The 72,089-nt window shown below is 36.3% G+C and overlaps 1 protein-coding gene across 1 annotated transcript; it reads right to left on the minus strand.

Annotated features, from left to right (window-relative positions):
• Positions 1-20,199: 20,199 nt before the first annotated feature.
• On the minus strand, positions 20,200-52,916 carry LOC149542453 (pentatricopeptide repeat-containing protein At5g27460-like). Its single transcript, XM_089797397.1, has 3 exons — positions 52,757-52,916; positions 52,333-52,654; positions 20,200-21,838 (listed from the first exon to the last, which is right to left on the minus strand). Exons 1-3 carry the CDS (start codon positions 52,789-52,791, stop codon positions 20,588-20,590), a joined length of 1,608 nt encoding a protein of 535 aa, XP_089653523.1. The 5' UTR covers positions 52,792-52,916; the 3' UTR covers positions 20,200-20,587.
• Between the last annotated feature and the right edge of the window lie 19,173 nt (positions 52,917-72,089).

The following is a 72,089-nucleotide window of genomic DNA, read 5'->3' on the forward strand; positions in this document are numbered from 1 at the left end:
TTACATGCAAATTTCCATTGCACTTCTCCCCTCATGAGCATCCTAAGTTGGTGGGCCTCAGTGGAGAGTATACTTGGATTAATGGTCTTCTATTCCAAACCGGCATTGACAATATTATGTGTCGTTGCATTCCTGAAGAAGATGTCTTTGACATTCTCCATGCTTGTCATACTGAACCTTCCAAAGGACACTTTGCTGCTCAACAAACTACTCACAAGATTTTGACTACAGGTTATTACTAGCCTATGCTCCATAAGGATTGCAGATGTTATGTTCAACATTGTGACTAGTGCCAACGCATGGGTCCTCCTACACGATCAGATGAGATGCCACTTCACCCTCAGCTTTCTATTGAGCCTTTTGAAAAATGGGTTCTTGATTTTATTGAACCTATTAACCCACCTTCCAGAAATAAGGAATATATTCTCATTTGTACAGATTATGTCACAAAGTGGGTTGAAGTAGTTGCACTAAAGCATGCCAGAGATACCAAAGTTGTTGAGTTCTTATATTCTGAGATCTTCACTCGCTTTGGTGTTCCACGCGAAATCACTACTGATCAAGGACCTCAATTCACTTCAGACCTCATTTCTGCATTAATCAAGGAATATGAGATTCGCCACAGAAAATCATCACCTTATCATCCCCAAGCAAATGGACAAGTTAAGGTGACTAATCGGGAATTGGAGAATATTCTTACCAAAACTGTTGCACTTCATAAGCGTGATTGGGCCACACAACTTCCTCAAGCTGTGTGGGCCTATCGTACTACATGGAAGACCACCCCTGTTCTGACCCCTTATGAATTGGTTTATGGTAAGAAGGTTGTACTTCCTATTGAGTTCAAGATTAAGACTCTTCGAACTACACTTGAACTCAAATTGAGTCTCTTTGATGCTCAAAAGGAATGACTAACCCAACTCCACTCCCTTGATGAGTTACTTCAAGAAGCACTTCTTCATATCGAACTTGTTTAAAATCAACAAACATTGTGGCATGACAAACACATTCGTCAGCATTCTTTTCAGCCTGGAGATTGGGCGCTTTTATACGTCTCTCGATTCTAGGATTTCAAGGGTAAATTTCATACAAGGTGGCTTGGACATTATGAAATTGAACATGTATATGACAATGGTGCGGTTCAACTCTGCACTGTGGATTCTGAACGTCGCAAGCTTCTTGTTAATGGTCATTGATTGAAGCTATATAAGAGACCTCTCTCGAAGGACACTTTCTTTCTAGAGATTGCCAAGGAACCCACCATGGTTCCCTTTGGTCTCCTTCAGTATTGATAATATATATATCATATACTAAATATATATATTATTATTTTATTTTTTTTTTTTTTTTTTTTAAAGAGAAGAAGCAAGATCTAACAATGAAAACTAGGTCTCTAGCGTTGTTGGCCAACTACTTGTTGAAAACTGGGTAATCCAGTGACTTGTAGTTGTTCGACTTCCTGGATGTGAAAACTGGTCCACCAGCACTTCCAGGTGGCAGTTGATTGAAAACTGATTTTTCGGCAGTCTTGTGTCATAAAAAATAATAATAATAATAATAATAAATTTTTAAAATTAAAAAAAAAAAAATCAGTGCTAGTTGCTACAGGAGGTTTCCTTGTTCCTGTCACACTTCTTTCTTCCTTGTTGGTCGTGATAGCAGGTTTTTTAGATCCTGTCACCATTCTCTTGGCATCCCTCCAAAATGGACCTCCTGTCGCTTCGCATTCTTTGGTGGCCTACACTGCCATGTGTCTTTTCGCTATGGTGGCCATTTCCTTGCAAATTTTTACGGTGGATTTTTCTTTCTCCTCATGTGCCTGCTGTCATTTTCCTCGCGGTTGGCAGCTCTATCCTGTTCTGCTGAGACGATCTCCTTGGATTTGCCGATGCCTTCACCTCGCCTTCCTCGTTGTCACCACGTCAAGAAGTATTTTCTCACCTTCTACTTTATTTTATGTATTTTATTTTCTTAATGATTATTTGGCATGCCCGGGACGGATCAGCCACTTAAGCTGGGGGGGTTATGTGCCATGTTATCATTTTCACATATGCCCTTATTGATTCATCATTTCCACACCATTTATTACACGCTCCTCTCCATTATTCATGATTCTACGCCACATCACTTATACACGAGCCTTTTGTCCTTACCAACTAATTATATTTATCATGCCATTATTACTACTTTTTTATGGTATTATACTCATTTCCCTGTTGCTAAATCCATTTCATATTTCCTATCATTTTCATTTTTGCCGTTGTTTTTTGCTTATTCTCCACTATGATAAACCTTTCAAATTTTGTCGCTTGTCATGGGGGGAAAATATCTTTGATTTGGGCCAGAATCTTTGGATAAGTTGTATGCTGATGAGGAAGCACTGAAAATTTTTACTCATGCTAGATGGACAACCTTCTTCAAATGCTTGTGTGGATTTGATGTGACCATAGCCATAGAATTTGCCTCGGGATTTTAGGGAACTCATGCTACTTTCGAGGATTACAGCTTCCTGTGAACATAAGGACAGTTGCAAAAGTCACTGGTTTACTCCAAATTGGTGACCTTTTCTTTCCTACTCTATCATCCAAGGTTATAGATTTGAAGCCTCATAAAAAGTAATTTTTACAGCGAGGAGAATTGCTTGAGAACGTTCAAGGGCAAGGGGTAGCAAGGAAATCACTTCCAGAGCCATGGGATTATGTTGCAAAATTCTTAATTCATTACATCACCTACGAAGGGCGCTTCAAGTATGTATTTGCCCACCATTTTCGCTTAATGTTACATTTGCGATATGGTGTTCTTATTAATTTTCCCTATTACCTATTTTGTTCCTTAAAAGGGTCTTGTGACCAATACAATCGAGGGCATGCTGATTCCTTGGCCCACCATGGATTAATTAAGCTCATTATCAACCATAACCTTCGCTTGGCTCAACTAGCTCTTGAATGGGACGCATTTGTGAATCAGACCCCTATAGAAAATCCTCAACATCCTGCCGCTGATGATACCCTTGAAGCCGATTCTTCCAGAAAGTGGCGTTTGAAACCCTCAAGCCTACCAAAAGAAAAAATCTTAAAGCTTAAAGGAAAAGCGAAAAGGGAAATCTCGAAACTCAGCCCTCATCCCATGATTACGTGACAAAAATAGCATACCCCTGATAAGTTGCAAGGGTTAGTTGAAACAATAGAATCCATAGATGATATGGAGATTTTGAGAACAAAAGAACCTCAGACAAAGAACACCCAGCTTTTAAGAAGGCTAAGGAACTAGCAACGTAGAAATAAAAAACAAAAATAGCAAAAGGAAGATTCTACCCATGAGAAACCAATTTTCAAAGAAGAAGAGCCACTTGAACAACAAAATGAAGAAGAAATTACACACCATGATACTAAATTCAGCGAAGTATTTAGTGAAGAAGTTGGGGAGGACACTAATGTTGAGATTAATAAAGAAGAGGGCACTATGGAAGATCAGCAGGAGGATCTTGAAACTACAAAATTACAGAAAGATGTCCATGAAGAACATGCTCAACAAGAAGAGACTGTAATGCAGGAACACTCCAATACCCATACTAATATGGTCCATTATCAGGGTATATATGTCGAGCATCCTCTTCCTGAAACTACCCTTGCAATGGTTGATATCAATAAAGATAATCTCCCTATTGCTCTTACAGTTCAGAATGACCCTAATCCAATTGCTACAAGAACAAGTGGAATTTATGAAGTTCCTGACGCTGAACAAGGTATGTCACTCTCTTCTAATGCACAATTATGGCAAATGGTCACTCAACTCCAACAATCCAACCAACAGTTGCAGTTACAGTTACAAGCACTCATCTCTTAGGAAAAGGGAACCATTTGTGCAACCAGAGTTGAAGCAGATACAGAGATACTTAATGTGAAGCCTATTGGATCAAGCCAAACACCTCAATTGCATGAGGACATGCAAAGCCTCTAAGCTGGGGGGGAATGATGGGTGTGCAAACTACTTTTGTTTTTGTATATTCTTTATAACTTTTGCCTTGTCTCAAGCCTATCTAAACCCCTGTTATGCCATTAATTATTGAGGAATATAATGCATTTAATAAATTCTTAAGGTTTGAAATATTTCTTGAAAAGACTGGATGTTTAATGTATACATATTGATATATTGTGATCTATTCTGCTACAGGAACTAAAGATGCAAGAATATGGAGTCGGCCATTCAGCTAAAAGAACAGTTTTTGAAGTTGTCATTTTGTTACATTAAGTAAATAGTTTTGAATGGCTCTATTTTGGCCATGTGTTATTTTAACCAGATAGTTTTATAAATTGTTATGTATGGCCAGTGGCCAAAACAAACTATTATCCATGTTTAGGAAACATGCCAGTGGCCATTCTAGGTAGTTTTTAATATGGTTAAAGATTTTAGGCTATATAAGTGAATGTGAATTAAAAGACATATCATCAATAATCTATAAAAATACTCTGTTCTAGATTACCTCTGAATTTTTAAAGCACGATTTTCAAGTAGCAGTTGGTGTTTCATCTCTCACCTCGTGAACCAGAGGAGGGCCCCCTCTCGGGAAACTTGGTGAGATTCTAGTAGATTACTTTGTAAGTATTTCAGTATTATTGATTGCGTGTGTTTCTCTTAGTTTTAACTGCGTGCATTTATAATAAGCTTTCCATAAATGTTTGCTAATCAAATTCACACAAAGCTTGTTGATTAATCATGAATTCAATTGTTTGATGAAATTATTGATTGTGACAGTCTTATAAAGGAATTGTTTGATGTTAATACATAAATCTGTTATATAATACTATTCATTGTGTTCTTCCTACCGCTCCCATTCAGCCTTGGTACTCATAATATCATCTTCTGTATTCCCTTTACTGTATCCTTTCAGTCATTAAACCATAATATTTATCATACTCACAACTTTCTGTCGCCATTCACAATATTCCCCATCGCCCTTTATCAACTTCCTTTTGCATCTTGTATTTTGAACCAGCCCATTGGAAACAACTTCCTGTCGCAGTCTAAGCAGATTACACATTCATTGAGATTAATTGTTTTAAAAGACTATAATTGATTGTTAATAGTATTTGGGATTAATCAATTAAAGGAGTGTTAAAAGTATTTGTGATTAATTGTTTAAAGTGTGTTGATAATATTCATAGCATTCATAAAGACATTGTGTTTTGTTTCCAGGTGTGAACTTTAGATTAGAATCCATTTGCAAAAGCAATCTTAGATGTGTGGTAATTTAGACAGTTTAAATTATCGACAAGTAATAATTGCATTCATAGACCTCTTGATTTATTATCTTCACCCCTTGAGCAAATAGTCGTGATATCTCTCGCAAGTCCACAATTCCCGGATTGACATTTTAGGGGTAATTTTTGATTCAACTATATCCATATAAAGGCCATCCAATTGAACCTCATTTTTACCCAACATCTTCCACTTGATCAAATGCTCCATGTAAACCTTATGCTGAGTCTTCTTAGCAGCCCTTGATCACAATACATTTCTACTTGAGGCATAGGTTAGTTAGGTAGTTATAATTCACATCACACATCTAGAACTGTAGTATCACTCTAGCCAAACTTTGAACTAGGAGTCTTGTATGGTACTAAATCTGCTACATTGAAAATAGGAGATGGTGGTAGATCCTCTAACAAGTCTATCTTGTAAGCATTGTTTCTATACTTTTCCAATATCTAACATGGTCCAATACTCCTCATTTAAAGCTTGTTGGGTATGCTCGTAGCTAACCTTTCTTTGTTTAAATGCATCATGACTAAGTAAACTATCTGATATTGGACATCATCGTTGTTCCTCACATCTACTCTATCCGTGATCTTATGGGTATTTTCTAGTAGAGCTTTCTTTCAACATGTCCATGAACCTCTTTCATAGAATGAGAAAAGTATTTTACATATCCACTTCTTTCCTCAAAGCCTCTAAGGTCTCTAAGCTCTAAGACTCCACTAGGATGTAGACCATAAACCACCTCAAAATGACTTTTCCCTATTGTTCTATTCACAATATCATTGTAGGAAAATTCATGTTGATGGATGATATAATCTCATGTTTGACCATACTCCTTGGTTAAGCACCCTAAAAGGTTCCCTAAGCTTCTATGAACAACTTTTTTCTACCCATATGTTTGGGTATGATATGCAAACCCAAAGGAGATTTTAGTACCTAGTCTCTTCCATAATGTCTTCCAGAAATGACCTATGAGCCCTTTTCTGACACTATACTGATTGGAAAACCATGAATTCTTATCACTTCCTTGAAAAAAAAATGTTCTTGGCATGCATCATGAGTTACCTTGTAAGGGATGAAATGTATCATCTTACTTAATATATTCACCACTACATAAATGATATCATATCCACTTTTTGACTTAAGTAGCCCTTTTTGACTTAAGAAGCCCAACCACAAAATCCATATTTAAACACTCCCATAGCCTATTGGGAATGGGTAAAGGTTGGTAAATACTTGAGTTGAAGGGTGTTCCTTTAGCCCTTTGATAGAAAGTGCAACTATCCACGTAACTCTTGATATCCTTATGCATATTTGGATAATGATAAAACCATTGCACCAACTTTAGTGTCTTGTTAAATCCAAAGTGGCCTCCTAAATTGTCATTGTACTTCTCTTTGATTAGGTCCTCCCTCATAGATCCTTTTGGAATACAAAGTTATCCTCCTTCGAACAATAGGCCCTCTTGCAAAGTGTAATCTGCATTGTCATTGTGAAAATGATTTCCAAAATCCTGACATACCTTGTAAGTTGCAAAGAAATCTTCATCATCCTTGTAAAGTTTTGTAAAGCTATCAATACCTATGCTCTTTAACTAAACTTCTTGAACTGTCAACAACCTTCTTCCAAGTGCATCGACAATGTTGTTGGTTTGACCTTTATTATGTTTGATAGTAAAAGTGTAGGATTGAATGTATTCTACCCACTTCATGTGCCTATGGTTCAACTTATCATGGGATTTTAGAAAGCTTCAAACTTGGTTATCAGTGTTGATGACAAATTCCTTGGGTAGGAGATAATATCTCCATTTTCTTAAGGCTTGAACCAATGTATATAATTCCAAATCATAAGAAGAATACCTCTTCTTAGCTTCATTTGGTTTTTCATTGTAAAATGCCACAGACCCTCTTCGCTCAACACAGCCCCTTCTACAACATTACTAGCATCACATTCCACTCCAAATTGTTTGTCAAATCTAGGTAGTACTAGGACTAGTTGGGTAGCTACTTTCCTTTTAAAGGTTTCAAACCCTTTTTTATTTTTCTCTATCCATTGAAATTTGGCTTTCATACTTCCTTTAACTGTTTCTAATTTGGTGCAAATATTTCACTAAAATCTCCAATAAACTTCCTATAAAATTAAGTCAATCCATGGAAACTTCTTCCCTCACTATCTTAGGAGTGGGCCAATTGAGGATTTCTTTTACCTTTGAAGGGTTTGTCTTTAGGTCACCTTTTGAGATCGCAAAAATAGGATATGTCATTCCTACTTCATAAATTCACATTTGCCCAAGTTAATGGTTAGCTTTTCATCACGTAATTTTCTCAAGAGAATTTCAAAGTGCTTGAGATGTTCTTCCTTGGTCTCACTAAAGATTAATATATCATCCATGTAGACAAGTACCAACTTACCTATGAAGTCCTTCAACACCTCATCCATCAACCTCATAAAGGAGCTAGGGGAATTGGTCATCCCAAATGGCATAACAAACCACTCATATAGCCCCTCTATGGTTTTGAAAGTCATCTTTCACTCATCCTCCTTCTTGATCCATATTTGGTGATGACCACTTTTATGATCAATTTTGGTAAAGTACCTTGCACACCTTAAAAAGTTCATCAATTCTTCAATTCTTGGATTAGGAAATATATATCTAATAGTGATTCTATTTATTTCTCTTGAATTAGTGTATAATATCCAATTACCTCCTTTATTGGGTGTTTAAACTATTGGGAGTTCACAAAGAATATTAATTTTTCTAATCAGCCCATTGTTTAGAAGATCTTGCACTTGTCTATTTATCTCCTCATTTGAGGTCTTGTCTTATATGCAGCCTTATTGGGATGGGAAACCCTTGGAATGAAATCAGTCTAGTAGCTTATGATTCTTTGGGGTTGCAATATGGTAGGTGTACTATCACTCACTATGTCCTTGAACTTATCAAGTAGGGCTTGAACTTCTACGAGGAAATTCACTTTCTTTATTGACTTCTCCTCCTTAGCCTCAGTACAAGAGAAAACCAAATACCATCTCCTTCTTTTAGGGTGTTGAGGAACTCTTTTTCCTCAATTAATAGGACATTAGGACCCATTGACTTGGTATCTTCCCCTTCTACTATAGATTCAATCCTAGATGTAACCCCATCCTTCTTGAATGCATGTGAGTTCTTTCCCCCATCATGGATAACCTTCCTATCATAATATCATGGTCTACCTAATAAGAGGTGACATGCATTCATAGGCAGCACATCACAATCACCTTATCTTTATATTCTCCTAAAACTCTACCCAAGTTTTCGCATTGACTAGGACATGTTGCCCCTCGTTAAGCCAAGCGATACTATAAGGACTACTATGCCTAATAACTTGCAATTTTGACTTCCTAACTACCTCCACTAAAATAATGTTATCTATGGAACCTAAGTCAATAATAAAATTACATACCTTTCTCATTATCTTGTAATTAATCCTGAAGAAGAACCTCCTTTGGATTGGTTCTTCTTTTATAGGATCTTTAATTAGAGTTCTTCTCACCATGAGGTTCTCTCCTACCTCAGAGGTCCAAGTTGACTTTTGGTGATTTTACACTTGATGCATCCTCTTGAAGGTAACTAATTGTCCTATCTCCTCCTTGTGAAGAAGAGGCCTTCTTAGGGCATCTATAGGTAGGATGCCCGAGTTGATTGCAATTGTAACACTTCAATATGGAGAAATAAGATCCTCCCCCTCATCCTCCAGAGCTACTTGTATTGATTCTAGGTCCCCTTCCTTTGTAGCCTCCATTGTTAGAAGAATCTCCACTTAGTTCTACCAACTTGGATCCTCCTTGGGGCCTCTGGTATGAATTTCTTGCACCAAAATCACCTTTATATCCTCTGTTATCTCTACCTCTGCCTCTACCCCTATCGCTCTACTATTTCTTCTTCTTACTCTTCTCCTCTATCTTGAGTTCTAGTTGGTAACATTTGTGCATTGTTGAAGGACTTATGAAGTTGATCTCTTCTTGAACATTCCACCTTAAACCATTCAAATACCTACCCACTTTTATGCTCTCATCATCTGTCATACTAGACCTCAAACACAACTTTTGAAAGTCCTATGTGTATATACTAACATTTAAATCTCTATGCCTTAACTTTTGAGTATTTCTATGTAACTGAATTGTGTAGCCTTCTTGTATATTCGTCTCCCTAATATTGGCTACCATAGGATTCCAAGTAGCAATAGGGTTCTCACCCTCTTTCTACATCTCTACTTTGACAAATTAAAACCAAGAGAAACTCCCCTCAATCTTGATTTGGCCACCTTTACTTTTTGGGCTTCACTCACCCCTTCACATTAAAAGTGATTTTCTAGACCCTCAATCCATTCCATGATCATATCGGGTTCCATTTTACCACTAAACAATGATACTCCTTCCAATGGTTTTCCTGTTGTATCTTTTAAGGCTTTAAGAAAGGGCACTTCTTGCAATAAATGGTTATGGTACTTCATCTTCTACTATAACTTATGTCTTCTTTAATTTTGCTTCTTTATCATAGACCTTTGTCACTCTAAATGTCATGTTTTCTACTTCTCCAAGCTTTATTTTTAGCAATTCAATTTTTTCCTTTAGGAGTTTATTCTCCTCTTGTTCTCGAGCCTTCTTGGCTAACTCCACATTGGTCACCATGCATGTTTCACCTATTGACTCCAAATCTAACATGTACTCACACTAGCCCAAATCTTTTAGGCTCTAGTACCACTTTGATAAGTCTCTCTAGGTGTTGGCTATTTCTATGCCTACCTTGGTCACTTTCTTGATCTTAGCCTATTCAAGGTCCTCATAAAAATTAATTCCCCCAAATGTGTGCAGTGAGTTCAATACCAAGAATCATCTCTAGAGTACCCTACCAATTGAAGGGATTTCTCACTTTTTCTTACAAACCCATCTATACTAGCTCAACATCCAAACTCTCATTTCTTCAAGATTGTCTTGTAGGAGTGTAGAATCTTTAATTTCCACCTAAAAACCTTGGGAAAAAATCCAAAGTCACTTGGGTTCATAAAATTTTTCTTACCAATCTCTTAGTTTGCCTAATTAGGCCTATTAGCCTTTTAGGCCTCCAATTAGCCCTTTTTTGTGGGTTTTTGGGCTTTTGTGTGAAATTCTACCAAATGGCCCTATAAACAAGTCACTATTTAGGATACCCTTTTTGGGCTATTATAGAGCTCGCCTAGGGCATGAGCTTAAAAATTGAGGATTGAGTTTTCTAGTTTGAAACCAATGCAAAAATGTTTTACATGGCCTCTACTCAAGGACCTCCATTGGCTATGAAAATCCCATGGTCGAGTATTGAGATAGAGGCATTAGTTGGTTCAAAACCTTGGTTCTACCAATGAACAACGACCTTGAATTTTGATTTTATTTAACAAAGTAAAACTATACAAAACCTATGTCCAAAGCAAAATGGAAGAAAATGTTGTATTCTAACTATGCCCATAAAATATATGCCATTTTCAATCAATGGCATACGAGTTACTTGTGTTGCAAACTAAGTGTGCAGATAAACCTAAAAACTGTAAGTTGTTTATTATTCCAAATTGCTCAAAATGGCAACCAACCTTATTACAATGTCTTGGGAGGTCTTAAATATGTCTACCCAACCTATTTCTACCGATGATGAGTGCCTATAACAAATTAGGCATGAAATGCAACTTCTTGCCAAAATTTGTCAATGCAATTTTGCAAAGTTTTCATCACAGCTTTTTGCAAAGTTACAAAATTTGTCATGAAAAATTTTTGCAACTTTTGTCTTATCAATGCATCTATCCAACTTAAGGGTGCAAGATGAAGTCTTCAGCCACCTTAGATATATCAAACCCTTAAACATGATCTCCTAACCATGGTTGCACCTTTTTGCATATCATGCCCACACGTAGCATACTTGCAAGTTTTTCCCTCACTGAGCAATAGTTTGTAAATCCTGGAACAACTTGGCTTTAAACATTTCAAACTCAAACCCAACTACCTATTGGATTCTCCCATGGTCCTTATTCACGCCATAACCTACCTAAGGTCTTACAAGATAGTATTTTTAGGGATTTATATCTAAAACCTCAGGTTCTCATGGACCAATCACAACTAATGGTGACAGATTTTCTAGATAGCATGTTGTATTAATTGCTTCTACCCACAACTCCTACTGCAATTTGTCATTACTAAGCATGTTTCTTGTTCTCTCTGGAAGGTCTTATTCATGTGTTTAACAACACCATTGTGTTGTGTGTAAATTATGGTTTTATGCCTTACGATTCCATCTACCTTGCAATAATTTTCAAGCTCTGAAGATGTGAACTCCCCTACATTATCTTTTCTCAAGCACCTTATTGATTTGCCAATACTATTTTCAACCAAAACTCTAAATTGATTGAATACACCAAACACATCATTTTTTAATGAAAAAGAACCATACCTTTCTAGAGTAGTCATCTATAAATGTCACAAAATATAGTGCTCCTTCAAAAGAAACCATAGGGGATTGATCCCAAACATCTGAATGGATATGGACTAGAACACCTTTATGACACCTTTTCTTGTATGACTACAAGATGTAAACTTTTGTTTGCATTGCTTCACAAAGACACTATGCAAGTGAAAATTCAAATTCAAAGATTTTAAGTTTGGAGGCAATTTACAGTTTACCAATACCTTTAGCCTGTTCTCAGTCATATGATCTAGTTGTTGATGTCATAAACCAGTAGAATCGTCTTTTCCTCATATACTATTGTCACTTGACTTACTACAATGCTTCCTTCTAGCCTGTGGGTTTTCAACTTTTGCAACCTTTATTAGCATTAAAATTCCCTTGGCTAGTTTAAGAACTCGGCCTTGACAAGATAATTTTAACCACTGCAATACAAAACACTCAAGGAGATCAAATTATTTTTCATTCTTATGCATACCTTTTTTTTAAGTCTAGCACCATCAAACATCTTACTTCTAATACATTCAATCCCAACAGTCCTACAAGAAGCATTATTTCCCAGAAGAACAAAGCCTCCTTCAATAGGTTGGTAAGAGAAAAATCAACACCTATGCGGAGACGTGATCAGAAGTACCAGAATTCGAAATACATTCATTTTAATGTTGTAAGATATTACAAACAAATGACACTTCATGAACTGTAACTAAATTTGCCTCAATCGTATTTTCTTCCTTTTTGGATTTATCATTCTCTTCCTTTCTTTTCCAAAAAAATTTATTGATTATTGGATCTTTTTGCCTTCCTTTTCGAAAACTTAATTGAGAAAATCTTCTAAAAATTTTCAAGCACATGCAAGAGGTGGCATTATGGCCAAACTCTATCAGTGTCGCCCCTAATTTAAAATTCTTTATGATATATATAGGAAAAATGTTCTAAGGTTAAATCCCTCTTATGTAATAACTGTAGATTTAAAAAATTGTATATTCCAAAAAAGGGGTCAAACTAGTTAGCAAACAGTTTTTCCCTCTTGAGGGTTGTTTTTGATAAGATAAACAAGTTTTAAGGGATCCTAAAACCCATAAGTTTTACAAAAAAAAGGCTAATAATAAGCAAAAGAAGCCCAGCCAAAACAGAGGTCCAACAGCTGGAAAAAAAAGCCCGAAGGCCCAGCCCAAAACAAAGGCCCACAGAAAGGCCAGAAAACAAACTAACTAAAATAGACAACAGAAAGCCTATCCAAAAGCCAAAAGCCAGGAAGACGAAAAGACAAAAGACAAGGAAACTAGTCTTCAGTTATCTTCTCCATTTCTTGCATAGTCTGAGCTGCCTCGACTATCTTTTGTTGCTCCTTTGCCATTTGATCCTGGACCTTCTCCATGCCTTGATCCATACTGGTGAACGTACTGATTGTAGCCTTGTCATCATCCGACCTGGCCTTATCCCTGTTCTGTCCTCCCTCCTCCAGTAGCAAGCCCCTGTCCTTAAGTTTTCTAGCAAGGGATTGGATGTTGTCATTCATCGAACTCAGGATAGAAATCATCTGACTTGCCAGGTTGTGGTTGTAGTTCTCAAGATTTCTAATTCTCCTTTCATTTAAGCTTTCTCTGTTATCCTGGTCTTCCTGGTTGTCATTACCTGTCTTATTCTTAGTATTTTCCATCTGGGATACCCTTTCCCTAACTTCCTCCAGCTCATGGAAGAGCCATTTGATTGATCTGAAATTGTCAATCATACTACTGCGGGCATTATTCAGAAGGTTCATTCCAGTCTCCCTTGCGTTGTCTGAAATGGCCAGGATAGCAGGGTCTATGAGCTCATTGAGCCTAGGCTACTCCAAGTTGTCCACCAGGATCTGAGGGTTCATAACTTCCCTATAAATCCCCATAGTGGCAGTTCTCACCTTGAAATTTTTCCAGGCCTTTCTTCTATTTTTGACTTGCACTTCCCCCTCGTTCTCACCAGTGATGACATTCACTTTTTCCTCCAAAGGAGGCTGAGACTGGACAGGGGAGAGGGGAAGAGGAATAGCATCCGTCCTCTGATTTCTAGTCTCCTCAACTCTCACTACCTCCCTCTTTCATTTTTTCCCAAGTTTCTCCTCTTCCAACTCCTCCTCCAACACTTTGTCAGAATCTTCCGTATCCATTTCCTCCTCCTCCTCAGCATAACCCTCTTTTGCTTGAGCATGGCCATGATCCCTAAGGCTTTTCCTGCTGGGAGTTGTAGCTGTGGACTGTTTCCTGTCTTGACCTTTTTTCTTCTTTCCTGAGGAAACATTCTCCTCCTCTGAGCTAATGCTCTCAATGTCATCTGAGTCTAAAGAAAAGCTGGAGTTGCCTTTGTCAACATCCTCAATTTGAGGAGGGTTATTGCATATAGACTGAGCTTTGAAATGCTCATGGATGAGGAGCAATAATCCCTCATGCAAAGCAGGGTTAACAGTGGCTTTCTTCTTGAAACTAGAGATTGCCTTGTTCATAGATCCCTCTTGAGGGTTGTTATTTCTTAATAACAAAAGAAAAACTAACTTGCCGCAAATGAGTCTTGTTATTAATTCAACAAGAAAACAAAAGACTCTCTTTGTTTAAAGGCACAACTCCCTTTTTGAAAGATTAATCATGAAAAGCATTTATTATAAAAGAATTTTGAATAATGGTTCTTTTAACCTGAAAGAACATAAGGAAATTAAAACATCCTCTTATAAACACAAAAAAATGTTGCAGATTCAAAGGATAACTATTCTATAATTTATGCCACACGACATAAATCAAAATGTTTTTCTAATTTATGATCAAACGAACTGCAAAGGTAAATACATGCACTACTTCAACAAATTAATGAGATTAAGCCATCAAAGTGAGATTGAATTCCATACTAAATCTCAACCAATTCAAACAATCATACGATCGTATGAGTGATAACTAGATAATAACCATACAATTAATCATTATTTGCCACTAATTTATTGTCAAAATGCCACCAAAAATTATTACTACTATATCAAAAAGGAAATATTAGTAGTATTTTTGCATTTAGAGAGTCGACCCTAGGGATCTAACCAAAAACAAGTAAAATAGCTACGCAAGGCTTCCGAATCAGTTTTAGAAACTAATGTCAAGTAAACGAAGTCTTAAGAAAACATTAGCCAAAAGAAAAGAAAATAACTATGGCTCATGGCCCCTAGATCACTAATTAATTGCCAGCAAGATTGCCATCATTAGCGTTTTATTCCTGGGTCATAGGAAAACCGTCGTCACCTTCCCTCCATGCTTTGTGAATGGCCAGAAAGTTAATTAGTTTATTTTGTTGAGGAACTCCAAGTTGCTCTAGGTGCAGCTTCCACATCATCATAATTCAATTGACGTGCTTCAATTTCTTGCGTTTCCAGGTGATCAACACAAAAGACCATCATCGAACCTGCCCTGGCGACAACTATGAGATCCTTGATAGTGATTTCTTCACCTATTTCAAAGCCCCTATTTTGGAAAGGAAAGTTGATTCAACTTCTTTAGAAGTCTTACCTTCTTGATTAGTGTTTTCCATGATCTTCACATTGGTACATCGATACATTTGATGTAGATAGTTAAGATTTCCTTCAGACTGTTCATTTCTTTTTGTACTCGGCACATTCAACAAGAGGTTGTTCAATCATGATGTTCCTCCATTCAAGGTTAGCTCAAGCTATGAACAAGAAATCCGCGCTAACATTGACTCAGGTTTCTTAGCCAAAAATCTATTCACTCCAACTTCTTGAACCTTTGAGATGTCAATGATTTATTAATCCCATTTTACCTTTTCAGACTCCCATGCATTCATTTTAGATTCTAGAGCGATCATCAGCGTTTCTATTTTGGCATTGGTGTTGGTGAAATGGGAGAAACAACTAGTTGCTTGAGCATTCACAACATTTAACCATTCATCAAAAGCATGAGCGACTGACTTGTCCCTTTTTACCTGTTCAATGAAGCCCTTGTTGGTGGGAGAAGTAACATCAATTAAAGAAATTGTGTTTGGTTGGGTTTTTGTATCTGGATGCTGAATTTCATGAATATATTGTTTCGTTTGGTGCAAGGATTGCTTGAGTTCTTGCTTATCCCTTTTCTTTTTCCATATACGATAAGAGATCCCGGAATTGCCAACACTCCATATCTTCATATATGTAGCCCTAGAGGTGAGACCAAGGGTGGTCTTTTCCACAGCATAATCCTAAGGAAGTACAACATCTAAACTCTTATCAGTTATCGTCTCTAAAACATCTGCTACCCAATGTCCAGTCTTTTCATCAATGTCTAGTATAGTTTCAACCTTTGGCTTCTTGGTTTTAGGGGTTTTTCCAAGGCATTTTCTTACCAGGTCCTCATTAGCCAGGAATGTATGTTCAATCTCGAGTAGAAAACTACTAATGGCCAACAGTTTGTCTTTCTTAGGTAATTTGTGGCGAAAGGTAACCATGAAGGATTTGAGATTAATTGGCAGCAAGTAGAGACAAAACCAAAAGAAAATACACAGACAAGCAATCAATATGTAAAAAAGAAACAACAACCAACAGAAAGAAAATGGAGGACTCATTGTGTCGGTTGTATAAGAATTGTTGATAACGTGGCCTACCGCTATCTCCTTGTATCTCTAGACAAAACATAATTTTTTTTTACCTTAAACAGCTAAGGCAAAGTGAAAAGAAAAGAGTCTTTAAAGGCATGCAACCTAGAGGGAAAAGCGTGCGGAAGCAAAGAGCATAATTGAAAAGACAGGTTACTTTCCATCATTAATCATTCCTTCAATTTCACATATACTGAAGCATACTTCATCATTATTACCATCAATTACCAATAAATGTGTATCTTGCCCACGAGCCTCGAAAACAAAAGGAAAATTCTCCTACCGCCACTTGCTTGGACACGTGTCTCCGCCACCAAGAACCTCTTGGCCCATGAACTATGGTCAAGTTCGTGGGCCTTAAAATATTGGAACTGACGCTCATAACAAGATAGAACTCTATTGGGTGAACTATTGAACTTGAACATAAAAGTGTTCAAAGTTCAACTTCAATAATGAGCGACAATTTCTGATGATTGACAATTTAACTTAAGTCTAGATTGACCTAACACTTTGTACCCATGAACCAATGAACTATGAACCTCTAAACACATTATGTTCAAAGTTCATGCCAAAAGAAAATACAAAGACAAGCAGTCAATATGTAGAAAAGAAACAATAGCCAACAGAAAGAAAATGGAGGACTTACCATGTTGGTTGTACAGAATTGTTGATAATGTGGCCTACCGCTATCTCCTTGTATCTCCAGACAAAACAGATTTTTTTTTACCTTAAACAACTAAGGCAAAGTGAAAAGAAAAAGACTATTTTAAGGCATGCAACCTGGAGAAAAAAAGCGTGCAAATGCAAAGAGCATAATTGAAAAGACGGGTTACTTTCCATCATTAATCATTTTTTCAATTTTGCACATACCGAAGCATACTTCGTCATTATTACCATCAATTACCAATACATGTGTATATTTCCCATAGCCTCAAAAAGAAAAGGAAAATCCTCCTACCACCACTTGCTTGGACACGTGTCCCCACCACCAAGAACCTCTTGGCCCCTGAACTATGAACAATTGAACTACTTAGTAACAATTCAATGTTCAAGTTCATGGGCCTTAAAATGTTGGCACTGACGCTCATAAAAAGAAAGAACTCTATTGGGTGAACTATTCAACTTGAACATGAAGTGTTCAAATTTCAAATTCAATAATGAGTGACAATTTTCGATGATTGACAAAAGTCTAGACCGACCCGACACTTTGTACCCATGAACCAATGAACTATGAACCTTTGAACACATTGTATTCAAAGTTCATGTTCAACCTAAGGTTCATGCTAACGATGAAATATTTTAAAAGCAAGGGGTCCAAAGATTCTAAACTAATGAACAACTTGACTTCTAGGTTCATGCTAGAGACTTGTTTACAAAAAGAGGGTTTTATTTCAACATGTGACAAAAAAAGATGTGACGTGGCTAATACTTGGGTAACAGGACTCATATTATATATAACATAATATTAAAGGGGTGTGACTCCACACAAACCCCTACACCCAAGAGACATACCATCGATCGCATCCATATGCATGGCTAATCACATTGCACAGTCAATAATTTAGCGCTAAATAACTAGGCGCATTAAATAATAAGTGCAGGCCATATGCACCTATAATCCATGCCATATAATGGATTATGTGCAATTAATGAAGGGCTTACCCAAGTGCAAGCAATTTAATATAATTATCAGTCAAAGGAAGTAACTGACGAGACAAAAAAAAAAAAGCTCGATGCAAGGAAAACAATGCAGATACGGAGATGTCAAATCAATAACATGATTAAGGGGCCCACCATATCATACACGAGATATCAATATGGATGTGAACACTACCAATTTCTAAAAGCCTAATGTGGACTTACATGCCCGATATGACTCAATGATTTTCACATGTGCGCACGCACGCACATGCACACACACGCACATCAAAGATTTATCCTTTGCATTTATATTTTATGTTTTATTTGACTGAAACTATAAAACATTAACAACTTGGATAAAAGATGGGTTCTTCAACATTATGGATGGGTGGACCAATATCAAACAACCATTACTCATCAATTCTATTGTCGTAAGTTCAAATAGCTCTTCTTTCTTATAGTTAATGATTTTTCAAAGGAGAGAGGGAGAAAAGGAGAGAGGTTTCAATTGTAAATTTTGAGAAATATCGTAAAGGGGGTAAGACCTATAATATTTTATAGGTAGTGACTAGTTCAACCCATATAAGTTATCCAGCTTGATAGAGCATGTTTTTGAACATGGAATTTGGGGCTTGTGTTATGCTCGTACATTAAACAATAGCCCAAAGAACACTGGAGTAATAGCTTATATTAAGTTAATGGTGTCAGGCAAGATGTGCAAATGTTCAATGCAACCATCATACTTTTTTAATCAAAAATTGAAGGAACTACTCAAATGATGGATTAGATACATAAATACTTCATTGTGTTAGAAAGCATGCTTGTAAGTCCAAGATAGTTTACAACTAATGGTGGTTGATGAGGAGTTTAGTAGATGGTCAAACACAAGCACACCAGAAGGAAGAAGTAAAATGAAAAATCCTTGTTATAATTTATGATCCATAATGAGGTAAGAAAATAATCATTACTAATTTTATAATTTGAATTATAAAATGTTAATTTAGTAATGTTTCTACTTATGACATTTTTTGATATTTTAAAAAACAAAATCCTGTAACTGTTTAGACGTCAGTGATATGATTTGTTGAGATTGAGTCTCCTAGCCGCAGAAATTTTTTATTGTTAATAGCATGCTTAGGCAAACGAAGCAAGAATTCATAGCATTGGCCCTATTTTGGGATTTCGCAAGTCACATCTTACTTAAGCCCCACTGAGATGCAACAATAAAACATCGTCTCAAACACGAACTGTGATTTCAAAATCAGTTAAATTTGCTTGTTTAGATCAGGAACTGCAATACATTTTCTTTGTTTTTGCCATCTTATAGATTTCACTTGCAACCTTTGATCATTATATAATTCCTACATAATATAAGTACATATTTAAAATTTGTTAATTGTCTTGTTGATTCTCAAGTGAATCCCATATGATATCTCAACTCAAGCCTAATGACTACTTTGGAAGATTAGATTGTTAGCTGAATTGGAATAAAGATATGAACAAAATAAGAGATTGGAAGCACTTCCTTCAGACCTAATGTTATCTATTAATCTTCTATACTGTCTACATGAAATGATCTAGACATATCTTCCAAGTCATCCTGTGTGAGATAAGACTACTACTTTGGAAGATTAGATTGTTAGCTGAATTGGAATTAAGATTTGAACAAAATTAGAAATTGGAAGCATTTCCTCCAGATTGTCTTTGGTAGGAATGAAAGTTTAACTAAGCTTTCCAAAGAACTGGAAAACTGAATGTAAAATACAGTTGGTTTCCACACAACTACCAGCTATATTAATTGTTCTGTATTTTTCTTGATGAAATGAAAAACAGTCTACAAGTTGATTATCTTTGTATTATTTTGATTTTTTCATTTCCACAGTTCTGAATTTCATGGTTTTTGTCATTAATTCAATGTTTTCAAAGCCTCCGGTAATAGTCATCATGATTGGGCTTTTTAATGCACATTGCATCCAAATTATGCTGAAGTTCACTTTTCCTGAAGCAAACTCATTGATTTAAACAACCACGGATATGACAAACATAGACAAACAGGAAAAATTTTCATGCTACTACAACATATACAAATTTCTGAGCCTATTCAGACTGCCAAGAATAACGCCACAATTACCAGAAACAAAATTGAATCATTGTTACATAAACAGGAGAAATCAGCATATCTTCCTTGTAAAAGCATAAACAATTTTAGCACCATCTCCCAGAATATCTTGCAATAAAGCCACAAACATAGAACTTCTCAATAAATGATTATAAAATAATTCTGCAGATAATATCATAACTCCCCAAATAACTAAAATATCATCCTGTAGAAGAAGAGTTAAAATAAAACATTAAAATGTATGCCCAGCTGAAAAAAATTACTGGACCTGGTGCCCAAAAGGTGCTTGCTGGTCATTAAACTTGAGGATTGTTATCTTTAAAAGATTTAAGACCAGTTGAAAATGATAAAAAGCTGGAGCCATACAGTGTGGCCAATTTCAAACTATCGATGGCATTTAACCTGAAGGTTTATTATCATTGATAACTTTAGGCAGCCTATCAGTTTTGTCATCAGCGCTTACTTTATCAATCACTATTTGCTGAAATATGTCATCAGCGGTCTTAACCTGAAGGTTTATTGTCATTGATAACTTTACGCAGCCTTTCAGTCTCCTCATTGGCGCTTACTTTATCAATCACCATTTGCTCAAATATGTCATCAGCGTCCTTACCTGCCTTGACATGAGTCGAAAGAAGCAAGTTGTAGATCTCTGTAGTTACAAAGGGAATATTCCTAAGTAGTTCTAAAAAAGAATCTGCAATTTCTACATTCCCTTGCTCCTCCAAATATTTCAGAATGCCCATGACATTTTCAGGACGTGGTTTCCAGGTTTTAGATCTTGCTGTCGATAAAGCTTTCACCATGGCTGTAACTGCCTTATCCATCTGCTCGCTATTTAAATAGCCCTGTGCAAGAATTTCCCATGTTCTGCAAATTGACCCGCCTTTCTCCTTTATGATACGGCTGTGTAAACTTTCAGCCTTTTCCAGCATACCTTCCCTCACATATGCAGCAAGAAGTATGTTAGAGATTCTGAAATCACAACTTGACCTTGATGACTCCCATTCTTCAAATATCTTCTCAGCTCCTTCAATATCTCCAAACTTTACCAGTGAAGAAAGCATAGATATATAGTTTTCATTATCTAATTTACCAAAGGACATTTTTAAAGAATTCCATATCCTGTAAACTTCTTCCTTATCACCAATAGAAGTGTTCATGGTAATAAGGTAGTTGTATGCTTTGCGCTCACCTTTAGCGATCTTTTTTTCTGCTTCTTTCAAGGCAGATTTTGCTTTGTCTAGAAGACCACCTTTGATGTACATGTTTCCTACAGCAATGTATGCAGTCCAATTTACGCTATCATCATTAGTTGATTTTAATTCATCCACTATCTTCTCAACATCATCAATACCAGACACAGCAGCACATGCGTTGATCCAGAGTCTATAAGTGTACGAATTTAGCTGTACACCCATTTCCTTCAACTGCTTGATTGTTAAAAAAATCTTTTCAGTCTGACCACCTGCCAAATAGCTAGCCATCACCAGATTATAATGATCTACAGTCATAGTAAATCCCAACCCCCGCATCTTTTCCATCCAATTCTCTGCTTTTTCAATCAATCCTCCTCTGGTATAACAGCTGAGTAGAGCACTATAAGTCATATCGATCTTTGCAGACTCTGGCAGATCTTCAAAATACTTCTCAGCTCTATCGATGCCATAAACTTTGGTGATCAAATCTAAGTGGACACAATAGTCACCAGGTGTAAAGGCAAACTTAGGGTGCTTTTTCATCCACTCAAAAACCTGAAATCACCATGAAAAAATAAGTTGCAAAACATGTTGACTGAATTGCTTTTAAGTGTTGTCATGCAACCAGATTAGAAAAACACTGTTTTTTCTTCTATGAAAAAAACACTTATGAAAAAAAAAAACCTGATAATGAATACTATAAATTAAACATATAATCATTTAAATAGGAGTGAGCATTGCTATAATGAATAATTCAATTTATTACGAGTTCCAATGAAATTACTAAGAATTAATTAAGCCATTCGCATCAATGTTGAAGGCACTTGAAAGGCTTAAAATTGAAATGACGAGCAATAATATTTCTCGTCCTATTGGTAAATGAAATGCTTAAGTTAATTTAGTGCGAGAGCCCACCCAATAACACAGGAAGCCCATAAGAATTTGCAATCAACAGAGATCCACGAAGGTTGTGACCTTTTCACACCATCACCCCTCTTGTGCTGGGTAGTTTAGTGGTTTGCTTATGTTAGTCTCAGCCTGACAGTGTTTTGTGAGTCTCAGAAGTTCATGAAGTCTGAAAGTTAGGTAATGTTGAGGTACACGAATGTGAGGGGTTGAACACTTGAGAAGGTGCCAAATGAAAAGCACAAAGGAATTCCTAGTTTACAATCGTTGGAAATCAATTGAGTGATCAGTGAAAATTTCTAACCATGTTTGAGCTTTGCTGATCTAGCTTGTCCTAAGACATCTCACATTTCTGATTCCATTAAATGGACTTTGCGAGATATCTAACTTGCAATCAATATTTTGGTTGAAATCCTTATGTATCAAGTGAATACACTCAGATTTTAACGAAAATTCGTAACAATTTTAAGGATTGTCGTTTTAGTTGTGACCAAACTTCCTAACACCTGGTGAATTTCCAACCTGATGATGCATTTTGTCCTAACAAGCACAAATTTACAAATATTATGTCCAAAGAATCATTGAATTTCAAATCTGCTTCTGATAAAAATTACTGCACCTTACTAATTTCAGACCTCGGTTATGAGCAAATTCTGAATGAGCATCAGATTTCCAACCACCCTTTTGAGACTTATCCAAACACATAAATTTTCCGATTCACTTGTAATGTAAAATTTCCAACATTTGTCAAACTTCCACTAAGCATGATGTAAAAAAAAGTTCTTGAACAAATTTTTTATCTGTTGCTGAAAAAATCTGAGACGAGCCTGATTTCCAACCAAATAATAATGCAACATTCCTAGCAAAAATGAAATTATGACCTGTTAATGGGAATTTTATGATCCCACCAATGCTGAATAACATACCAATGTAGCTTATCCTCTATTGATCAAAATTTTATGCACGCTGCGATTACAAAAGAGATCACACATGTAACTTCCAAGATTCCTTCTATGTGTGGATAAGCTCAATGGTTAACCTGATATACCAATATCACAAGGGGACTTACATTATTTCCTCAAGTCGACTGCAAACAATACTGGTTTATGGGAGCATCAAAATGATATGAAAATGGAAGTACCCTTTTGGGATTTTCATGAAATGTGCATAAAGTAAATAAGGGTTTCGGAGTTCTACTCTAATCCTAAGAATTTAAAAGATGAATATTGCTACAATGAAATCTACTAAACTTTGCTTCACCAAATTACTGCACAAAACATGTGCAATCTTAAAGGGTTGTGCAAAGAATTTTCATATCACAATGAACATCATTGTAACGAACAATGTGCATCAAAGATAGAAGTAAAGCATCCCATAAAATCTTAGACCAATCTTACATTGTGCTAAGGAAACACCTAAGAACAAAAGCTTTGAGGAAACGATCTGACCGTAACATATCAACTGCATTCTTCTAACTACTTGAAAAACAAATCTACTCTAGATGAGGGAATAATGTGATATCCCACCCATAATATGAAACCCCAAGCTCCCACAATATTTTCAGGTTAATTAAACAGAGAATGTTGCAAAAAAATCAGATTTAACCACTAAATAACTTGCAAATGATCAAATAAAGAACTTTAGAATCGTTATTGCATTACAAACCAGCAATAACATAACATAGAATCCAATCTTACAAACAGCACATAGATATGAACCTGTAACTCCAATGTCAACACTGTAAGGAATTCACCTCCAATGTTGAATCACATTTACATCCGATTCGCAAAGAAGGTTTCCGTACTCAGGTTTAAAAAAATGAAAGTTACACGCTTCCAAGTTTCTCCAAGAGAAAACTGATATGAAAGTCCAATAACAAAGCATTGCTGAAAAGAATGAACTCTTCCTCTTTTAATGTCCAAGTAGAGCTCCTCAACTTCCCTTTCATGTCACCTTGCCTTCTTGTCATTGTCTCTTATTAACCCCCTTTATGATATTAAAATGACATTTTAAATAATTTGCACTCTAACTCCAAGTCACATTTAAAATTTTGATAAAGTGAACTTTTTAAATTCCCTAATGTCCCAAAAAGGGGACATTACAGTCCTCCCTCCTTGAGATTACTTTCCCTCAAACAATCATGAATCCTGCAATTATACTTGAATCCCATATGAATCTGTCAGTAGCTCTATAGCCCAAACTGGCACTGAGCTAGTCTTGTCATACTGTGAAGAAAGGAGTCCAAGTGCAAATCATCCATCCATATGATCCCTAGATCCCAAGTCATCATGAAAAATTCTATTGCAGCTATCCATTGTGTAACATCCGGTTTCAAACAATGACATGACTCGTCACAATCCACAAGATGCAAAGTACACATCCTGTCGACTCTTGTATCCCAAACCAGCCTATCAACAGGATCCTTCTAGTAGAAATAGGTGTCCATCAATCCACCGTCCTCCAGAATCAGGCAACTGTATAAGTAGGTAACCATAAGGCTGCGAAGGATAACTCCAATGCGCACCAAAATCAACTCATCAGACCTCCAAAAGTTGCTATCATAAACTACGTCAGCATTATGAATGAAAACATTGTTGTCATTGTGCCCCTAGACTAGAAAGATAGTCATCTCATAACACGTACTGCAAGGTGTGATGTCTCCACAAATCTAGTCACAACTCACTAACTCTTGCAGACCAACCCATTTCTGAGATAGACCAAGTGGCATAAATATAAAATTACCAACCAATAGATAGATAAATGTCATCTCATGAAAACTCCATGATAAATCTCCAGAGAAATTGTAGAAACCCTCAATACACATTAAGGACAGCTCCGAATTTTTTGATTTGCCATAAGTGTTACCAATCAACTCTTCACCTCCATCAACAAAATGATCATCACCAAATGAGATTTCAGAACTGGTATCACTTGATTTATCTTCATACTTATGCTGAAACGTTATCACCTCATGATAATATGAAGGCATACAGTTGTAAAAATCAGAATTCTTGAATCTAACTTCTTGTTGGTTGTTGCTAAATTCTTGAATCTATCTTCATAGATTGCTAGTAATTTTATAGCTTTAACTGTTTACTTTGTCTTGTCTCCATAGGTTGCTAGCTCATGTACATCAGAAATAAATTTGAGTACATATTCTTTCATTCACTCTATAAAGTACAATAGATTGCAATCAAAAAAGACCAAAGAACTCAGTATATGAGTATTCCAGCTTGCACCTCCTTTCACACAAGGAAAATGAATGCAGACAAAGGAAGTCCAAGATGTGGGATATACAACCATAGCATACAAACTTGGATGTTGCATTTAAGGACACGGAAAGAGAGAACACTATTAGTACAAGTGAAAGTGGCCTTGGTATTGGCATTGCTTGTGAGTCATTTAATGCCAATGAGGATGATGATTTAGAGAATAAATTTGATGATTAAAACTCAAAATTAAAGTCTAAAGCTCCAATTGTTGAAACAATGATAGTTGATGACCATAAGGGAGGTTAGGTAATTAGGGCCAGTAGCACAGCTAACTATCGAACCACCTTAATGAATATGCACAACGAAATCAAAACAAAGAAAACAACACCAAGGAGAGCGAGAGAGAGAGAGAGAGAGAGACAGCAATATCTTATAGATTCATCAAATGACCCACAAACATGTCTGGTTGTAAGGCCTTCCAAGTTACGGCCAACAAAATGATTTACAAGTTACAAATTGAGATCCACAATCTCACTATCAATTCTGACTCTATACCCGATCCTTTCAATCATTCGACTCTCCTCCACTCTTGACTCCTTCAAAAACTCTCTAACCTAAGCCTAGACATCTCGATTTATACTTGCCCAAATGGATTACATCATATTCCAGATCTTCACATTAGAGAAGGCCGACCTAACAACAGTTTGCACATCTCCCAATGACCGATCCTTACATCAAATGCACTAAATAACAAATACAAGTCGGCTCTCAACAAGAGCCAAACACAGACAAACTCGGTCAAAACCCCTGAGCATCAGAAGAAACTAACTGACCAACTCGACGCACACAGGAACTCAAACGATATTGGAACTCGACCAACACTATAGCTCGGCCAATTCTAAAACTCGACCAATACTGGAATTCGATCGACACTGACAAAACAACAAAAATAAGCGAGATAGCAAAGCAACCCAGGATGCTCCTATATCAGACACCAAGGTTGAAAGAAATAATTCTCCTAAATCATAAAGTATCACAACCCGAGCTAAATCCAACTCAGATTGAGAAATCCATGTAACATCTTCAACTGGCCTGTTCTTCCAAATTATTGAATACTCAAAGTAGTCATTTCCCCTTGTACTCTTACCAACTCTTTGGTCCTATATCTAGTCAATCCCTTCATTATGCTCCTTAGGATAGTCACTAGCTACAACAACTTCATCATCTGATACTCATATAAATCAACAACATTGAATATAGGAGATATATCCATGTCATCAAGCAACTCGACTTCATATACATTGCCATTGTCAAACTTCCTCAAGATCCTACAAGGACCAAACTTCTTCATTTTCAACTTATTGTATGTACCAAAAACATGGTGTCTTCTAGATTCGTCTGCATTCTCCTTATACTTCTGATTACTTTGTTCCAACCTCGATTTCACCTCTTTGTGCAAAGACTTCGTGACATCAGCAAATACTTCTCCTTCATCACTTCTCTTCTCTTCACCAACAATATCCCTCAAATCTGATATACCTCTGGGATACATTCGTGTAACAATATAAAAGGCTGTTTTCCCCGTCCTCCTATTCACAGAATTATTATATGCAAACTCAGGTTGTGTCAATACCATATCCTAGTTACTCAATTTATCCCCAAGCGTCTCAACAAATTACCCAATCTTTTATTTACAACCTTTATCTGGTCGTCTATTTGTGGATGGAATTTAGAAGTAAACTTTAACTCAGTATTCATTTTCTTCCACAAAGTCTTGTAGAAATAACCAACATCTCAGCCCGAGATAATACTTCTCTTCTCTTCACCAACAATATCCATCAAATCTAATATACCTCCAGGCTATATTCGTATAACAATCTGAAAGGGTGTTTTCCCAATACTCCTGTTCACAAAATTATTATATGCAAACTCATGTTGTGTCAATACCATATCCCAGTTACTTAGTTTATCCCCAACTAAGCATCTCAATAAATTACCCAATCTTTTATTCACAACCTCTATCTAGTCGTCTGTTTGTGGATGGAATTTAGAAGTAAACTTTAACTCAGTATCCATTTTCTTCCACAAAGTCTTCCAAAAATAACCAACAACACTTACTATCTCAGCCCGAGATAATACTTCTCGATAACCCATGCAATCTAACAATCTCTTTGAAGAAAATCTCAGCAACATGCACTGCATCTGATGTCTTATTATACAAGATGACATGTGTCATCTTAGAAAATCTATCTACAACATGTGTCATCTTAGAAAATCTATCTACAACAACAAATATGGAATCATACCCTCTTGCAGTCTTAGGTAAGCTAAGAACAAAATCCATACTAGTGTCACTCCAAGGATTATCACGAACAAAAATAAGTGTATACAATCAAGTATTTTGACTTACTCCTTTTGCAACTTGACATTCCACAACTCTTTACAAACTTCTAAACATCCTTATACATCTGTGGCCTATAATAATTGTCTTTAAGAGACCTCAATGTCTTATCAATACCAAAGTGTCCAGCTAATCCACCACAATGTTTTCCCTTAATCAAATTAACTCTCATAAAACTTCTTGGTATACACAAATGAATTCCTTTGAACAACATACATTCTTGAATAAAATACTCATTAATCTTACTTGGTAAAACAACTATGTTTGTGCTCTGCACACTCTCCACGCCTCAAAAAACTAGGGTCAATATCATACAACTCCTTGATCTCATCAAAGCCAAGAAATTCAACCTTCATTTCGGTCAACTATTGATTTTCAGAGGATCGTTACATATGTAATTGCATTGCCTTCTTGGTGTATGTTTTCCAAACTACAACTCCCTCTCTTATAGCATAATCCATGAAGGGATATGTCCCTTCAAGGGAAGTGATATATCTATTTATTAATATAATAATATATTATTTAAACACACACATATACATTTTTATTATATATATGTAACTCTAGTTTAGTCTCTTGAGTTTATCTAACTGAAAGCTACCAAACATTAACACTTCCTCTTAGCTAGGGAGGATAAACGCAAGATAGATATTAACAATTGGTAATATTAGGCATGTCAAAATTTAAGGATATCTTTTGATCATGGATTTCCATAATTTTTATCACATAAAATATCAAGAGTATTGGTCTTTAGATTATCAACATATGATATTTACCAAAACTCTACGTAATGGTCTCCAGAATATCAACATATGATATTCACCATTTTGATATCGCATTTGAGTATTGGTCTTCACAATAACAATATATGATATTCATCAAATACTCTTTGACTAATGGCCTCTAGAATGAGATGCAATATATTTAACAAGTATTATAAGTAATGGCCTCCAGAATATCAAGTAGCATGATATTCACCACGTACTCTATGTAGTGGCCTCTAGAACATCAATTTACATAACATTCACCATTACTCAAAAGTGTTTATAAGGTATGTGCACACGCATTCTCGTAATGCTTACCATTAAAACATCCACCATTGAAAAGTATAATCTATTAAGAGCTACATAGATATCGTAAGATATCCATCATAATAGAAAATTAAGTTATTGTAAGATCGTCACCTTTCAATAACTTCTGCATATACAAGTGACATCATTTGGAAGTATCACTTCCTCATGATGTACACAAGGGGTAGGCCCATTAAAATCGCATAGTCACGAGGTATATTCATGAATCACAGTCCTCTTGACTACTACAACTTAATGATCACTAGAGAATCCATCTCAACATGGTTTACTCCCACTAAATCATCAAAGGTTGAATCATACCCTCTATCTGCTCCTTCTGACGAATGTGTCAAACTCCCTCTGAACATCTATCTTCTAAGCTCCTTTACCTTTGAAGAAGTGTCACTCCCTCTAAATACAAATCATCTGAGCTCTTCATCCAGAATTTTTAAACTCCCTCTTAATCTCCCTTTTTCTACAATAACACCCTCAGGGGAAAAGATCAAGGCACATAGCTCTTATGAAATGTAAAAATAAGAGAGATAATACTATAATACTCAATATAAGATCTTTCCAATATTATCTAGATAATTGTAAGCTAACATCATCCCTACTTATCTTACTTTGAGAATGATCCCATTATTTCAATATAGATATATAAATGAATATATACATTGAACACATACGCATACATACATTCCATCTTCTATGTATATATTTTTTATCTATATTTTCCACATAAATATATGAAATCTAACAAATTTATTAAAGTTTTAGTACTTTATATATATATAACTTTGTCATAAAAGGTAATTTGAAATAATAATAATTTTGTACCTCCTTCTACCTTGCACAAAAACAAAAATACAATGTGGTCTTTATGCTCAGAACCAATCCCTTAGAAGGCGACTTTTCCCTAATTTGTTGTATGTTCTTAATGTCGCAATATATTTGGAGATTGTAAATAAACTGCTGCATGTTCTTGGGCCACCAAATTTGTTTGTCTAGAGCATTCACAAAAAAGTTTCATGCCCATTATTTCGTATTAGGTGACTTCACCAAATCACTCTCTCCATAGTCTATTAGATATCTTATGTCAGAACTCATGGATGTATGGCAACAAGCATCCATGATATTATTGTATTGCATTATATCATTGGGAAATGTGCATAAAATCTGAATATGACCCGAAATCACCCACATCAAAATCCATATCTGTTTGTGTTTAAAAAATTACTCCATTGAACTTCTCTAACATTTGTATAGATACTCTTGTATACTCTGGCTTTGAACCTAATGAATTTGTACTCTTCTTAATTCCATCATTAGTAACATTAAATGAAAAAATCCACATCTTCTTTATCTACAAATTTCGTAAGTGCATTTTTCTCAGATTCCATAACCTCTTATTTGGTTACACACATTGTCAAAGGGTAACTGCTTTTGCTCAAACAAGCTTCAACATCTTTTGGGGGAATACATTTTTCCTATACAAGATCAATCTACATACTCTATCAATATATTCTCACAAGTTTGGAGACTATAAAAAAATGTTGTGACTCGAGGATTATCTCAGTCCTCTTGATCTCCATCCCAGTCGCTCGTCGTTGCGCTGCATCTCCATCTTCATCTGTTTGATGTATGAGACCCTCACCCAGAGATTGAACCACCAATGTGAACTCTGAAGGAAGTTGGTGATAATACTATTGGTTTGACAATTTTCCACAACTAGGGTACATAAATATGTGGTAAAATGAAGCCCCCAATGACAGGTAAATGATTAACTGTTTTGAAGATGACCACGTAGAAGACAAGCTTTGTTGCTGCTACTTCTCCATCCTATACCTCTTCTTGATCTTGCACATCGACATTGCACAAACCAAACCTCTCTAATTCACAAAGCCTCTCGATATTTGAATTAGTTTCAATCTTTTGAAAGATCCCTAAGATCGAGTAGCTCTGATAAAATGTTGATTTTCAGAGGATCGTTGCATATGTAATTGCATTGCCTTCTTGGTGTATGTTTTCCAAAATGCAACTCCCTCTCTTATAGCATATCCATGAAGGGATGTCCCTTCAAGGGAATCGATATCCATTTGTTAATATAATAATATATTATTTAAACACACATATTTTATTTTATATATATATATATATATAACTCCAATTTAGTCTCTTGAGTTTTCCCAACTGAAGCTGCCAAACGTCAACATCAACAAAGAACGTCTTCTGCTCAATGCATATGCAACATAGATAGTGACTCCACTTTTATGTTTTATCATAAATGTGAAACTCTGCAAGTACTCAACCCACTTCATATGTCTCTGATTCAACTTTCGTTGACTTCCCAAGTACTGTAAAGCCTTATGATCAATATAAAACACATTCTTTAGGAAGCAAATGATGTCTCCACTTCTTCAAAGCTTAAACAATAGCATAGAACTCTTGATCATACACTGAATATTTCTTTTTAGCATCATTCAACTTCTCACTAAAGAAAGCAATAGGTTTTCCTTATTGACTCAACCCAGCTCCAATTGCATTACCACTTGCATCACATTCAACTTGCAACACTTTATTAGAATCGGGTAAATCCAATACAGGTAACTCGGCAACCTTTTGTTTCAAATTCTTAAAACTCTTATTAGCTCCATGTGTCCAAATGAAATCTCTTATATCTCTTCTCATAGTTTCAGTCATAGCATTACAAATAGAACTGAAATTCCTAATAGACTTTATGTAGAAATTAGCTAAACCATGAAATGACCCACATTCTCAGGTGTAAGCCACTCCATAATTGCTCTAACCTTTTCAAGGTCCATTTTCAAACTAGTAGCTGAAATCACAAATGCCAAATACACAATCTCTTCTTGCATGAATGAACACTTCATTCAAATTAATCAATAATTTCTCCTCCTTCAATCTCTGCAACACTTGTCTAATATGTCCTAGATGTTCTTCCTTAGTCTTACTAAATATCAAAATATCATCCAAATAAACAAGAGTCTCTTTAGAACTTATCCAAGAATCTCTTTAGAACCTCATGAAAGTACTCGATGCATTGGAAAAACTAAAGACATAACCAACCATTCATACAAACCATCTTTTGTTTTGGATGAAGTCTTCCACTCATCACCCTCTCTGATTCTGATCTGATGATAGCTACTCTTCAAATCAATCTTGGTAAAGTATTTTGCTCCACTCAAACAATCCATTATGTCATCCATTCTCAGCATAGGAAACCTATATTTCACTGTTATCTTGTTAATAGCTCTAGAATCAGTGTGCATTCTCCATTATCCATTCTTCTTAGGTGTCAATACAACAGGTATAGCACATGGACTCAAGCTTTCTTTGATTAAACCTTTCAGCAACATCTCTTGCACTTATCTATTAAGTTCTTTATTCCCAGTAGGTGCCAATCTATGTGGTGCTTTATTCCGCAAACTCGCTCCTAGAATCAAATCCATACAATGACTTATACTACTTACTAGTGTTAAACCATCAGGTATATCTTCTGCAACAATCTCCTTGTACTCATTAGACAATTTTTCAATTTCTGTTTGCACTCGCTTAACATTATCATATTTTGTTGTCACTTGGTCAATACTATCCTCTGTCGCTCGATCAATACTATCACCACTCCGTCCTCTAGGAATCACAGCTAAACAAAATTTGTTCTTCTTTATGTCTTTTACATATTGTTTCCCATTAACCATACAAACTCTAGCAGTAGTACAAGTTGCCTCATTTGGATCTTCAATCAAAGGCAACAATGTTTCCTTTCTTCCATTCACCCAAAGAGTTTATTGATTCAATCTCCATTATGCACAGCAAGTCTATCATACTGCCAAAGTCTACCCAACAGAATATGACAACAACCCATACTCATAATATCACATAAAACTTCATCAAAGTAGTTTCCAATCTTAAATTTCACAACACATTGCTCACTTAACAACAACTTATGCCCATCCTTGATCCATGAAACATGATGTGCAAGAGCACCTAAGAAGACAAGAACACCAGGGGGGCAAAGGTCATAATATGATCGATTTAATTTCATTTTAGGCATTCATGATGTATTAAAGTAATTTGAGTCAATTGGAACAATAATGCAGTGTCGAAGCCAAAATTGTAAAAGTTGTCCATTCAGGACCTAAATTGCTCGAAGGATCAAAATTGTATACAAAGCCATTAAAAGGATAGAAAACATTTAAAATATCCTAAAATGATTATTTGAACATGTCTATAGGTTTTTTACTAAGTTTGAGGTCATTTTGTAGGAGTGTCTTGAAAGTTGTCAAAAAGGTGCAAAATTACAAAGTTGTAATATTGCAATTTTTCACTAAACATTGCAAAAAGGAAGATGGAAGGTCATAGACGTAGTTGGATGATTTCTAACTTTCTAAAATAGTATAAATAACAATTATTGGTCATTCTAAATCATAATGAAAAGGAGAACATTTTGGTGCAAATTTGTGCATTCATTTCTAGCTATTTTGATTGATGTTAACTATTTTTATGTTGTTTCCAAGCCTTGTCCAAAAATTTACGGCCCGAAAACCCAAATAAAATTATATATTTGGATGGCAGGATGACTTATCTTCTCTTTTTGGTTTGGATTAATTTCATTCAATTTTGAGTAAGTTATGAGTATTTAATGAAAGTGTTTGTTTGCAGATTGGAGATTCCCTGACCACAGTCATGTTGCAGTGTTTGGTACTGACACATATGGATGATTTAAGATTTCTAAATAGACTCATTGGAAAGATATGCAAATAATCATTCATTTCATTTTGGTTTGAGTCAATTTTATGCATGTTTAAGAAAGTTGTTGATCTTTTAGTGAAAATTGGTTTTTCAATATCTTCAATGGAGTTGTCGGCAAAGATTCGTGCTCATATAAAGGTTTATGGATTGGAAAACTAAAAGGCTTACATATTTGGAAACTAGACTCATAAGGGTTTTGAAATTGGTTTGGAATCATTTGGTTTTGTTTTGTGAATGATATTGTATTCCCTATATAGGTTGCATATACCCTTTCTAGTTTATGACAGTGAAAATGGGTCTCGATGCAAAGACCATAACTTGTACATGAATAGTTAGTTGGATTGGTCTCTGTTTTGGATACGTTTTAAAAGGCCTAGTTTGGAATCATTCTACCAAAGGATTTTACAAAAAGATGTCGCGATTAAAAGTTATGAATAACACAAACCAATATAGAAATCAGACGTGTGAATGGAGAAATATTGATAAACTTGTGTTGAAACATGTTCTATTTTACCTCATGAGATGCCTCTAAATAATGAAGTTATTGAATGGATGTTGAAGGATCAGAATGGATCCTATGGAATGGTTAGTTTTGGTAGATTCTCTATATTGGGCTTAGGGTGTCTCAACATCTGCAGTTGCAACTTTGTAATGAGCTCCTTGAATGCCAAATTTCTTGAACTGCCACTGTCAATGATCACTTTGCAACATTTCCCTGTCATCTTACATCTGGTTTTGAAATGATTCTCCTCAGGATAGGTTCTTCATCAACTCTTTCACTACAGAAAGTTACCCTTACCATCAAGTTTTCTCCAACCTCAGGACCACTCCGAGGACTCACAGATTCACTTTGAAGTATAGCATTTCTACTACCCTCAATTTTACCAGTATTTACACTCAAAGGCTCTATGTCCTTAACCATACTTGCAACAAGTACCACAAAAACCTCTAGTATAAGTATTAGCCCTTCCTTGGTAAGGACTAGTGCCTCCTCAGTAAGAACTACCACCTTTCCACTCGGTCTTGCCTATGTCTTCATTTTTTCACTCAGTTTTACCTTAATCTTGCACAGAATTGTCAAATCTACTACTTTCTCCATAGGATCTACCTTTGCCTCTCTAAAATCTACCACCTCTACCTCTTTGGCTTTACTCATGCTTCTTTGTCAAGATCTCCTCAACTTTCAAGCCATATTGGTCTACTTCTTCCATGTTATCCAACTTCATAAAGCCTATCTCATCTTGAATTTTAGATCTCAAACCATTCACGTACCTTGCAACTTTCTCAAACTCATCCTCAACATGTCCAAATCTGATGTCCAATCTATTGAATTCCTAAGTGTACTCCTTCATAGTCATGTCCTTTTGTCTTAGATTCTACATCTTCCTCAACAAATTCACTTGATACAGCAGGGAGAAACTTTTTCTTCAATTCATATGCCATCTTCAACTAGGTTTGGATCTTTTCTTTGCCCTTCCTTTGTCTATCAGTTTGCAAATGCTTCCACCAAAGTGAGGCATGACCCTTCAACTTAGTAACAACTATCTTCACCTTCCTATTATCACAAGTGCCTTCAAATTCAAAGAATTTCTCCATCTCAGAGATCCAATCCAACAAAGCATTGGTGTCCAATCTTCCATCATAACTTGTCACCTCAACAACGTTCTTTCAATGTGTCCTAGAGAAAACCCTCAACAGTCTTTCCTCATTTCCACCTCAGGTTCAAGATTAGGGTTTGGTGCTCCAGGTGTTCCTTCATCATCAAGACATACTTCTCTCCTTTGAGATGTCTCAACAACATCTAATCTAGCAGCAATTTGTCTCAACATGTCCATAATAGCATTATCAGCATTTCCTCTATTGTGAACCATCTTGAACAGGCTCCAGCAAGATCGTAACCCTCTCAAAGTTATAGGTCAGACTCAGATCTGCCACCCTACAACCAAGATCAACTAGGGTTCTACACAATCCAATCCCACGACGCAATGGAGGTCGGGTAATTAGGGTCAACGGCCCAACTAACTATCAAACCACATTGTTGAGTATGCACAATGGCATCAAAACACAAAAAGCAACAAAGAGAGAGAGAAACAGCAATATCTTATAGATTCATCAAATGACCCGCAAACATGCCCAGCTGTAAGGCCTTCTGGGTTATGATCAAAAAATGATTTACAAGTTACAAATCAAGATCCACCATCTCAATGTCAATTCTAACTCTATACATGATCATTTTGATCATTTGACTCTCCTCCACTCCTGACTACTCTAAAAACTCCTTGACATAAGCCTAGACGTCTCAATTTATACTTTCCAAAATGGCTTACAAAAGATTCTAGATCTTCATATTAGAAAAGGTCAACCTAACAAAGGTCTAAACATCTCCCAATGATCGATCCTTACATTAAATGCACAAAATAACAACTTAGAATTAATGAACAAGTCGGCTCTCAACAAGAACCAAACACAAACAAACTCGGTCAAAGAACAACCCAAGCATCAGAAGAAAATATCGGGCCAACTCGGCACACACAGGAACTCGGACGATACTAGAACTTGGCCAACACTGCAACTCGGCCAATACTGAAACTCAACCAACACAGGAACTTGGGCAACACTAACAAGACAACAAAAATAAGCAAGATAGTAAAGCAACCCAGGATGCTTCTGCATCACTTGAACGTGATATTATTATTTACTATTTTGATTTTGTTATCTCAATCCTTTTGCTCGGTCTTATGTCCCTAAGTGAATATTGTTTTGTTGATTCCTAACGTAATTAAGGTATTCTCTAAATCTTCAAGGTTCAAGATTCACTCTTATTTGCATTACAAAAGCAATCATTTCAAGTACAGTCGGAGAAATATGTGTTGAAGGAGAATATTCCAAGTTAGTGTAAGTTTTTAAAAAGTTATTTATAGAAAGTAATCATTAGAAGGTAAGCTCATGGTGCAGAAAAGATGTGTAATTAATTGCTTTGTCAAATTACCCTCATCTCAGCATTGCCTCCCTACCACTGAATTAGCTATTATGCATGTGTATTTCACCCTTACTGATTTTCTGCTTTATATGAGTAAATAATAAATAGTGAAGCAATTGCCCATAACGAAGCTAAGAGTTGCAGGGTGGAGAAGGCAGAGGTAACTACAAAACATTTCTTCAATCTAAGGAGACTTTCAGTTTAGAAGGTGAATTTCAGTGATATCTTTTTGAATCGTTGTTTATTCTTAGTATAAACTCCAGGAGTTCTATTGGTTGTTTTAGCTGCATTATTGTTGTATTCTGTACAATCTGCTGAATTTGCAAAAGAAACACTGTAAGGCTTGTTCTTCCCAAATTGGGGCAGACATCCTATTTAATAAGTACCCTCCTGAACATGGATGATACTTCCTTGGCACAAACCAGTTTAGGTAAATTTCTTGAGAATGTTAAAAAAACTAGAACAAGGTCAATGACAGAGAAGATAGCTAACAGTGGTTTAGTTGAGGTTGAAGCTTTTCCTATGGTTGCACCATGTTCGGAACTAGTGCTGGAGTGCATGAATAAATATGATGTAGAAATAGGTGCAACCATAAGGCCGATGGAAGCCAACTTGTAAAGATTGACAAGGAATTGTAATGGCCGCAATGGGCATTCCTCACAGAGAACCATATGATGACTAGTCTATCTTAACCTCGCACTCAATTTTCAAAGAGAAGAAGATTGCATGAAGAAGTGTCATAGCGCAAAATTGGCTTCTAAATATGTAGAAAGGCAGCTCTAAGCTACCCAGACCAGGGAGCACTTAACACCTGAGGCGAGGGATATTGTTAATCTGCTTGATTGGGTCAAGGGTAACCAACATACATTTCATTGGGAAGACTGGATGTACTTCTTCATCGAAGTGTTATTGGGTGGAAAGACATTCTGAGATTGTGGGCAGGTAATAGCAGATAAATTACATTAAGGTTCAGGAAGCTTCTTTGGCTGCATAATTCCTACATGTCCTCTTATCTATTTTACATTCTAGCTTGTACTAAGGAATGCCAAGGACTCCATCATGAACCCTAGGTGCCTGGAAAGAAAGTCTATGAATATTACCTGTAATTGCAGCCACAAAGACATGCAAAAAAAAATCCTGAGGGTGAGTGATGCTTTTTTTGGAGATTGGTATATGAACTTCAGGTGGGGGGGTTAATAAGAGGATGCCCAATGAAGCTATGGAGTTGGTTAAGCTTTTATGAAAGTTATTTCATCCAATTCCCAAGGTTCACTTATATTTGTGTTGGGAGTTTTTGAAGGTGAGCCGCTAAAGCTCCTTAGGTATGTGTTGGACACCCATGTTCTCATTGAGGTGTGCAGGCAATCAGCTCATATTGATAAAAACTTCAAGGAAGGACGAAGTTCAAGAGTTATTTTTTCAGTAGAATCAGACTTCTACAGATGCAAGTCAGTTTATGATGCCCTTAACTTTGAAGTGGAACTGTGGAAACTGAATCTTTAGCCTTACGTTGCCAGAAGAACATTCGACAATAGAGGCTATGCATCTGCCCACTCAAATAGGGGTAAGGACTTCCAACATATACCGCAGTTAAGAAACTATTGGGAGAATTGCGTTGATGAGTTTGATGCTAGGAAAAGGGTTTGGTCCAGATCATGACCATGACTTTAAAGATGAATATTAATGGAATTCAGGAAGAAGAAAATGAAGAAGTGTTGGATCCTGAGTTTCATGAGAAGGTAGAGGCGTAGCCCATCCTCAATATAGATTGGGAAAAGAAAGAAGAAGATAGTTCATAAATGAGAACCATCAAAGTGATCAGGACGACTGAAAAATGGTTGAGAGAGTATCATATGGGAAAGGTGCCAATGAAAAATAGCAAGGCCTCTGCAAGTGTTTGCCCTAGTTTTGTTTCGAAGTCCCATGTTCCCCGTACTAATAAGGATGTTAATGTTGCAGGTGAACAATAAACTAGAGTTGAAAAAGCTCCTGGGAAGAAACCAGCGAAGTCATCTAAACCTTCCCAGCTCGTGTAACCAGATCCACAAGTAAAAAGAAGAGCAGCAAGAGCTCGGGCAATTTTATTGTGGTTATAATGCATACCGTTGAGGAGGTTCTAAAAAGTATAGGAGGACATGCCTCAGAAATGTTGACTATAATATCCTGGATAAATTGGATACTGAAAAAGGGAGTGAAAGAAAAGATGGGACCATGAACCCATATTATGTCATGACAGTCACCGATCAACCAGAAGTTCAAACCTAAGGACAAAGGAACTGTTGTATGTAGCCCCAAAATGGCTAGAATCATCCATGATCCATCAATAAAAAGCACAGCATTGTTCCTAGATTTAGCCCCATTGAAGACATGATCAACAAATGACTGGTAGAACATAGAAAAATAAGAAAGTAAAAACCCAAACGATGATAAAAGTTTATGAGATGACAAGGCATTGGGTTGCAGAAATAGCAAAGCCAGTCATATAAGGAGATGTGGATGGAGCTACACCCTAGGATTTTGTGGTTGAAAAGTTGGAAAAAGTGAAATTTCAAGAACCTCTGATGCAAAACACTTGATCTCCTCTACCAAGAGGATGATATCAAAGACATGGAAGGATGAAAAGGATAACATGGAGTTGAAGCGGGCAGTAAGGCAGATGGCTGAGTATATTGATGCTATCCATCATCCTAGTCCTCAAACAGTGGCACAGTTACCATTGTCCATAATCCGAAATCACCAGCGAATCAGCAACTATTGGACCAAACACAGAAGAACAAACTGATCGCAGAAACCTTCAATGAATGGCTGGAAACAAGAAGGGTCGAATTATATATCCAGCTTGGGAAAACCTTATAGTGATGCAACAAAGGTGAGCCAAGACTTGGAAGTAGAGGTAGCTGCCTGGGATAAAGAAAAGATGACATGGATGTTCGTGGTGACTCAAATGAACAACATCCAAAAATATCGGGTCATGAAGTTCCTCACTAGACCAATAGATCACTTCAATGATAATATGCTTTATGTTTCCAAAAAGAACATTGAATGGCAGAACTCCATCATCAGGCAAGGACATGACAAGTCTTTGAAATTGTTGAAAGCGTTGAAAGAGCTGACTGCACAATGCAAAAAGATTTAAAATGTATTGATATTTAGTTGTTGAAAGATGATGGTAAGACCATGGAGGATGCAGCGGAAATGATCAAATCCTTTGAGGAGAAGATCAGCTTAGTGCAGGAAACCAAAGCCTTATCAACTGATGACTTATCCAGGGTTGCCCAAATTGAATTCATGTTGATGATATGCAAAGATCGTGTGAAGGTGCGTAGGGATAAGGTTGCCCAAGTCAGGAAGGACAAGGAGGTTTGGAAGCAATGAATTATCCACATCGGACTGCCCAACTATGAGTTAATCATGAACTTCTCAACCGTACATTTAGAATGCAGGAACATATGTAGCGCAGGTGGTGAGCAAGATCAGCCAACAAGCTCTTCCACCTCCACCCAGACGTGAAAGTTGCTGCTCAAATTTAAGCCCCGGTTGCTAGTTTTTTGGGCTTATGCCTTTTTTTAATTAATTGGTAGTTATATAGTAATTGTTTCTTACTCTTGAGTGGAATTAACTTTACTAGGGTTTCCTAAAGGACTATTCTACCCTAGAGGCTATGTATGGCTATTTATACCTATGAAATCTCGGCCATTTTAATTCTGAAAACTCATACTGTTATTTTGAAATTTTATATTTTGGTATGGTAAGAAGACTTTAATCCGTTTGTTAATGAAAAACTATTACAGCTTTTGAATCTGTGTGTTTGAAGCAAATGATTGAACTTTTGTTGGGTTCATCTTTCATGCAATATTTTACTGCTTCTGACTATTCATTTATATATGTGGATGTAATATGTTGTGTGAGGTAATCTTTTATGGTTTGATTCAGATTTCATATTAAGTCTGTTGGCTTATATGTGATGTATGTTATGTTATATTTCAACTGCATTCAAGAATCATGGTTATGTATGGATGCTTATTGCCTTTGGATATTATCTAGTTAAAAGCATTATGTGATTTATTTTGAAGTTTTAATATAAATTGAATATCTTTAAAAAAAGGAGTTGTACCTTTCAAATTCAGAGGGCATAATCATGAGGTTGACCCAGCTGTTGGTTGAGATTAAATCTTCATATATAAAAGGGTTGTGGAGTCATTTATTGTATCATAATTGTCCGAGGATAAATCTGTTAACCAACAATATTGAAACTTGAAATATCATGTTATGAATACAAGCTTATGGTGTTTTTGTTGTTTATATGATACTCATATATATACACATACATACATATACATATTACATTGTTTTTGTACTAACAAACTCAAATGAACACAAAACCCCATTCCAAAATTTTGTTATGCCAGAAAGTTGGTTTTAAAACCTAAATTTGAACCCAAACTTGAACCGACAACGTAGACTCCATTTCCAATTCTCCTATTTAGGCCTACCACCTGATACTGATACGGTTTTGGATTTAGTTTTCTTGGATTTATCCTAGGTTCTTCCAAGGTACTTGGGTCCTATGTAGGCCCTCCTATAAAACACTCACAGCCAACCCTAGCAGCCAAGAAGTACCTGAGGACGGTGCCCAAGCAAATATACCTAAATATGTCCATGCATATAAAATAAAATATGTATTACTTTTATTCTCTTATCAAATCTCTAGATGAATATACTAAGTAAAACTCTCTATTAAGCCCTTAAATTTAATGGCAAAATATTATATACCCAAGATTGTGTATGATGCTTCTAATGTGAAAATATGACTATTAAATGTCAATTGAAATTTGAGTTTCCATTATGTGATGACGATTTGAGACTTGTATTTTCATTTTTGCAAATTATGAATATGATATACGAAATATTTTATTTATAATTTTAATGGCAATTACGGATTCATTGAAGGCCTGTCAGGTTGTCGGAATTGGGCAAGAATAGGAAAATCTAAATACCTACATTCATAAGTTAGACTTTTGTTTGTAAAATGTAAAATTAGAATTAGAATTCGTGACTCCTAATTCTAGCACAAAATGGGCATAACGCTCTTCCTGAAGAGGTGGAGTTAGAATAGCTTATTCCTATTCCACTTTTTTATAAACACAATTTGATGGGTTGTCAAGTCCGCGGCTCACAAAGTCACATTGACATGCTTTTTGGCGGAGCATTCTTTTGCAAAGCATTTTTCGCATTGGTTTGCGAAACATTGGTATTTGTAAAGGGGATTGGGCGGAAATTATGCCACAATCACTGTTATGAGAGATGTGTTTGTTTGTTCAAATGGGATGTATATTCTTTCACATAAACAGTTTTTCCTCGTTTGGTTACATATAATTTGTATCCACAATTTTTTGAAAGAAGATTCAGCGGTGGCTGCAGTGAGTTCCCTCGCTCTCACATGCTGCAAAATCCAATCCATCTGTGTTAGCACAAACAACATCACCATCACACACGAACCTTGTGTTGCCTATATGCCAACCCACATACCAACAAATTCAAAATTGTAGACAAAGGTCAAGCTCAATGGAATGAGAGTCCCGAATTTGTAGACGAAGGTTGAAGCAATTGCTACAAATTTTGTATAAAAAACTTATTCCAATTCCAATTCTTATTCTTGCAACAAAACACAAAAAATGCATCATCTGACTCCTCTTCCAGGTCAACCAAGCAGGGCCAAGTGATATTCTGGATATTATTTCAAGAATGCGCAAATTCCAAAAGTGAGCTTATTCCAGCATAGTTGATTGCCGCATTCAAAAGAATTTACAACCAAATGGGCCCTAATATCACTCTTCTTTTAACATTTCTAACTTGAATGTTTCAACATGTGTGTTTGTGTGTAAACATGAATGAACCCAAGATTGTACCAAAAGAAAAAAATTGTCAAACCCACATACCACAACCTTGTATCTGAACTAGAACTCAAATCAGAAACTTAGATTATAGCATATTAAGTAAAGTGAATTTTCATGCAGCTATGAATAGCATCAATTGTGAAGGTTACCTTGTATGTTTTTTAAGGACATAAAGACTAATTTGAAGGTGTAATTATCTATGCATGCTTCAACACTTCAAAGATGTGATCATTGTGTGATAAATGCAATGTTAAAGAGTACACTTTTGTTTATCCAACATTGGGACATTACTTATTTTGTTTGAAATTTTCCATGAATAAAGAGTCATCTTGTCACGAGTCTTACACTGCCTATATAGATCTGAAAAAGCTTGCTGAAAGTACTTGCTCAATAATATCACTACACATGAACTCATGGATAAAATGGCATGTTAAGCCTATAAAAGTGTAAAATGCCCACTTTAATTAACATATTATTGTTCCCTCTCAAATATGAGAAGAGTAAGGCAAGCAACAAGCAAGAGAGCATGCTTTAGTGGATCTCCCTTGTATAATTCCCTGAACCAATGATTAATGATTACTCTTCTCTTTCGACTACCAATAGATATTAATTTAACCTCTATAAATATCATTTTCTTCATTAATCAATAAGCAATTTCTACTTCCATGCATGGATAGATTAGCTTGGAGAGAGCCTTTAAGGCTTGAAATTTTCTCTATGTTTTCCCGAATTATTGTCTCTTGTCCCCAATTGATTACATCATGTCAAAAGTAATTTATCTCTTCTACAAAATAAGGATTCTATAGTTAATGGATGCTAACCTTTGTGAATCCACTTGAATTAGTTTTAAGAAAAAAATTACATTGGACTTTGTATATTGTGGACCCGTCCATTTTGGACCTATAAGAGTCTATGTTACGATGATGGCTTAGAGTGATATTTTTCATGTCTAGTTTAGTTAAGGTTTTCATCTACACATAGGGTAAGATGATGCATAAAATTGCTAGTGAAAGCCAATTAGGCAACCTTGCATTAGAAGTTTTGTTTGCCTATGCAATGAGGAAAGGTGACTACACAAAAGTGAAATTATGTTCCTTTGATAACCAATTTCCCTACATACAATCAGATATCTCCAACCAGTGAAACTAGTGAAGGTGTCTAATTACAGATGAAAAGAATGAAGTTCATGAATTTATAATGAAAAAGTGCAAATAACGAAACCTTTGACCAAAATCTAAGTGTCTTAATCAAGGACAACAATGCGTCAGACAGGCATTTGTGCAACCCACTATTGTTGCATATGACAAAAGTAATTAGAAACTAGCAAAGACCAAGCTCTACATGTAAATTTTGATTAAATTTATTTCAGTTTAGAGTAAGCGGATGTCTTTGCAATTTCAGAATTTGATCATTCGTAATCTATGAATTCTTATTTGCAGAATTTCAATTAGAATATATATATATATATATATATATATATATAGAGAGAGAGAGAGAGAGAGAGAGAGAGAGAGAGAGTAAACGGATGTCTTTCAATGTCAGAATTCATTTTGGAAACGGATGTCTTTCAAAGTCAGAATTCGATAATTCCTAATCTATAAACTCTTATTTGCAGAATTTCAATTAGAATATATATAATATTAACTGTAAATGCAACGCAAATATAATATCAATAAATACTAAATATTTGCAAGTCTGAGTTTATTTCTGGTAATGCTCCATCTGCACTAGATAGAATATTAATTGATTTTGATATCTTCTAGGCAGATCGGGTCAGTCAAATATATAGATATATTATTTTGAATGGTCATTTTCATGAATGGACAAGTCTCCACTCAGTGGATTTGAATGAACCAATTCATTTCCATAGCAAACCCAATCACCAATCAGGATTACTAATTAATTGTTCTTGACAACAATAATTATGTGAGATCACCAATCAGGGAGGAGATTAATCAGACTTAATCTGAATTAATACCTGCACTCAATCATCAAGAAGAATATGAAATTATCACCATTAGTCAATTGTAATCTGCAAGTACAGATTTGACATTATACTTTGTATTTGTTATCATATTCAGATCAAGTATGATAATGATAGATGATTTCAAGCAATATTTAAAAATATAGATAGATAGATAAATGGATGAATTATCATTCAAATATCTGACCATAGCTATCATACTTCAACACTCCCTCTTAGCTAGGGAAGATATCTAACCAAGTATATATATGTACCACAATAGGTCCATCTATTGTGAAAAGATATATCACCTAACTCATGATATCAGAGGATATAATATGCTCAAGAATATCAGGTCACATGAGATTCTTCTTATATATCCATGTTATGGTACATGCACTGACATCAAATCTCATGGTGTCTACCACAACAAATCATGGCATGTCCATGGAAACACTTATCCACCATGATTATCCCATATAGAACATAATGATCTGTAAACATAATGATCTGTAACTGATATCAAGTCTCATGATTTCTATCAAAATGGTCCACAAATATCGAGTCACATGATACTCATCATGATAGAGAGCTAATCATTGTAACCATAGTTTAAAATACAGGTCATTAATCGCAAAAAAAACACGATATTTCATGAAACAGCAAAGCAGGCGATATAAACGCCAAAAATCTCGGCCCTGAAATTTACTAAAAAACACAGCAATTTTTAGTCAAAAAACTGCCTATAAAAACATTGAAATGCGAAAAACTCATTTCAAGCTTTAGACTTTATGACATGCAAACACGGCTGCATTACCCTTGTTTGCAAACATGACGCCTAAGTCTGGACAGAGGTTTTTTTTGCAAACTCGACAGGCTTGAGGGTTTTTTGCAGACGGTTGGGTCTGGGTTTCTACATCATCTCGACTCTCTACATAGTCCATCATCTCTGCACTCAGCCTTGCAGTCGCGACATCGTTTTTGACATTTTCTGCACTCAGCCTTCTAGTCACAACATTCAGATTTCTTTGTTTTTTCCAAATTTCCAATTGGATAATAAGATATGTTCATTGTTTTTTGTAAAATTTTATGTAAATTTGAATATAGTTTTATATTTTAATTTGATTAACAAAATTTTGCTAGAAAAATAATTTATTTGATTTGATAAAAGATTAAAATTTACAATACAGTAATAATAAATATTTAAAATTTATGACTTGCATTAAGTTTAAAGTTTTGTTTTTTTTTTTTTAAATCTAATATGCGATGGGTGGCAACGGCAATCCAGGAGATTAGGGTTTGGGAAGAAGGTTCAGTTACAGAGTTCAGGGTGGAGAAAGAAGAACAAATGGCAGTTTCCAAGTGCCATGGAGGAACCCCATCTATCAGTCGTGAAGAAAGCCCTTTACAAATGCTCAAAATGAGACATGGAGAATGCCTTGGGGTCGAGATGCGGGAGGGGCCAGAAGGCAGAGATGGGGGTCTTTCGATCCTAGTTTCAGACTACCAGGAAGGACGAGCAAAAATGCCCCAAAGGCAAGCACTTCAAGTGTGTCGAGTTTTGGCGGGTATGGAAGGGAAGGAAAGCTCGGCAGGAATGGCGGAATACAAAGCCGTTACATTTACCCAGTGCCTCACAACTTCAAATTTAAAAATATAGAACAGAAATTCTAGCGAAAGAAAGAGCAGCCTAACTTGACCCATCGAGGAGAGAGAACAGCCCCGGAGGAAAAGATAGGTATTGAATCAAGTTTTAAAGATATTCAGAGAGGCACTACTTTAGTCATTAATAATCATGCTTGGATCGAATAAGTAAGCAGATTAAGAAATCAAGCTTTCTTTATGAAATGGTTAGGGCCATGGCTGGTTGTAACAAAATGCAGGCACGGATGGACCAAAATAGGGGACAAAATCTCAAACAAGTTTTTGATGATCATCTGCCCCTCAAAATCAGTAAAGGATGATATCTTTAAAGGAGGGCCTTATATGATAGATGGAAGAGGTGTTTATATTTGCGATTGGTGTCCTAATTTCAACCCAGACTTAGAAGAGGTTAAGGATGTAATGGTATGGATAAACCTAAAAAATTTGCCATGGGAGTTCAAGGATGAAGATACTCTTAGGAAACTAGGAGAGTGTTTTGGATCTCTCTATGGGTCTAAGGAGAAGGTAGATTCGAATCATTTTTACCAGTAAACAAGAATACTAGTTAAAATGCATGATTGCTATGTAATACTAGATTTCGTAATGCTAAGCATAGATTTAGGGGAATGGAGGCTCAAACTGGAAGTGGATTGTGCGGAAGATGATTTTAGCAAAGGTAATTATAGCAGAAAAGGAAAAGGCTTGGATGAAAACTTCTGTGTGAATATTGTCAAAGGCATCGAGGAATAAAAGGCAATTATACCTCTCTGGTCTATCTCATATGAAGAGGAAATGATTTCAAACAGGTGCATTTTGGAGGTTTCAAGTGAGGAGGGAATCGGAATAAGCAGAAGCCAACAGCAGAACTGGATGGAGACAGATAATCCCCAAGGTTCAACGCAAGTGGTAATGGAAACTCCTTTTAGTTTGGGTAAAAGGGAAGGATTAAATAGAATCTCTTAGATGGAAATCTTGAATGCATAACGGTGACTGGTTTTGTGCCTGATACAGTGGAGGAAGCTGATCAAAACCTACCCAGCTTAGAAGGTATTCAAGAGGATAGAGGACAGAAACCAGATCTTAAATCAGGATCGGAAACTTCGATAAGCAATGCCTCAACCCCTAAACGGAACAGGGAGGAATCTCCTGCAGGTTTTAAAGACATCTAAATCTCACCTATTAGAAACCTGGAATCGGCCACGCAGAGTATTAGAAACAGTGGGGAAGACAGTTTAGTATCTGAATCAGATTACTTCTCTCATGAGGAGGATAATGATCAAGGTGAATATGGAATGGAAGACAAAGTAGATATAGAACAAAATAGAGCCATCTCCCAAATCCCTTCACAAATTCAGAAACTAAATGGTACAGAGAAGAGGAAGAGAGGTCCAAAGTCCACAAAATTTAAATTAGCTATAGCTGGTAATGCAGCAGACCAGTCTAAACTGCTGAGATCGCGAAGAGGCTATACCTCTTCCCGGAAGCAATGAAGACCCTTTCGTGGAATGTCAGAGGCTGCAAAAGGCATTTGCTCAAACAAGGCCTTGATCAAACCCAACCAGACTCGATCTTTCTTCAAGAGACTAAATTAAGGGGGGAAAGTTTACAATCTTTTGCTAAAAAGTTTAGGATGTGGGGTAGTTTATTTGTGGAGGCAGATGGTGCATCAGGAGGCCTGTGTATCTTATGGAAGGAAGCCTCTGTGAGTGTGCAGCTGGTGAATTCAAACACTAATTAGTAGATGGTTAAGTACATTCCTTTCAGCTTAAACTAGACTTCTTTGCTTTCAATGTGTATGGGCCTTAAAAGCAAGAGTTGAAAGCATGGGTGTGGGAAACTCTGACCAATAAGTTCAATACTGTTAATCAAAGTCTGTTTCTTTTAGGTGGTGACTTCGATGCAATTTTACCACCTGGAAAAATTAGGAGGGAAAGAATGCCTCAGTCTTAGTCACTTGGAATAGACTTTGTATGTGTAAATGGTCTACCGGATGTGGATTTAAATAATGGTAATCTTCACATGGACTAATTGGCAGATGGTTAAAGTACATTCCTTTCGGCTTAAACTAGGCTTCTTTGCTTTCAATGTGTATGGACCTTGTAAGCGAGAGTTGAAAGCACAGGTATGGGCAACTCTGACTGATAAGTTCAATACTGTTAATCAAAGTTTGTTTCTTTTAGGTTTAGGTGGTGACTTTGATGCGATTTTATCACCCCTAGAAAAACTAGGAGGGAAAGAATGCCTCGGTCTTAGTCACTTGGAATTTGCAGACTTTGTATGTGTAAATGGCCTATAGGATGTGGATTCAAATAATGGGTAAAATTCACATGGACTAACCGCCATAAAGGTTTTACAAATATTGCTGAAAGGATAGATAGATTTTTACTTGGGGGGGATTGGAATGAAACTAAATGGTTATGCCAAGCAGAGGTCATGCCCTTAAGTGGTTCAAATCATTTTCCTATTTGTCTTAAAGTCTAGGATGATTCTTCTCCGGTGAGGGCTCCATTCAAATTCGAAAAATTCTGGCTAAGGGAAGAGGGATTTGTAGATTTAATTCATAATTGGTGGTGTAATGCACCAACAAGATCAAGAAACTTAGCCTTCATCTTCTTCAAAAAACTTCAATTCATAAAGGGTCAACTTAAAATCTAGAAAAGAGTGGTTTTCAAAAATATTTTTGATAAAAAAAAGGAAAGTTGAGTCAGAACTGGCAGATGTCAATGATGTCGTTATGAAAGGAGGAATGGATGAATCACTTTATAATCTCAAGGCAAGTTTGATCAAAAAGTATAAGGAGGTCCTGCAAAGAGAAGAATGTTTTGGAAGACAAAAATCCCGTGAGCTTTGGCTTAGAGAGGGAGATAGAAACACAAAGTTTTTTCACAACTCAGTAAAAGGGAGAAGAGTTCTCAACAAGATCTTTACTATTAAGGACAAACAAGGTAGGTTGCTGGAGGAGACAGATGCTATCAATAAGGAAGTTGTAGGCTTCTTCTCAGATATCTTTGCCAAAATCAGTATGGAACAGAATGAGAATGAGGTTTGTTGGAAGGAATTCCCACAGTTATTAGTGAAGCTCAAAACGGTATGTTAATGAAACCTATTTCGATGGAGATGGTTAAAAAGGTTGTGTTTAGTATGGGTAGTGATAAATCCCCAAGGTCGGACGGGTTCCCAGCAATGTTTTATCAAAAAACATGGAGGGTGATTGGCAAGGACCTGTGAGAGGTGGTGGAGGAATCTCGGAAGGGTGGTTTTGTGTTTAAAGACTTTAATAATACTTTCTTATCTTTGATTCCAAAAAAAAGGTGCAAAGCAATCCTTCGAGGACTTTAGACCAATTGCCCTTTGTAATACTATATACAAAGTTATAACCAAGGTTATTGCAAACAGACTGAAAAGGTTTGCTCTGGGTAGATCTATCCATGAACGGATAATAGTTGTACATGAAGCCATTCACTCTTTGAAATTGTCTAGAGAAATGGGAATGATGATCAAATTGGATATCAAGAAAGCCTATGACAATGTAAACAAAGCCTTTTTACTTCATATCCTTCAAAGGTTCGGGTTTGGTTCGAAATGGTGTAAATGGATTAGTAGTAGTATCTCTACACCAAGGATTTCAATATTGATCAACAGGAGTCCACAAGGTTTTTTTGTGACTACTACTGGTATCAGACAAGGGGATCCCCTTTCTCCCTCTCTTTTTATAATTACGGCAGAGGCCTTAGGGCGGTCTATTAAACAGGGAAAGTAGAATAGATTGTGGAAAGGTTTAACCATAGCCAGAGGACGTGACCCAATCACACACTTGCAATTTGTGGATGATACCTTTTTGATGGGAGAGGCTTTTGTTCAAGAAGCAAGGGGCATTAAATTAGTCTTGGAAAAGTACAGTGAGGCATTTGGATAGTTCATCAATTGAACTACATCTGAGCTCTTTTTTTTAACACCCCTCTCCCAACCAAAGAGCATATTAGTAGATTATTAGATATGAAACAGGGCTCTCTACCTAATAAATATCTTGGGATTCCTCTTATCAATGGAGCTAATAGGGTCAATCTATGGAAAGATCTGATTGATGCATGTATCAAAAGATTGGATAGTTGGAAAGGGAAATGGTTAACTTACCCGGGTAGAATCTTATTGCTTCAATCAAATATTTCGGCTATTCTAGTTTTCGCAATGATTTGCCTTAAGATTCCCTTAAAAGTGTTAAGATATACTGAACAAAGAATGAGGAAGTTCGTTTGGAATGGGGATTAGGAGGAAGAAAAGATTCCACTTATAGCTTGCGACAGGATCTATGGTCCAAAGAAGCATGGGGGAATGGGTCTTAGGAAATGGCATTTGGTAAACAAAGCACTTGGAGCAAAAATGGTGTGGGAGATGTACGCTAACCCTTCTCAATTGTGGGTGCAGATTCTACAGGTCAAATATCTAGATTCTAGGGAGGCTTCTAGAATCTTGACAGTCAAGAATCCACCAAAAGGATTTGTTGTCTAGAATTTTATTCTGGAATGTAGACAGGTTATAACAGATCATCTGTCATGGCAGATAGGGAATGGTAATTTGGCTTCCTTTTGGGATGATTCATGGAATGGCGGTCTTGTTCTTGCAGAGTCAAAGGAGGTTGTTGGTGTGAAGGAAATAGTTGTCAGAGCTTGGGGGAGTAAAGTTGATGATTATATGGAAAAAAGGAATACATTGTAGGATCTTATTGGGATTGGAAAGATTGGACACTGTTGGGGCTTACTGTAGAACATAATAGAGTAATGCAGAGAATTTGTAGGGACAAGTGTGTGGGTTTTTAGGAGAAAGAGGATAGGATTATATGTTGTGCAGCCAAAAGTGGGGCTTATTCAACTAAAGTGGGATATCAAATGTTAAACAAAGTTGAATGCAAAGAAGCATGGCCTTCAACATTATGCTAGGACAAGGACTGCTTGCAAAAGGCGGGGGCATTCGCTTGGTTAGCAATCCAAGGAAGGATTTTAACTTGAGAAAGGAGAAAGAAATATGTATTCATCAGGCCAACAAGATGTATTTTATGTCAGAAGGGGGAGGAAGATGCTGATCATCTATTAGTCCAATGTGGGTTTGTAGATAAATGTTGGCAAAATCTATAACTTCATCTCAACTGGTCGTGTCCACTCCAAATAAGTTGTGGAATCTATTTCAAGAATGGCCAAGAGACGTCAATAAATCCACATTTTTGAAATTATGGACTATAAGCCCCTCAATAGTAGTATGGGAAGTTTAGAAGGAGAGGAATAGGAGAATATTTCAAAATAGGATGGAATCTATTGATAGAGTTTGGGATCGAATTCACGAATCCATTATCGAAACATAGCAAGTTATTACTTCTCGGGGGCAAAACAATAGTATGTTCTCTTCTTGGGATCATGTGATTCAAAGACATTGGCCAGAAGTTAGAATTAATTGGTCTGCAGATGGAAGTAGGAGAAAGGAAAAAAATTTAAGGGAGAATATCAAATGGGAACAGCATGACAAAGATTGGGTGAAAATTAATTTCGATGGAGCTTCTAAAGGGAATCCAAGAGTGTCGGAATAGGGGTGATTGCTAGAATGGCCAACGGTGAAGTATTAGCTATAGCGGCAAAAAGGTTGCCGAATGGGACTAATAATGTAGCAGAAGCACAGGAAGCTCTCTTAGCTGTGCAATTAGGAGCGAAGCTGAAAGTGAAAAATATTCATCTGGAGAGGGATTCAGAAATCATAGTCAATATGCTAAAAATAGAAGATCGCAGTGTTGGTTTTTATAGAGTCAAGTTGAAAAAATTGTAGTAATGCTAGATAGCTTTACCAACTTTATCATTAGTCACACCAATCGAGAAGTAAACCAGGAAGCCGATAAGTTAGCAAATTATGCAATAACGCTACCTAACATCGGTGATGTAATGATGTATCAACTTAAGGAAGTTTAAAGTGAAGGTTAAAGGTGAAAGTTGATGGCACCCTTTCATGAAATGTGGGATTTAGCAGCTTGTTTCAGCCGTTTGGCTTTGTAATGTAACCTGCTTTGATCTCTACGAGGGAATATAAAAACAAATATATAAATAAATACTTGCTTAAACTAGGAAACAGAGTGCTGGATATTTTTTGGAGTCTTGAGAAAAATACGCCAGAAGCATTAAACTGATAACATTTATGATATGTTTCGTTTAAACTTCGCGCACCTTCAAAGCTTTACTGTTTTTGCCATAGTGACGAAGGCCGCGCACAAGGCCCTGCATGTCACTTCTATCCAACTTGTTCCCATCATTTACCCACTTGTCAAGTATCGATTCCGCTGAATCTCTCGCAGCATCGGAGATCTTCCAGTATAAACCCTTCGGAGAACTTTTACCGCGTGATTCCTTCAATGGCTCCTCCGTATTCTCAACGGAAGCTGATTCTGCTGACGAAAATGTTCTGAAAAACAAAGAAAAAACTACTCTGCTCTCATCATACGGGTTTCTTTGCTGGCAAACTGACCTACTCAACCCCTGCACTCCAAGCCTGCAAAGGAAAAATTATTACGACCGATAACAAGTGGAAATAAGCTGATCGTTTTTCCGAGTTCTTTGTTTTTATATGCTTTTGGCTTTTATTAAATCTTACCGTTTTAAGGCATTAACGAGAAAAAACGGCCTCATCTTGTCTTCAGAGAGCTGCAAAAAGATCAGAAGTTAAGATTTCTGATTTGGATGAGAAGCATATCGGCAGGGTTTAAGCTGTGTCCTAGGGTTTTAGCAGCCTTGGCCTTCGTTACCCTATAACTGTTAGGGAGGGAGAAAGCTTTTCCCATTTATTCAATTTTTTGGTTTTTCTTATCTAGCTGTTATGATATCGACGTTGTCAAGTAAGCAAATTTTCACGACTCATGATTATATTGAAATGCTTTTTTGAATTATTGCATATTAATTTTTAATTATCAATATTTTAGATCATATTTATTGTTTATTATTAAAATTAAAGATAGATCATAGGATATGATTTGAAATGTTCATAATAAAAAAATTGGTGCAAATCATTAATAGGATTTTGTATTAATTTAAAAGTAAAAACATTACATCAAGGTCAGTTTTATCTATCATCTAACCTTATATCTCTACATCCCTACATTACTTTCTTCCCCAAACTTGCTTATAATCCCCTATAAGCTAATTATTTGTTCTACATACTAACAATTAAAAGTTTAAAAGTCTTTACATTATCCATTGATGCATAAAAGAAAATACCCTATGAGCTCCTATGTTTTCACAAAATTCAAGCTCTATTGCTTTGTTGTCCATTGATTTTGCCCTTTCTCCACTTGTTCACTCGATAGCATCAAAACTCCAAAATCATGCCATTTTGCACCTCCTCCATGTTGAAGCCCACCAAAACTATTTTTCATCTATCACTAAACCACCAATCTTAATCACCACCCGAACCGAACAAGGAGCCAGCACTACTTCTTCAACATTGAGGGACATTTCTTCAAGGCGCAACACAAACTGCATTCTTTGCTCATTCCACTTGCCCCAATTCTCTTACAACCCTCAACCACTCCTCCTCAACTTTCCTATACATTAATGGTTTGTCAGCCTATGCCTTCCAACGCAAGAAGGGCACATATCCAAAATGACAAGCATCATCTTCATCAACAAAACACTCGTTGATATCTTGCCCTATTCCAAGGATCGACCACTCCATGATTGACCCCAACCCATCTAGCATATCATCAACAAACAAAGCACACACCACTGATTCCACCTCGTAAGTGCTTTTATTCAACTCCAGACCCCACACTAAGTAGATTGAGATCACATCCAAGTTTGTGCACCTTTTTATTGCTCTTTTTTGGAATCGGTCTCCAATCACCCCTAACACTGTCGAAATCATCTCCTTTGTCTTTATTTTTATTAACCCTTTCACCCTTTCCCATATTGTTGGTCCTTTGAATGCCTTCATCTGTCTATCTGAGTTGACAAAGAATGTAGCTTCTAGTTTTTATTGTTTCTTCACTTCAAAGCCTTACAGTCTTTACTCCATTCACTTTGCCAATGATAAATACATTCAAAGTGACTTGCACTTAACTCTACCCTTCACACACTTCAACCATCACTCGTCATTAATTCCTCGTTGAGTTGTTTTGTCATCAAAAACCTCAGCAAGTACTTTTCGACATCAATATTTAATGAATCACATCATTGCATTCTGTCAGCGCACCTCCCACCTTCTTAAAAGGGTGATGTTAACATTCTGTCATTACTCCTTACTAGGACAATCACTAAATTTATCCATCATTATATCGCCTATATTGGGTAGCGATATTGCATAATTTGCTAATTTATCAGTTTCCTAGAGGTGTGACTAATTTTAAAGTTGGTAAAGCTATCCAACAATACAATTATTTTCTCTATTTGACTTTGTAAAAACCAACTGCACAATTTCCTTAATTTTAGCATATTAACAATTATTTCTGAGTCACCCTCCAAATGAATATTATTCACCTTCACTTTTGCTAAAAGAGTTGCTTGTTCTTCTGCTACATTGTTAGTTCGATCTGACAACCTTATTGCTCCTATAATTGAGGTTTCTCCATTAGCCATTCTTGCAATTGCCCCTGCTCCTAAAACTCCTAATTTTCCTTTAGAAGCTTCATCAAAATTAATTTTAATCCAGTCTTTATCTAGCGATTTCCATAAGGCATTCTCCTTTCTTAATTTTTTGTCCACTCTCTTGTTTCCATCTATAAACCAATTGATTCTAATCTCTGGCCAATATCTTTGAATCAAGCGGTCCTGAGAAGAAAAAAATCTTGTTAACTTGTCCTTGAGATGTGATAACTTATAGGGTTTCACCTATTGTTCTATGAATTCTATCCTAAACTCTATCCACGGATTCCATCTTGTCTTGAAAAATCTGATTGCTTCTCTCTTTCCACACCTCCCATATCACTATTCAAGGACTTATTATCCATAATTCTGAAAAGGTAAAGATTTTGAAGTCTTTTGGCCATCCCTGGAACAAAGGCCATAGCTTGTTTGGAAATGGACTAAACCAATTTAGATGTTATCTCAAATTCTGCCAGCACTTCGCTACAAATTGACATTGGACTAATAAATGATTTGTGTCTTCCTCCTCCTTCTGACATAAAATACATCGAGTCAGTTCAATGAATCTATATTTCTTTCTTCTTTCACAAGTTAAGATCCTTCCTTGAATTTCTAACCAAGCAAAGGCCCCTGCCTTTTGCAAACAATCCTTATCTCAGCATAGTTTGAAGGCCATTCTTCTATACATTATGCTCTACTTAACATCTGATAACCCACTTTTGCTGAGTAAGCCCCACTTTTTGTAGCACACCATATGATCTTATCATTTTTCTCCCTATAAATCACACACCTATTGTTGAAAATCCATTGCATTATTCTATTCTGATATTTTGTTAGTCCCAATGGAGTCCAATCTTTCCATCCCTAGTAAGAGCCTACAAGAGATTCCTTTCTTTCCATGTAATCAACAACTTTACCCCCTCCCCCCAAGGTCTTACAAATGTATCTTTCACTCTTGGAACCTCATCAGAGTCTGTGAGAACTGGTGCTCCATTCCAAGAGTCATCCCAAAAGGAGGCCATTTTGCCATTCCCTATTTGTGGGTTTCTAACCATTAAAATTCTAGATGCCTCCATAGAATCTAGATATTTGCCCTGTAGAATCTGCACCCACAATTGAGAAGGGTTAGCATACATATTTCACATCAATTTGGCTTCAAGTGCTTTGTTTACCAAGTATCATTTTCTAAGGCCTGCTCCACCTTACTTCTTTGGATTACAAATCCTATCCCATGCTATAAGTGGAATCTTCTCCTCCTCTTGCACCCCATTCCAAACAAATTTCCTCATCCTTTGTTCAATATATCTCAGCACTTTTAAGGGAATCTTTAGGCAACTCATTGCAAAGATAGGAATAGCCAAGATAACTGATTGTAATAGTAAAAGTTTGCCACCATATGTTAACCATTTCCCTTTCTAGCTATCTAATCTTTTAACACATGCATCTATCAAATCTTTTCATCTATTGGCTCTATCAGCTCCATTGAAAAGAGGGATCCCAAGATCTTTATTAGGGAAAGAGCCCTACTTCATACCTAAAATTCTACTAATATGCTATTGGGTGGGGATAGGGGTATAAAAAAAAGATTTCAGATTTTGTCCAATTAATGAACCATCCTAACACTTTTCTATAATTCTCCAAAAGTGATTTAATACTCCTTGATTCCGAAATAGAAGCTTTCCCCATCAAAAAGGTATCATCCACAAACTACAAGTGTGTAATTGGATTGAGACCCCCGGCTATAGTTAAGTTTTTCCACACTTTATTCAAATTTACATTTTTTATTAACTGCCCCAATACCTCTGCCATGATAATAAAAAGATAAGGGGAGAGAGGGTCCCTTGTCTAATACCAATGGTAGTCTCAAAGAAACCTTGTGGGCTACCATTGATCAATATAGAGAGCCTTGGTGTAGAAATACAACTACATATCCAATTACACCAAATAGAAGCAAAACCAAACCTATTAAGAACTTAGAGAAGGAAGGCTCGATTTACATTATCATATGCTTTCTTGATACTTAGCCTAATCATCATTCCCATTTCTCTAGCCAATTTTAGAGAGTCAATAGCTTCATGCACCATAATAATCCCTTTGTAGATGAATCTACTTGGAGCAAAATCACTTTGCTCCCCTGAAATGATTATTGACAAGACTATTTTCAATCTATTTGTAATCACCTTAGCTATAACTTTGTATGTAGTACTGTAGAGGGCAATTGGTCAGAAATCCCCAAAGGAATCCTTGGCACTATTTTTTAAAATTGAAGTTAAAAAGGTGTTATTAAAGTCTTTAAACACAAAAATTCCTTTCTGAGATTCTTCTACAACCTCCCAAAGGTCCTTTCCAATCACAATCCACGTTTTTTGAAAAAATAATGTCACGAACCCAACCCTAGGGATTTATCACTTCCCAAACTAAAAACAACAATTTTAACCTCATCCTCTGAAATAGGTTTCATTAACATAGAATTTTGGTTCTCACTTATTAGTTTGGGAATTCCATCCAATAACTCATATGTATCATTTTGCTCCTGGATGTTTTTTACAAAAATATCCAAGAAGAAACTTATAACTTCCTTATTAATATCATCTGTCTCCTCAAGCATTATGCCATGTTTGTCCTTGATTGTAAAGATCTTATTGACTACTCCTACCTTTGACTGAACTATGGAAAAACTTTGTGTTTCTATCACCCTCTCTAAGCCAGAGCTCTCATGATTTTTGTCGCCAAAAAGATTCCTCTCTATGTAAAACCTCGTTATACTTCTTTATCAAACTCACCTCATGATTATATAGTGATTCATCCATTCCACCATTCATTAGTATTGCATTAGCATCTGCCAACTCATTTTCAATTTTCACCTTTTCATCAAAAATATTTTTGAAAACTACTCCATTCCAAATTTTTAATTGATCGTTCAAAACTTGAAGTTTCTTGAAGAAAATAAAGGCTAAGTTCCTTGATCTTTTTGGTGCATCACTCCACCAATTTGAATTAAATCTACAAAACTGTCTTCCCTTAGCCACATTTTTTCAAACCTAAAGGGGACTCTCTCTAGAGTACAATCATCCCAAACCTATAGACACAATATAGGAAAATCATCAGAACTACCTAATGACATTACTTCAGCTTGGCATAGCCATTTTGATTCACTCCAAGACCCCCCAAGTAGAAATCTATCTATCATTTCAGCAATATTTGTAAAACCTTTACGACAATTTGTCCATGTGAATTTACCATTATTTAAATATGCATCCTGCAATCCATTTTTAGATAGAAAATCTACAAATTCCAAATGACTTTGGCTGAGGCATCCTTTACCTCCTAATTTTTTTGTTGGGGACAAGATAGCATTAAAGTCACCACCTTTAAAAAAAAGGCTTTGTTTCACATTATTACATTTATCAGTCAGAGTTGCTCATACCTGAGATTTTAACATTCAATTGTGTGGTCCATAAACATTGAAATAAAGAATCCTAACTTCAACTAAAAGTAATGTAGTTTAATCAACTACCAGTTTGTATCTAAATCTATCAATTGCACACTTACTAAGGCTTCTTTCCACAAGATACATAGGCCTCCAGAAGCTTCATCCACCTCTACAAATAAACTTCCCTACATCTTGAACTTTTTGGCAAAGGATCGTATACTATTCCCACTTAACCTTGTCTCTTTAAGAAAAATCAAGTCTAGTTGGGTTTGATCAAGACCTCAATTGATCAAACCTCTTTTGTTAGAGGCATTGTAACCTTCAACATTTCATAAAAGGGTCTTCATCACTTCCAAGAAGAGGTATATCCTCTTCCTGATCTCAACAATATTGATTGGTCTACTGCATTACTAGCTATAGCTAATTTAACTTTTGTTGATTTAAGGTCTCTCTTCTTCTTCTCCTTACAGTTCAGTTTCTGAATTGTGGAAGGTGTTTGAGAGATGGTTCTATTTTTCTCTATATTTGCTTGATCCTCCATTTTACGTCCATCTTGTTCATTATCCTCCTCGTGATAATAGTAGTCTAACACTGAAGCTAGTTATCTCACCCACTATCTCTAGCTCTCTACATGGCCATTTCCAAACTCCTGATAGGTGAAATTTATATATCTTTGAATCCTTTTGTAGATTCCTCCCTAGTATCTTCTAGGGTAGAGGCATTTATTGTAGAGGCATTCTTAATTTGAGATATGGTTTTTGTCTTCTATCTTCTCGAATACCTTCGAGGCTAGGGAGGTCCCAATCCAATTCCTCCAAAGTGTCAAGCACAATAAAAGAAAACTGATTAAATTCAAGATTTGTATATGAAGAGCTTGCATTGAAGCTTTCGATCCTCCTAAGACTATAGAGTTTCTCCTTTATCACTCGAGTCGATCCTTGGGGATTAGTTATCTCCATGGTTCATTCATAATGTGGACTCTTGTTGGTTCCAATCACCTCATCAACTATGCCTAGAAGGTTGATTTTGTCTAAAAATCATTCCATCTTCAAAAGATATTGACCAATGGGGAATAATTTCCCTTTGTTCCTCAATTATTTTAATGATATCGACACAAAATTTTCCATCTATGCCTTTTCCTTTTTAGTTATAGTTACCTCTGTTGATTTCCACATCAACACAATCCACTTCCAATTTTTAGCCTCCATTCCCCTTGAGATGTGCTCAGCATTACAAAGTCTAGAACCATATAACAGTCTTGCATTCTTATCAAAATTCTAGTATACTGATAAAAATTATTCAAATCTACTATCTCATATAAACTATAGGATCCAAAACAATCCCCTATTTTCTTTAGGGTTTCCTCGTCCTTAAACTCCCATGGTAGATTTTTTAGGTTTATCCATACCATCACATCCCTTACCTCTTCTAAATTAGGATTAAAATTAGGGCACCAATCATAGACATAGACTTCTCTACCATCTATCATATAAGGCCCCCCCTTCATAATGTCTTCCTTTTCTAATTTTGAAGGGCATATGACCATCAAAAACTTGTTTGAGAGCAATTTCAAGGTCATATTTTGTCCCTAATTTTGATCAATCCAAGCTTGTATTTTTTTTTTATGGCAAACCATGGCCCCAACCATTTCATAAAGAAATCTAGATTTCTTAATCTACTCATTGAATCCTCACATGCATGATTACTGATAAGTAAAGTAGTGCCCATTTGAATCTCTTTAAAATTTGACTTGCTACATACCTTCTTCATAGGGGCTTTACTCTCATCTCTATGTGTGATTTTCACCTACTCCTTTCTCAAGAATTTTTGTTCAATATTTTTAAATTTAAAATTATTGGGTGATGGGTAGATGTAGTGGCTATGGTTCTCACCATGTCGACCAAATTTTCCTTCCCTTCCATACCAACTGAACCTTGTCAAACCTAATATTTTGTCATTGGGAACATTTTTGCTCACCCTTTCTAGTAATCTAGAGCCTGGATTGACTGACCCCCATCTTTGCTTTCTAAACAAACCTGCATCTCTTCTATTAGGTTTTTTCCATGCATTGTTTTGATCATATGATTTGTTAACAAACATTCTCCTAGACTAAAAAAACATATTCCCCCATGGCACTGAAATCTGCTTGGATTTGGTTTTTTGTCGTCGTGTTGATCTTTGTTACCATATCTCTTTCCAAAACCCTGATTGCCATGTTCACTCGCCATCTTCATCTATTCGCTATATTTTTACATCATTATAATGATCTATCAAGTATTCTAATATATAAGGTTTTAGTTTGTTTTGTTTATTTTGCTTTGCATGAAGAAAAAAATTGTGGATATACAAAAGTGATTTTATTTTATTTGAATGCAATTACATATAAAGGATAGTTGATGTGTTATAGCATACTAAGTTACATAAATATAAACATATATGTGTGTGTGTGTGTGTGTGTGTGTGTGTGTGTGTGTGTGTGTGTTGTATATCTACACACACACACATATGTGTATGTATATATGTCTACATGTATATCTATGTATATACATATATATCTATATGTGTATATATGTATGTATGTATATATATACATACATACATATATATACATACACACACACACACACACACACATATTCTTGTTGATTTTTTATTTAATCATGTGTTAATTTTGGTGAAATATCTTATAAATAATAAAATGAAATCAAAGCGTTATATTCTTGTGTTTGGTTTGACTTGTGTCTTTATTTTTACTCATATATATCTTATTCTAATTTATATTTATCTTCTATATTCTAATTTCTTAGTTATAAGAAGATTTTCTTTTACTAATTTCTAACATTCATGATAAGTCTCAAAATTGTCCTTTATTTTAGGATTAATTTCTACTAATTCAATCTCAAGTCACACAAATAAGACTCAAATTTTGAGCATTAAAATTTCATTATTTAACGTCTTCACCATTTTCTAGTAGTCATTATAAGCTAACTTGGCATGTATTTGAGTGAAATATTTGAATATTATAGTTTTTGAAAATAGATCAAAGAGTTGTTATGTGGCATTTTGGGAATTAAAAGAGTATATATAATACTATTTAATTTTTTAGAAACAAAGTTTTAAAAACACATATAGGTCATCTTCACGTGTATGGAAAAATTAGTGACAATGCCTAAACAATCAATCTAAGCTAACAAATGCATATGCAATGAAGGATTACGAATCAAAACATAATGTTTACCTTTTCTTACCTGTTGTAATGTGCCTCCATTGGCCTCATAGGCTTGAGTTTCTTGATTTGTGAGCCCTCAAATCGTGACTAGCTCTTCAAAATGTTTCAAGACTTTGGAGATTGTAAACTTCAATGCAAAAATCCTACCAAATGAACCTAGGATGCTAAATGCAGATGATGATGGATGGATGAAAAATTTAAGGTTCTAGTGAAGATTGGATGAGCAACTATGAAATTGATGTATAATTGCTTGTGAATTCTAATGGCTCTTGAAAATTCTAAATTTAAGTGAAATTCTAGATCTTGGTATGAGGAGATAGAGGTTTCTTTTAGAGACTCTAAGGAGACCCTAGCCTAGGTGGCAACATCTGACGGTAGGGAGACAATTTAGGACACATGGACATACGAGATTGAATTGTTTGGAAAAGTGGAGGAAATCAAGGATTTAGTTGAGATGTGAGAGAAAAGTTATGGGGGAGGAAAGACAGTTGGCAGACATCTCATCAAAACTTCTTGAGAGGACTCTATGGAAAAGTGTCTCACGAGTCCATGTTGATTGCATGAGGTGGATTGTTTGACTTGAAGTTAGTAGAGGAAGTGGAAGAGGACTTTGTCACCGAGAGACATGTGTTCCAGAGGTTGAGTTAATCAAGGCCACATATCCAAGTAAGGCCATAATAATGGTTCCCACTTTTCATCATGAATAAAGTGGATGAAATGTGGGAAATCATCTTTTAGGGGCTTCATATGAAGCCCCCCTAGGGCTTTATTCAAAGTCATGGCCCTAAGGGCTTCGTTCAAAGCCCCTTGTGCCAACTACCATAGCAGGCTTCGAATAAAGCCTTAGGGCTTCGAGAGAAGCCCCTAGGGCCAATTGGTGGCTAAAAAGTGGGCCAGGGGGCTTTGTTCGAATCCCCTGGGGCCAATAGGTGGCCAAAAAGTGGGCCAAGGGGCTTCTTTCAAACCCCCCTGGGGCCACCAAGTGGTCGAAAAATGGGCCAGGGGGCTTCGTTCGAACCCCCCTAGGGCCACCCAAATAATCGCTTACAAGGCTTTGAATGAAGCCCTTTCATTCAAAGCCTCTCCAAGGGCAACATTCAAAGCCCCCTTCATTCAAGGTCCCAAAATTGGAAATTTTACAAACTTACTCAAATCTTTATCAATTTTTTTTCCCATTTGAGGGCTTAAACAAGGGCTAAACAAGTCCATATTTTAAAATTAAATATAGAAAATTGTTGTTCTTTGAATAAGCTTTCCAATGACTATATTTTTAGTATATATTGTGTTTATCATGATGTTTAATTTTTAGTTTTATTAAATATAGGTTGTCTAGCCATTTTACAAATATGGATTTGAAGCTTTGGGAAAAATAGATAATGAGAAAATTTAAAATTTGAAAAATATGTCCATCAAAGGTATGCATATTATCTTTCTAGAAAATCAAGAAAAATCTCATTTCAATAAATACAACTCAAATTATATTAATAAAAAACAAGCTATGTCTAAGTTATCGTTAGTGTCACTTTGCCACTTAATAAAATCTATATTTTTTAATGAAATTGATTGAAATCAACTAAAATTTCTAGATTTTGATGTTACTATTTTATCCTTGAAGGAATTTTTTCATAATCATTTTTAAAGAAAAGTTATCTTGATCAAACAACTCTTCACTTATGTTGATTTTCATATAAACCACTTCTCAAAGGAGATGGAAAAATGGACTTCAACTGATTTTTTTTTAAAATTAAAAAAATACTTTTAGAAACTAGATAGAAAATTCTAAAAATCAGTAGTTTAAATAACTTAATAGAACAATTTAGAAGACTTGGGATAGTATAACTCACTCAGGTGAATTAGCTTAATAAATAAAATAATTTATTAATACTAATAGAAGAATAATATTAATTAAATATAAATTATTTAATTAATTAATAGAAAGTGAATTAATGAACAAAAGTGACTTTGGTAATATCTTCCAAACCAAAGAAAGGATTGTTGCAGAACTTACAGAGGTTTAGGAATAGATCCAGACATGGGGTTATGATGAAATAAAGATGAATACGAAGAAGGAAATCCTTGTTGATATACACAATATCGTTGGAAAGGAGGAAATATTTTGGAGATAGAGGTCTAGGTCAATATGGCTAAAAGAAGGGGATAAAAACTCGAGATTCTTCCACCTTTCCACAATGAAACATAGAGCGGCCAACAGAATCAATGAGATTAAAAAGGGAGATGACATGATCAAGGAAGATAATGAGATCGTTGAGGAGGCCATCAGGTACTTTTCCTTTATCCTTTCTAAAGATCTTAACCTGGTTGAAGAGGACCAAAACTCTATCATTGAGACCATCCCTTCTATTATAAATGAGGCTCAGAACAGTGCCTTACTAGCTATTCCTAAGTTGGAAGAAATCAAAGAGGCAATTTTTTATTTGCTAGCCAAAAAGGCCCCAGGCCCTGATGGGTTCCCCACTTTTTTCTTCCAAATGTATTAGAAAACTATTCAATTTGACCTGGTCAAAGCCATTCAGGAATTCTTTGGTGTAAGGAATCTGTTGAAAGAAATTAATGCTACTTTTTTGGTTTTGGTCCCCAAAGTCACTGGGGTTGATTCTTTTGGTTCTTTTAGGCCTATTAGTCTCTACAAATCCTTCTATAAGATTTTTTTGGAAGTCCTAACCAACAGAGTTATTAATTTACTTCCAGAGATTATAACACCTCAACTGTCTAGGTTTGTTCTGGGTAGGCAAATTTTGGACTCCATCATTGAGGTTCATGAAGTTATTCACTCCCTAGAAGTTGGCAAATAGGAGGGCTTCTTGCTAAAACTTGATTTATCTAAGGCTTATGACAAGGTGGATTAAGGGTTTTTGGACAGGGTGCTTGAAGCTTTTGGGTTCAATTCTAGAGTGAGAATGATTATTTCTCAATTAATTTGAACCCCTACCTTTGCGGTTATGGTTAATGGGACCCCCTCACATTTTTTCAAGTCTTCTAGAGGACTTCGTCAAGTCCTTTATCGCCTATTCTCTTTATCATTCTGGCTAAAGGCTTAGGAAGGCTTGTTAATTTTCAAAGATGTAAAGGGGAGTTGGTGGGCCTAGAACCTTCTTCAGGTCCTCTGATTTTTACCCATCAACAATTTGTGGATGATACTATTTTGGGGGGTGAGGCTTTGGTTAGAGAAGCTCCGAGTGTCAAATGCATCCTTAATACTTACTCCAAGGCCTCTAGTCAGCTCATCAATTGAGATAAGAGTTTGGTGTTTTTCTTCAACACCCCTTCAAATAGACAAAAGAAAATTGCTCGCATTTTGGGATTCAAGATTGGGATTCTTCCCTCCACTTATTTAGGCCTCCCTCTAAGGACTTAAATGCCTGATTGGTTTTGGAATAATCTCATTGACAAGTTTAATAGAAAGTTAGCAAGCTGGAAAGGCGTTACTCTTAGCCAGGCTAGCAAAGTGTTGTTGATTAAGTCTACCCTTCAAAACCTCCTTACTTATGCTCTTAGCCTCTTCTATATTCCTCCCAAGATTGCTAAGCATTTGGAAGTTATTCAAAGGAATTCTTGTGGTCAGGCACCAATGAAAATAAAGAGTACCCTCTAGTGGCCTAGGAGAACATCTGTAGACCCAAGAATCGTGGGGGTCTAGGGATTAGAAAGCTGAAACAGGTCAACTATGCTCTTCAAGCGAAATAAATCTAGAGAATATTCAAAACCAAGGGGGAATGGAGAGATATTCTGGAGCTAAAGTATATGGAAAACCTCAATCTCAAATAGTTCATTAATAGAGACCCTGACCCTAGGGGCTCTTTTATATGGAATGGCATTCTAAGGATGAAGAAATTAGCTTTTGACAAAGCTAAATGGAAACTTGGCAATGGTCAAGATATCAACTTCTAGCATGATGACTGGCTAAGTATTGGCCCTCTGTGGGACTTTGCACTTTTTAACAGATGGGCTAATGCTTGTGTTGATATATTTGGGTTCAGGGTGAGTGACTACAAGATCTAGAATGAGTGGATTGTTTTGGCTAACATGTCTCAGGATCTCAAGTCACTCATGGACCTAATTAGACATATTCCCCTATCTCTCAATAGAGACTCCATTATATGGGGGGAGACTGTCAATGACATTTATTCTATGGCCTCCGGCTATGAGAATATGCAAGACTTTAGACATTCCCTTATGTGGGCCACAACTTGGTTCTCAAGGCTAATCCTAAAAGTTAATGTTTTCTTCTAGATTATGGTCCAAAACCACATTTTGACGGTGGATAACCTTACTAAGAGGGGTAATATAGTGCCAAATAGATGTATTTTGTGTAAATTACAGTGTAATAGTGTGGATCACCTTTTCATTCACTGCCCTTACATTAACAAAATTTGATCTCTTTTCCTATCTTTTTTCAACATGTCCTGGTGTTTTCCATCCAACATTCTAGATGTCTTTGAGCAGTGGAACCAAGGAAGGATTGGTTGTGATGATAGGGTTTTGTGGAAATGGACCTTACCCCATGTCTGCTGGGGGATAAGGAAACTATGGCTAAGGTGGTTTTCCACAAATGCCTCAATGCTCTATTGGAAAACTTTTCTAATATCAAAGGTCCCATCCCCTCTGTTGGCATCAATGAAAGGGATAAAAGCAAGAGGGATGAGTGTAGATGGTCGATGTCGCCTGAGGGTTGGTATAAGGCCAATTTTGATAAGGTAGCCAAAGGTAACCTAGGAAAGGTTGGAGTAGGAGGAATTATCAGAAATAATTTTGGCAAAGGAATGGTTGCAGTAGCTACTCCCCTTGGGACACAAACCAATCACTATTCAAAGGCTATATCAACTCACTATACCATAAAGCTAGCTAAAGATATGGGTTTTAGAAAACTATTTTTGGAAGGTGACTTGAAAAGCATTATTGATTGCCCAAATGAGAAGAACAAACCTACATGGACTATAGAGAATATTGTAGAGGAATGCATTCTTCTTCTGAAGACTTTTGAAGAAACCTATCTGGCACATGAGTATTGGGAAGCCAATCAAGTGGCAGACAACTTAGCAAATTGGGCCGTCAAGTACAATGAATTAGCAAAATAGATAGAAGGCAATTTCCCATCAGATATTAATGACATAATTGAATGGCAAAGGATCCTAGGAAGATTGGGTATAATTAAAAATTCATTATGATTGCTAAATCAATATAGGGGAGGTCAGAAATTTGATGCATAATTTAATTATGCTAGTTAGTGCTTTATGGAGAATGTACAGAAATGTGATGTGGAAGTATGATATCACTCATACTTCTCACATCAAACATATCTATCTAAGTAATACTATGATAGATTTTAGACTGATTGTGCAGAAGGCAGAAAATTGGATCAAGAAAATGAGAAGAGCCTCTTTTTCTTTGAATTTGAAGGGTTTTGACATTGACTTTCAAGCTCACAGTGACAAAAACATGGTTGGGGAAAGGCATTGGCAGGAACTAGAAGATGAAGCCAAGAAATGGAGTGGGCAGTCAAAGGTTTGGGACATACTAAAAAAAGGGGAAATTACGACCTTCATTGATAGGCTCCATGGCTAGAAACCCTCAGTTACCAAGGCTATGGTTAAAAGCTGGAACGAGGGCATTGTGACTATTAACGAGGTAGAGTTTACGAAGACTAAGGATGCCATCTTTGTGGTTACTGGCATTCCCATCTTGGGAAAGAAATTGTATAGAGACTAAAAATTCTTGGGGAATGTGGTGGTGAAATTCACTAAGGATCAAGAGGAGAAAAAAGTGCTTGTGAAGAAAGGAACCCATTACCTCCCAAGCTCCATCAAGCCGCTTTGGAGGTTTGTGTTATGGGCTATCGTCAAATACATCACCTTGGATACCAGATTTGATCAACTATGCACCTACCATTTCGTGATTCTCAATCACTTTAAGTACGGGGCCAAAATTTCCATCCCCTTTTATCTTTATGCTTCTACAAATGAAAATATCAATGAATATTGGGAGAAGCAGAATAGGAATCTGACACTCCACGAGGGATTGTTACTTTTAATTTATGAGTTCTTTAAAGCTAGGATAGTGGGGAAACAAATTAAGGCAAAGAAGGAGTGTAAGAAGGGTAGAATGGACTCTAAAGATTTAGAAGAGAATTACGTGCCTTTGAAAACCAAAGCTAGCCTTTATATGCACACTGATTCAAAGAACGATGATACTCCAAAGGGAGACTCTGGGAAGCAATCCATCAGAAAGGAAAATAAAAGGAATACTACCCCTCATCCCAAGCATGACTTTGAGTCCTCCTCTGATAGGGAATATAATGAAAGAGCCAAAGGCATGGACACAGGTGAGGATAGTCCTAAAGGAGATGAGGAGAATAGGGAAGGGGAGGGCATCAAGAGCAAAAAGGGAAAAAACACTATTACAATCAAAATTTTGAGAAGTAAAGAGGACTCTGCTAATGTTTCTAGGGGCCAAAAAAGGAAACATCCAGAGGCTGAGACAGAGGAATAGGGGGTTGAGGTGGAAGGTGTCGAAGATGTTCCCAACCAAGAAGAGAGAGCTAACCATGAACAAGACTTGGAGGAATTTGGTTCCAACTGATATAGGTGCTTGATCACAGGCAAAGATAGAAAGGTGGTGTGGAGAAACTTTAACACTACCTCAGCTAAGATGGGGATTAATAGAGAAATAATAAGAACACAAGTCAAAGAGGATGATGAAGGCAAAATTAAAATTGAGGAATTAATTGACCCAACCCTGGTTGTTTTTAGTGACACAGCTAAGGAGCACTTGGATATGGACGTCATCAACAATGCTAAGAACAGTGTTGTAGACAGTTTTCGCACTACCAAATGGATTTTCCATGAAATCTAGGATCTCAAGTATAGAGTGTGTAGCCTTGAAAGAGAAAACTACATCCTAAAGAATGGGATTTTAGAGGAAGAAAAGAGCAACGATGAAAGTGTGGAGGTCAAAAATAGGGTTCAAATTATGGAGAGCTCTATGTGGATCATTGTAGAACAAAGCTACAATATTCTAAAAGATGTAAATGAGAATGTTAAGATTCTCATCAAAACCAACAAGGAAGAGGACCTGACCCCTCACAGGACCAAGGAAAATACCCCTTAAGATAGCTTTAGGAAGCACACAAGATCCAACATGAGGAAGAAGGATACCCAAGATCCTGACCAGGAGCACTCAGACATGAAAGAGGCGGCAAGCAGACTGTTGGAGCTAGAAATCAATGTGGTACAAATGCTAAGAGAGATCTTCTGAGTGCCTTGGGTTTTATTGGTTGGCTTGGCTTTTTTCTTCTCTCCCTAGCTTTTTATTTGTTCCTATCTCTTTTATGGGGAGTGTTTTCTTTTGTTTGCTTTTAGTATCTATTGCTACTTTGAGCATTTTTTTTTGTCTCAACTATTTATTGTATGGGTTTTAGGGCCCTGTTAAATCCTATTTTCCTTAATCAAAAACTTAATAAATTTAATAATTTATTAAAGTCAATAGAGGAAAATTTATTAATTAAATATTAAAATATTTAATTAATTGACTTGACAATTTTTAAGTGTAAACATTTTGCCCCTCTTTGGAATAATATGTGGACAATGCATAACTTCAAAGATAACTAGCACATGATCTTGTTGCCCCTACCCCAAGATTTTGGAATGACATAGACTATACGGTATGTCCCCTTACAAGATTGATTAGATTTCAATGATGGTGTTGGCAGTTAATTTGAGAAATCTTTTGATAAGCAAAAAGAAGAAATGGTTGAGGTGATAGAAAATGAGTTGAGGTGATATTGTATAGTAACACACCCAATCTAAGGGTCCCAAGGTATAAATACAAAAAATGCAAGGTGTATGATTCATCATTTGTACACTTGGCATTTGGGGATTGGAGGAGAGCTTAGGATAGCTACAATGTCATTTCCTATTGCTGAGCACCATTTTAGGGGAGTCTAGAGGTTCCAATGGCTAGCCGACTATGGAGAGTCAGTAAGTGATTAATCCCTCTCCGTCAATTGATAGTTGTAGCCTAAAATTTTAGTAGATTGGTCAAGTTTTGATAGATCTTAATTGTTTGATAGGATAGCTTAGGAAATTTTTGAAATTTTCAATTCGCACGAACATATATGCAAATGCAATGCATAAATGCATAGATATACTACGTGTGTACACAATTATGGTAGATAATGTGCATTTATATTATAATTCAACACATACATAAAATAATAGCTCACTTTTTTTAAAGTTGTGTATTTGTAAAATGTTTAGGTGCATTTAGATTTGATTTTTGCACATTTGTAGAAATTACATTTTTGTTTAGGGTTGATGCGCAAATATTTAGGGATTGTGCACATCTTTTAAAAACGTGCTTAGGTTAGGGAATGTACCACTCTAGTGGTAGGTATTTGTGCAATTGTTGAAATTGTACAAACATGGTAGGTTTATGTGCATTTGTCATGTAGAACTGCACTTCCATTTGGGTTGATGAAATGGTGATAAGAAGTGATGCATTGAGATATATAATAGGGTAGAGTAATAATTTTCTTATTTAATAAGGATAACTGATAGGACTAGTTTAGGTGTCATTGTAGAAACATTAGCTAGAAACCCAATTAGGCATAAATAAATGATAGCTTTGTCGATAAAAATATGATAAGATCAGTTGTAAGATAAAACATGCATATCATAATTCTAGATGATAGTTATGTAGGATGGCTAATTTCATGCTTTGTTTGATGTGTGTAGGAGGACTTGTTAGCTATATTGATGTTGAAGGAAATATTCCTAGACACACATTCTTTGTGGCCTTTATTGACTGGGAGTGATCATATTTTAATTATTGCATGTGGACTATATCACACTTTGTATTGGCCTGTGATCAGGGCCAACCTTGTGTTACTAACAACATTAGTTGAGAGATGGTACTTTGAGATGAGTACCTTCCATCTATCGATGGGGGAGATTAGTGTGGCTTTAGAGGATGTCTACATGATACTGAGACTTCCTATCAGTGGCAAGTTGGTACAATATGATCAACAAGACATGTTAGAGGAGTGCAGGGATGCGTTTATAGGGATGAACATTATAGAGGATGATGAGAATGGCGGCCATTTTTCTTGGGGAGTGCATTTGTTAGCACACTTGTATCATGATCTACATTAGATGGTGTACCATAGTGGTGCATCCTTATCAACAAGTGTGACTCTACTACATGTGTGGGTGTGGGATCACATAGCTATTTTGTGACCCGTTCATATTAGATTCAGATGTGTTGGACATGCATATGTTCATCTATATTATATGATTTAGTCCCTTCTTAAACTAAGACAATCAAATTATTGGAGATATGCATTGGGTACACTAGATTCGGTGATATGGAGACCATACTTGGATTATGAGGAATGGGACAATGAGAGAGAGTTGGGATACTACTTTGAGACTAGGTGGTTGATTGGGAGGACCTCTCATATACTAGAGACACATTTGGTAGGCCAAGTGATGTGATAGTTTGGGCAGTTATAAGGGATGTCCCAGGGCATTGCAAAGTTTTCTTGCACTCATTAGGAGTAGAGATATTGGGGGTCGATGGCTTCCTATGAGTTTACCTTATAAGAGTTCCAACATATGCCCTTCTAGGTATGGAGACTTTAGAGAGTACAAGAGGTATCTGCAGAGTCACCCATTTCCATGAATATTTGCACTAGATGAGCCACCTCCAATAGTCAGAGCTAACAAGGGAGGATAGAGGATGAGACAAAGTACAAGAAGTGGTAGAGGTAGAGATAAGGAGGATGATGATATAGGCTAGAGGAGAGCACAGACATGAGGTGGTGGTATGGTCAAAGGATTGAGACCAACTTTTCAAGATACAATGTTGAGACAAGTTCTTGCATAGGTACCTACAACAACAGGGTAGGGAGAGGAGGTAGCGAGGTCAATATAGAATGATCTCATACAGGGTCTCACTCAAGATGTGAAGATGGGGGAGCAAGATCCATATGTCTAGGGTACTAATGGGGGGGAGTTAGAGAGAGTTGTTGAGGATTTTATGGAGGTAGAGAGGTAGATGACTAGTGTGCCCCAGTTAGAGTAGTAGACGGGGGAGTTCAAGGGACTAGTAGTTACATTCAGGGAGCAGGACAAAGACTAGAGAGGCTAGGGGTGACATAGGGATTATTAGAGCAGATGGAGAGAGCTTAGGCATTGGGTCTAAACACACAGAACATGAGACTCATGTTGAGAGAAGGTCGAGGGGTTACCTACTAGAGGGAGGCCTATGAGAGAGTTGTCCCAAAGGATCAATAGATGGGGAGCTATATAGAGAGCTCTTGTTATGGTAGGACCTCGGTAGAGTATGTAGAGAGAGAAGTGATGTGGCATTGAGACCTCCTAGGCTACAGATTAGAGGACATGCAGAGATAGGTAGAGAGATAGATAGAGCAGAGGGTGTAGGACCATCTATTTTTTGACATGATCGACATACAAAGTTTGGTGGCAGTGCCAATTAGATTGTTTGTATACACTTTGGATAGACATTTTCTATTTTGATGGACAATGTTTTTTGAGATAGTTTGTTATTACTATGGTCTATCATCAACTATTGGATATTGTATTGAATTTTTTATTATGCATACACGTAGGACTATGGGCATTAAACACTTATTATTTCTTTTTGACTATATGG

Source organism: Cupressus sempervirens, chromosome 8, assembly GCF_028749045.1.
Source record: "Cupressus sempervirens isolate cs-2001-9-10 chromosome 8, ASM2874904v1, whole genome shotgun sequence".
Classification (NCBI taxonomy): Eukaryota; Viridiplantae; Streptophyta; class Pinopsida; order Cupressales; family Cupressaceae; genus Cupressus; species Cupressus sempervirens.

Bases quoted from the DNA above. Each gene is read 5' to 3' on its own strand.
- LOC149542453 (XM_089797397.1), bottom strand. From the start codon at position 52,791: ATGAGGCCGTTTTTTCTCGTTAATGCCTTAAAACG. The intron at 52,655-52,756 runs GTAAGATTTAAT...TTTCCTTTGCAG, and splicing joins CTCGTTAATGCCTTAAAACG to GCTTGGAGTGCAGGGGTTGA. The intron at 21,839-52,332 runs GTGCGCGAAGTT...TGGTGATTTCAG, and splicing joins AAAACAGTAAAGCTTTGAAG to GTTTTTGAGTGGATGAAAAA.